This window comes from Podarcis raffonei, chromosome 13 (genome assembly GCF_027172205.1).
Source record: "Podarcis raffonei isolate rPodRaf1 chromosome 13, rPodRaf1.pri, whole genome shotgun sequence".
Lineage (NCBI taxonomy): Eukaryota > Metazoa > Chordata > Lepidosauria > Squamata > Lacertidae > Podarcis > Podarcis raffonei.
The window spans coordinates 32,540,001-32,596,545 of NC_070614.1; the positions used below are offsets into that span (position 1 = coordinate 32,540,001).

Sequence of the window (56,545 nt, forward strand, 5' to 3'; positions counted from 1 at the left end):
AAGGCAAAAAAAAGGGGAGACCACGGAAAAATTTTCGTTTTGCGAGAAAACCCCATAGAAAAAATCGTCTTGCGAAGCGGGAAAAATGTCGGAAAGCCCTTTCGTCTTGCGCGTTTATCGTTTAGCGGGGCATTCGTCTAGCGGGGTACCACTGTACACACACACACACACATTTTTATTAATTTTTAAACATGTCATTTCCAACAGTCATTTAACATAACTTCTTATCTTATACAATATTTTAGACTTCCGTAAACAACCTCTGAAGATTTTCCTTTCTTTATCACTTGTGCTGCATTTCTTAGTTTCTCTATTACTTTTAATTATCATTACATTAACTGATAATTCTCTTCATAGTCTTCCTTGCAATATTTCACACAATCCTCCTTACAAAACTTCTTGCAGTCCTACTAGCGTAATCTGTTTATTACAATTGCTTTTCAAATAGTTCAAATATTTACTCCAGTCTTCTAAGAATCTTTGGTCCCGCAGGTTTCAAATCCTTCCGCTTAATTTATCTAATTCTGCATAGTCAATTAATTTCATTTGCCATTCTTCTTTCGTCGGTAATTCTTCTTGCTACCAGTTTTGTGCCAATAATATTCTTGCTGCCATTGTTGCATATAAAAACAACTTACAATTCTGTCTGTTAATATCCTCCCCTACAATGCCAAGTAAAAATGCTTCTGGTTTTTTAGTAAATGTATATTTCAACATCTTTTTCATCTCATTGTATACCATCTCCCAGAAGTGTTTCACTTTCTTACATTCCCACCACATGTGGTTAAAAGTTCCTTCTTTTTCTTTACATTTCCAACATTTATTACTTATTTTATACATTTTAGCTAATTTCACTGGGGTGGTATACCACCTATACATCATTTTCATCACATTTTCTTTCAAAGCATTGCATGCTGTAAATTTTATACCTATCCCATATTTCAAATAGAGATCTTCGGGATATGTGGTTACCAAATCCTTTATGGACTTTTGTCTTGTTATACCATAAATATGCGTGCCAACCAAATCTGTTATCATAACCCTCCAAATCCAACAAATCTGAATTTTCTAACAACATCCATTCCTTTAACCAATAGAAGCAAGATGCTTCATAGTACAATTTCAAGTCGGGCAGGGCAAAGCCCCCTCTTTTTTTAACATCTGTTAACAACTTATATTGAATTTAGGTTTCTTCCCCTGCCAGATATATCTTGAAAGCATCTTCTGCCATTCCTTGATTATTGGAATTGCTTGATATAAAAATAACATCTTTGGTAGCACATTCACTTTAATGACAGAAATCCTTCCCCATACTTCAAGATCTCTTTTAATTCCATTCCACACCGGTGTATAATTATTCTGAAAAAGGTCTATATTCTTTGATGTCATCATATTCCTAAATATTTAACTTTTTTGACAGCTTCTATACAGATCTGTTGCTGCAGCATATCCACCAAGTCTTGATTCATATTTTTAACTACCATTTTAGTTTTCTTTTTGTTCAATTTAAAACCTTCTACATCCCCGAATTGTACTATCTCTTCTAATACTTCCTTAGCACTGGTTAACGTTTCTTCTATTGTTAATACCAAGTCATCTGCAAAGGCTTTAACTTTATGTTCCTTCCAACTGACTGAAATTCCTTTTATTTTTTCATTTCTCCTTATTGTCCTTAGGAAGACTTCCAGTACCGATATGAATAATAATGGTGATAGTGAGCAACCTTGTCTTGTACCTTTCGTAATTTCAATATTTTCTGTTATTATATTGTTTACTATTGTTTTGCTTTTTGTCCTCCCAAAGGACAGGTAGACCTCCTATTCCTTCCCTCAGCCTTGCCCCAACCTGACTCAAAATGAGGAGTGTGCAGCTGCACAGGTACAAGCCCTCAGTCAGCCTGGACTTGGGAATTCATAAAGCTGAAGAAAACAAACCGGCCTGTGGTTTGCTTGTCTTCAGTATGGAGCAGAAGCAAGAGAGGCAGTTCAGCCGGGAGGATAATATGTCCTGTGCTGTACACCATCCGATTCCCTCCACAAAAGTTCCTTTCATTGGCAAGGGGAAATTCCCTCATCACCACTAAAATGCCTGAGAGGACTTGGGTTCAGAAGGTGTACTGTGACGAACAACGTTGGTCTGCAGAGATTGGATCAGGTGCATCTGAATCATTGCCTGCTCACCCCCAGCCCCCTTCCCAAGCACAACAATTCCTCTGTCTTTTTTTCAGGACTAATCTTCCTTTCCCTATACACTTCCTTGTAATGGTACTTTCTTTTCAAATCTGAATGGAAGTTTGCATGCACAGCTTTGCTTTAGCTTTAATCACTGTACAGCAGTGCTGGTTTTCAGTGCTTTAAAGCATAAATGTACATACATAAATATCTAGAAGCACATCATTCGATCAACTCAAGCAGGAAACTCACCTGGTATTAGTCTTCTGTTTTCTTCACCATATCTACTTTGTGAATTCTTACGTTTCTCTGGAAAAGGAATGCAGAAAGGCAATGCATGTTTATGCGTGAAATGGGCTCTATGTTTTCCATTACTAATACAGGATGAGAAGGTAGTTATTATTGTGCTATATTTTTAAGAGTGTGTGCCACATCTGAGAATCTTGGTAGTCTAAATGCAGAAGAGCAAAGGGAGCCTTCGCCCAACCTGCCTCAAAATAGCCACGGATGAGGGTTGTGCAGATGCACAGGTACAAGCCTTGGAGTTTGTAAACCTGAAGGGAACAAACAGGCCTGTAGTTTGGTTGTCTTCAGCATGGAGCTGAACTGGGAGAGGCAATTCAGCCTGGGGGATATGTGGACTGTAGGTGTAAGGGAGGGGCAACAAGGCGAAGTGGGACTGAGCCACAAAGCTCCTTGAGGGAGAATCAGAAACAAAGACCAAACAGGGAGATCAGATACTTATTTGTAAATGAAACTGAGTGGGAGCTTACAATATTTTGCAAAACCGGGTCCTTCGAAGTATGAGTCATTTATACATTTTAAAAATCATAGAAACAATGGATGACACAAATACACCTAAAACAAAAGTGTTTCCTTATTCTCATGAAATATTTCATATTCATTCATTTTGCTGCACAGGTTCAGCCAAATTTGAGAAGCATTTTGACCAAGCTCGCAATGCAACATGAATGAAAGGGACAAGATATTTGCAAAGGGAGTCATTTTGGCAAACCAATAAGTGAACTGGAATAGGAATTCCTATCCCAGCCCCCGGCTTCAGAACGTCTTTAAAAAAAGAGAGGCAAGTTTTAAAAGAAGATGCAATTTCCTCATGGTGAATACTTCTGCATTATCCCTCTGAAACATTTATGGCATTATTTTGAGGGTCCATTAACAACTTCTGAAACTAAACTTAAAGACCTAACCATGATTTCCCACCTGTAAACAAAGCGGAAATTGAAGAAATGCCACTCCTTTTACCAAACATATATTTACCTTTAATTAAACAAATCAATATGGCAATGAAAGCAAGAAAAGCTATGATGGCTACTGCAAGCAGTGCCCAGGAAACAGAGGTCCAAGCAGAGCAATATGAGGTAGAGTTTCCTGCAAAACAGAAATGTCAAAGAAGTTAATATAATTATTATTATTTCCCAGGCACTCTGTGCAGCTCCCAACAGAATATTAAAAACACGACAAAGAGGGTAGTAAATGAATTACATCTTTCTAGGCTGCATTGCCCCATATTTTCATTTTCAGTGTATCAGTTATATGGGACAGTTAACACAGTATAACGGCTCGGCCCAAGCAGAAGCAAATGTCTTTTCTGAGGACTTAGCATGCTCATCCCAATAGATTTTACCATGTCTCACATTTTGGGACATTGAATGTTTAAATATGTGGACCGTGGCTAAGGACAGACTCACTTTCTCTTAGTTTCTCATTTCTCATTTCTCTAATCTTCCCTTTGGCCCATTTTCTCATCAGTTTGCTTTGGACAGGTGGAGATATATAGATAGATAATCAGCACAAGAATTTATGTGGATTCTTGTGCATTTTTCCTAATATAAAATATTATTTTGTAAATTTTTTGTAATAATATTTTTCCTTACAAAAGCTGCCCTAGTATAATCTATTTTTGTACATTAATCTCCCTAGTATAAATATTTTTGTATTTACTTTCCCTGATATATGTTTTAATATGCAATTTGTAACTTACATGATTTATTTAATCACTTCAAATACTATTTAGTATAATTTTACACGTACCATAAGCTGTGCCACTCCCACACAGGACAGAGTAGTCATCATTACCTGAAGCAGAGAGACTTGAGGTATTTAGAAATTGTGCTTCTTCATTATGTGATGCTCTTAAATGTCCAGATGGAGCTTGGGGGGGGGGGAGAGAATAGTGAGTGAATTCTTCATAACCAATAGAAACCTTTAAAATCCTGCTACAACACCCTGTGGTAGAAAATGGGGTTTGAATGCAGTCAGCTCCAGGTTCAATTCCTTTTCAAAGTATGGGAAGGCCCTATCAGAATGGGTGTCTTGTGGCCCCTTGTGATATGTGGACTCCATACGAGTTGCAGAGCAGTCTTGTGAGGTCTTGTGGATCTATCTTATTGCAGTTGCTGCAATTGGCTTCAGTTGCTGTGGCCAGCAGTTGTAGACAGTTTTGTTTTATCTGTCTGTTGAGCTGAGCTCCAGTTCCTTGCCCTTTTCACTAATTCTAACTTGATAATGGTTGGCTGTAGGAAAAGTCTTGCCTTAGGTATTTCTTTTCAGACTGTGTTCTTCATATTTTTTTACCCCAAAAAAAGTTCAAAGTGACTTTTTTTTTTAATTCTGTAACTAATGCAGCCATGTAAATAATCCGGAATGTGCTCTAGATCAAGGACTTCAAAACAGTTTATCCTTGAGTCACCACCCCTCCCATTGGTGCTGTTTGTTCCTGAAGATGCTGCAAAAAACACCTTCAGGTCTGGTTGGGAAGGAGTTGGCAAGCCCTCCCCTCATAATCTAGATTGTGATATGAAACACTGCAGCCGCTTTTTCTTCAGATGAAATGAGACCTGTATAAGCACAAGTTTTGGATATGCATATGTGAATAATGTAGTTTGTAGTTTGTCTCTTAATGACTTCAACAGGAAGTCACAAATAAACACTTTTTTAAAAAATTAAAGTTCCTGTTGTGTTTTAATGAGATTTAAAGTTGATCCTGAACTACAAAAAGGTATAGATTTAGTTGCTTGGATTCCCTCAGCATCTGTAATAGGAGCTTAGCCCCGAAAGCAGGCACATGTTTCCTGATTCTGGTAACCTGATATATACAAGTAAGGGTTCCTTGATGAGAATTATGGGAGGTGGGGGAAAGGCCCATTAATTTGTAGGAATCCATCAGCTATGAAGCAAGAGGAGCCTCAAGCACATATGAAGTTCTGGTTCATAGCCTGCATTTAAGTACTTTACCAAGTCTATGGCAACACAGCACATTTCTGGTGTTTCTCTGAACCTTTTACCTAATAAAGACATTGCTGTTCCCAGGATTACAGCACAGAAGGAAGCAAAATTTTACATTCCGTGAGAGCCAAGTCTCTTGTTCCTCTTCAGGCTGTTCTGATCTGAAATAACAGCAACAATGCCAGCAAAAACAAATATGTGCCAATAACATGAAATGGCTTTCTGTAACATTCATGCAAATGCAAAAACAGCCCACCTGATTCACAATTAAGGAAGAGCACAGTTAACCTGTTTTGTATAACTGTAACTACCACAGCTATCTGCCTTTCTACCAGGCTGTTTCAGAGGGATCAAAAATTTCTGGGGCTGATCTTTCACTGAGGATGAACTGCTATAAGAAAGGTGGGGAAAGCTTTTTTTATATAAAATCACCACCATCGTCTCAATCATCTCCATCTTTTAAAAAAATAGTACAGTGGTACCTCGGGTTAAGAACTTAATTCGTTCTGGAGGTCCATTCTTTACCTGAAACTGTTCTTAACCTTAGGTACCACTTTAGCTAATGGGACTTTAGCTAATGGGCTAATTTCTGTTCTCATCCTGAAGCAAAGTTCTTAACCCAAGGTACTATTTCTGGGTTAGCGGAATCTGTAACCTGAGCTACAACTGTATAAGCAAAAATAAGACAAACACAACCCATTTTACAAACAAGAGGTCACTGACACAAATAGTGCAACAAGGCCGGTGTACACTTCTGATTACCGTACTCTGCACCCAGTGCACTCCCACAGATGGTGTGAAAAGCCGTGTACATGAAACATTAACCACATTGTAGATCTACCCTGAACTTCCTCATGGAAAGCTGCATTTTGATGTTTTTTTCCCCTCAGACCAGCTTCAAACTGAAATGAGAAAAAGAATGACATAGCTGCATTTTAAGGCAGTGATGCGTATACAACCAGAGTATGTAACCATAACCACATTTAACAATTTTCCCAGTAGAATTATAATACAATCTATTACCTTGTCAAGTGCTAAAAATGTACCTTGCATTTTTTATGCAGGGTGTTCTTATTGATACCATGGTTTTTTGAGTCCCAGAAACTACCAGGAGGGCAAAAGTTCAATCAGTGACACAATTTAATATCCAAGGGTGTGTGAACTAATTTGCATATAATGGGAGGGAGACAAAGAAACAGGTCATAATCCAAAAATATTTCATGAACTGCTCACTGCCCACCCCACTTTTAAACTTTTAATATATCACCCATTTTCATATTACTTGGAAAGAGAAAAGCAACAAAGGAAATGTACCTTTTCCTGAGCATTAGAAGTAATCCCAAAGTTCAGTCCCCAGCTACTGAAATGAGAATTGCATTTGACACGCAGGTAGTTGTGGCACAAATGAAAGTGAGAGTAGAGAGATCATAATGTGCAACATGACTTGAACATTGACCAGGAAAACTTAAGGATTAGTTACATATTAATCATCCAGCTATTGTACAAATACCTTTGTTTGCAAGAACTCCCTCTGACACACATGAAACGGGTTTGTAACTGAGAAAATATGCTAGCAGAAACCACCTGTCATTATGATGGGTAGCTTGTGTTTGAACAGAGAGCTTTCTGGGCCTGAGTGCACATTTGCAAACTGTAGACACTGTGCTGTGGCACTCCACATGTTGCAGCAGTTCAACTTTCATCATGGATGAGGATGACAAGATTTGTTCAGGAACAGTTAGAAGAACCTAAGTTAGTTTACCTAAGGGGTCCTTTTTTCTAAGGATTGGATCTGACCCCTGCCGCAGCTCTCCAGATATGTTGTCCACATGTCAAATTGTACTCAGTAGTTTATCAAGTACATTGGGACATTTTTGATAACTTGATTTTTTAATTGATTAGGAGTAATATTATATGGAGAGCTGGAAAAGGAAATTTAACTTGCCATTTTCTCACTGCAACACTACAAATATAGAAAGCACTGTTACTCCAAGGCTCTCTTCAAACTTCCTCACCTGCCAGGAAAACATTGTCCCTGACTGACCATGCCTGAGGCAGGAATGCTTTCTTGTGCCCTTTTGGTTCAAAAGTTTATCTCCACACAGCCTTAAATCCACAGCTTAAGTCCTTAAAGCCACATTTCTGACTCGTGACTCGTGGGGGGAGGGGGATTCTTGTTTAATCACATAAGAAAAGAAAGGGAAAGTTTTTTCCCCCTCCCCCATCCGTCATTTGCCATACCGTATCTTGACGTATCTTCTCATAATTTAATCTTGTCTTGTTTTTTCAGAGATCTCTTCTGTTGCAGTCTTTTACTCCCCCTCTTTTCTTGAAGTATGTGCATTCCTTCGCATCCAAATTGTTTCTTTTGAAGTTTTTGCAGCTAGTGGCGCGGATCAGAGACAGCGTCCAGGAGCACCGAGATCCCACAGGAGGGCTTTGTGCCTAGTGCCCCCATCCCCTCAAAATTCGGGGGTGGTATCGGGCACAGCAGGCAGGCAGTCCCACTCACCGTCCTGAGTGGGTTAGGGAGGCTAATTACTCCCATCATAGCCTCCAAATTACCTCGTGTGGGTCGGAGAGATGTTATTGTCAGCCATCTTCCGATGCGCCCCCTAGTGGCCCCCGCAGAGTTGGTTTGTCAATGGACCTGGTGCCTGAACCCAGCTCCCCGCAGAGCACATCCTTAGAGATTTCTATTCTGTGGACCAAGCCAGCGTAGGTGTCACTCTTTTATATGTGGTTGGCCAAATGTTATTGTGTGGCAAAGAGGCATATACAGTGGTAGAATCATAGAATCATAGAATCATAGAGTTGGAAGAGACCACAAGGGCCATCGAGTCCAACCCCCTGCCAAGCAGGAAACACCATCAGAGCACTCCTGGCATATGGTTGTCAAGCCTCTGCTTAAAGACCTCCAAAGAAGGAGACTCCACCACACTCCTTGGCAGCAAATTCCACTGTCAAACAGCTCTTACTGTCAGGAAGTTCTTCCTAATGTTTAGGTGGAATCTTCTTTCCTGCAGTTTGGATCCATTGCTCCGTGTCCGCTTCTCTGGAGCAGCAGAAAACAACCTTTCTCCCTCCTCTATGTGACATCCTTTTATATATTTGAACATGGCTATCATATCACCCCTTAACCTCCTCTTCTCCAGGCTAAACATGCCCAGCTCCCTTAGCCGTTCCTCATAAGGCATCATTTCCAGACCTTTGACCATTTTGGTTGCCCTCCTCTGGACACGTTCCAGTTTCTCAGTGTCCTTCTTGAACTGTGGTGCCCAGAACTGGACACAGTACTCCAGGTGGGGTCTGACCAGAGCAGAATACAGTGGCACTATTACTTCCCTTGATCTAGATGCTATACTCCTATTGATGCAGCCCAGAATTGCATTGGCTTTTTTAGCTGCCACGTCACACTGTTGGCTCATGTCAAGTTTGTGGTCAACCAAGACTCCTAGATCCTTTTCACATGTACTGCTCTCAAGCCAGGTGTCACCCATCTTGTATTTGTGCCTCTCATTTTTTTTGCCCAAGTGCAATACTTTACATTTCTCCCTATTAAAATTCATCTTGTTTGGTTTGGCCCAGTTCTCCAATCTGTCAAGGTCGTTTTGAAGTGTGATCCTATCCTCTGGGGTGTTAGCCACCCCTCCCAGTTTGGTGTCATCTGCAAATTTGATCAGGATGCCCTTGAGTCCATCATCCAAGTCGTTGATAAAGATGTTGAATAAGACTGGGCCCAAGACAGATCCCTGTGGCACCCCACTAGTCACTCTTCTCCAGGATGAAGAGGAACCCTTGATGAGCACCCTTTGGGTTCGGTCAGTCAGCCAGTTACAAATCCACTGAGTGGTAGCATAGTCAAGACCGCATTTTACCAGCTTCTTTACAAGAATATCATGGGGCACCTTGTCAAATGCCTTGCTGAAATCAAGGTAGGCTACATCCACTGCGTTCCCTTCATCTACCAGGCTTGTAATTCTGTCAAAAAACGAGATCAGGTTAGTCTGACATGACTTATTTTTCAGAAATCCATGCTGACTATTGGTGATCACAGCATTCCTTTCTAGGTGCTCACAGACTGTTTGCTTAATGATCTGCTCCAGATCATTGATGTCAGACTGACTGGGCGGTAATTATTTGGGTCCTCTCTTTTCCCCTTTTTGAAATTAGGGACAACATTTGCCCTCCTCCAGTCTGCCGGGACTTCGCCTGTTCTCCAGGAATTCTCAAAGATGTCTGCCAGTGGTTCTGAGATCACATCTGCCAGTTCTTTTAATACTCTTGGATGCAGTTCATCTGGCCCTGGAGACTTGAATACATCTAAACTAGCCAAGTATTCTTGTACTATCTCCTTAGTTATTCTGAGCCGTGTTTCCTCTGCTGAATCATTTGCTCCAAATTCTTCAGGTCGGGCATTGTTTTCCTTATCGGAGAAGACTGAGGCAAAGAAGGCATTGAGGAGTTCAGCCCTTTCTGTGTCCCCTGTTTGCATTTCACCATCTTCTCCTCTGAGTGACCCCACTGTTTCTTTGTTCTTCCTTTTGCTACGAACATACCCATAAAAGCCTTTTTTGTTGCTTTTAACCTTTCTAGCAAGCCTGAGTTCATTCTGTGCTTTAGCTTTTCTGACTTTGTGTCTACACGTGCTGGCTATTTGTTTGAATTCCTCTTTGGTGGTTTCCCCCCTTTTCCATTTTTTGTACACATCCTTTTTTAATCTTAACTCAGTTAAAAGTTCTTTAGATAGCCAACCTGGTACCTCGGGTTACATACGCTTCAGGTTGCACACTCCGCTAACCCAGAAATAGTGCTTCAGGTTAAGAACTTTGCTTCAGGATAAGAACAGAAATCGGGCTTCGGCGGCGCAGCGGCAGCAGGAGGTCCCATTAGCTAAAGTGGTGCTTCAGGTTAAGAACAGTTTCAGGTTAAGAACGGACCGCCGGAATTAATTAAGTACTTAACCTGAGGTACCACTGTAAACTGCAGGTCCGTATTAAGTGTACTGCTTCTGTTTCAAACTTTCATGCAAATTAGGAACAGGGAATGGTGTGCTACGCACAAAGCATCTCATTCTGAAGCGTAGGAAGCGCCATGTGAGCAGCAGAAACCTCTGTCCAGTTTGCACAAAGAGGAACTGCTGCTATATTTGTAATGATACTTCTGCTGGGGGTCTGCCTTTGCTGTGAGTATATTAAGGATTAACAGGGAATCCATTTAAAGTGGAGTGATTTATAATATAATATAAAGAATCATGTTTATTTATCTAGCCAATTAGTGCTTGGAGCATTTTAAAAAACTGCAATTATATAATAGTCGGGATTATAATGAAAAAAGAGCCACTCTTACAGAGTTGCTAAATTTCTTTGCCAAATCTGCATGAACTACAATATTTTGCCAGCATGCTGAAACTAGAACCAAACTAGATGTACACATGTTTAACAGACTGGCACACTTCTAGTTTAGGCTAGAGGGGCTTGTTTATGAGCAGAATTATGTGCAGTGGTGTAGCATGGTGGGGCACAGGGGTGGTTGCCCCAGGCACAAAATTATTAAGGGCACAAAATTTCAACACCCGGTGCTGCTTTGATACAGCTGTGTGCTTCTATCACTGGGCTCCATTGAAAACGGCTTCTCCATGCGAACCAGAAGTGACCTCTGCTGAAAATGGAATGACTCTTCTTATCTCTGTGGCTGCGATCTCCTGGGTGATGTGGATGCCATTAGGCAGCTGAATGCACAGGTGTACTCCATCTATTTCCATCCCTCTATATGGCCCTGGGCACTGGCAACCCATGCTATGCCACTGACTATGTGAACCTCTAACAGAGTGGGATCTGAATATATTATCTATCTAGGTTTTTGTGGAGCACAGTCCACTTCATCAAGCACATGCAGTACATACTGCCCTTGTCCTTCTGGCTTGCACTCTTTATAAAGATTTGAGAAGTACAGTGGTACCCCGCTAGACAAATGCCCCGCTAAACGAAAAACACGCAAGACGAAAGGGCTTTCCGATATTTTTTCCGCTTCGCAAGATGAATTTTTCTATGGGGTTGTCTCGCAAAACGAAAAATTTTTCGGGGTCTTCCTTTTTTCCCCCTTTTCTGAAAGCTGCTAAGCCGCTTATCTGCAAAATGCCGCTTATCCGCTAAGCCGCTAAGCCGCTAAAAGCCGCTAAGCCGCTTATCTGTCAATTACCGCTTATCAGCTGATCCGCTGATAGCGGTGCTCCGCAAGACGAAAATCCCTGCAAGACGAAGACACCCGCAGAACGGATTAATTTCGTCTTGCGGGGCACCACTGTACAGTTATCACTCCTCTGTTATTGTCCATTCCTTGGGACGCAACCACTGTTACAGTATCCTTTCTCTTGGCAGACCAAGATAAGCAGCTGACAGCAAAGGTTGCAAGGTTTTTAGCTGGGGCAATTACAATAAGATTCATAATTTGACTATTTACCTTTATCCTCTGTATACCACATTTTGTTTTATTGCAATGGCTAGTGGCTGATGCAAATAAAGATTCATTCATTCATACTGCTGATGGCAGTGCAGGAGAAGAAGAAGAAGAAGAAGAAGAGAAGAGTTTGGATTTGATATCTCGCCTTTCACTCCCCTTCAGGAGTCTCAAAGCGGCTAACATTCTCCTTCCCCTTCCTCCCCCACAATAAACACTCTGTGAGGTGAGTGAGGCTGAGAGACTTCAGAAAAGTGTGACTGGCCCAAGGTCACCCAGCAGCTGCATGTGGAGGAGCGGAGACGCGAACCCGGTTCCCCAGATTATGAGACTACCGCTCTTAACCACTACACCACACTGGCTCTCAGGAGGTTATTAGAAACACGTGACTAGATAGTATTGATTAATAAGAACTCTTGCACCATAGCTATATAGGTGAATGCCAATATACTATTAGAGGAGTGCTAGTAATATCACTTGTGTCCTAATTCAAGGTACACAATCATACTCATGTTGCATGAATTTTTTTAAAAAAAACCTAAGGTATTCACAAAGCAACAGACTTGTCGCCCCCCAGGTAAGTGTTGCTCCCATTGTGGGACACAGGGAGAAGGAGCCCCATCATGATCCCAATATCACTTAGCAGCTGCTGCTATTTGCATTAGAAGCTAATTTCCATTTTGTACAAACGGGCACTTTCTTCCTGATGCAAATAGCAGCTCCAGAGGAATGTTTGGGAAGAGAACAATGAGAGGAACTGCTCTCCACAGTACAAATCCTGACTGGAGTCCCCATTGATTGGAATTTTACAGTTTTAAAACAATATGCTATATTATGTTCAACAATATCATGAGTTGTCTGGACAAAATATACACTGTCTTTAATGGATTCCTGGCACAGGAAATGGACTGAAAATTATAAACTAGTCAAATGCTACACAAACTTTCATATTTGTATGCAATTAAGTGGGTTGTTTTCTCATTCCTACAGGTACTCTTACCAAACCAAACATATTTCTGGAAACCTCACCCAGCGATGAAGCAGATGAAGTTTTGGTTAAGTGTCAAATACCACCAGTCTCTCCTTTTACCAGAATTATTCTCTGTGAAGACGGGGTAGAAATCAAAAGTCAGAAGCAAAAGAATGCAATATTTTTATATAAATTCTCTTATAAAATTTCGAGAGCAAGTACAAGACAGCTTTCTTGCATGTACCAGAGCAAGGATAACAACAACCAGGTGAATAATTCCTCTCCAAGTGATGCCAGGAACCTTTATGTTTCAGGTAAGAAAACTACAAATGAAATAGTTTTTATAGAAAACTGTACTTTTCTTGGTGAATCAAGAATGGAAATTTTCTATTGTGATACATTAATGCTACCCCAAAATGCTTTGAGTTTATTTCCTTCAGGTTTCAACTTCTTTGATTGCTGCTGATTCCTCCTCATTTTTTAAAATTTTTTTTTTTAGAAATGGGGACTTGGAGAACAGACTTCAATGAAGATGCAGGTAATTATGCTAATTAGGCACTCTCCTATCAAACTGAGTCATGGCAATCCTAGCTCCTTATTAGAAGGAATGATTGTAACAAGTGGGAAGCCACAGCAAAGTATCTAAGGTAAACCTCGCCGCTAACATTAGGCTTATAATGCTGTTTAGGGCTTGTGAGTAGGAAAATTACACCTTTGTATTTTTCATCCTTCAGAATGCTTAGGTTCAGGGGCAACAGCCCCTCCCCGCAGCCCTGCTTTTACTGCTGTTTATGTGGGAATAGTTTCTGCTAGTCATCCCACCATAATTCTCCCAACAGGATACTTTAAGTGTTAGGGGCTCAAGAGGCTTTGACAGCCTCATGGTCCTGGAAGCCAATAAATAGTCTCAGTTCTCATTTCATGTTTTATAAAAAAATATACCCACTTCTGCATACCTGGGAAGTCCCAGAGTTCACTGAAGCCACTACTTTAAATGTGGGTGGCCCTGTTTCACTTTCAAAATATGTAGAATCATGAAGTTTGAAGTTCAAATACAAAACAATGACAATGATAATACTTTAACAAGCCGAGCAGGAAATGAGTCCATTCTTAACCTCAAATAAAGTGGCTCTAGTAATAGATAAACACATATACCCTACCAACAATATCCAACAAGTCCACAGTTCACATACACGTTAGAGCTGCCTATTGTAAATCTTACATAAGCACATAAGCTGGATTTCACCAGCTGTTTAGCTGAAAGCCTTGTTAGTTACTGGGTGTGCGGCATGTCATAATACCATAGAGCAAAGGTGAAGAAAATAAAAGTTCTGAAGGAACCTTTGAGAACCGTATATCTGACAGATAGATGGTGAAAAGGGGAAGTTACTGGAAAGTCTTACACCACAACAAAAGACAGAGTGTTTTTAGAAGCAGAGATTTAAATATACTGGTAAACTGTAAGAGAGTGGCACAGCTAAATCTGTCAAATGGGTATAAATCAGCCTTCCCTAACCTGATAGCCTTCAGAAGATGTTGGATGAAAGCTCCCATCATCAGTGAAGTTAACCTGGCACCATCATTAACATCCATTTTGGGGGGGGGTAGAACTATTTCCCCAGGTATTTGATAGAGTCTTATGATTCTGCTGTTTATTGATTGTGTATGTGTGTGTTGCTTAAGTTCTTGCTTATGTTTTATTGAGTCTGTTCTATGGCTTATTGGATTTCAGTAAATGGGGTAAACATTTGGATTGGATCAAGAGTAATTTAGTTGCACTTCCCATTGAAACTAGTGAGACTAATAATGACTGTCACGTGGATTTCAATGGGAAATAAGTGTGACTAATGCACAATCCTATTAATGTCTACTGAGACGTGCCATTAATTTATTGAGGTTTACTTCTAGGTAAGTAGGTATAGGAATGCAACCTAAATTAGTCAGCAACTAACCCATTATGTTCAGTACCTCCTGAGCAGAAAGCACAAAGGGCATTTCTTTCCTCCAGCTGCTCTAAATGATATTGTAATAAATGTGAATCATTTATAACACCTTGGCTGATCTTCAAATAGGCAGTAACACCTATGTTGTTATACCTCTGCAAGCACCATAGAAATGGAGTGAATTCTCAGCTACCGCAGAAGTGGTAAGAAATGCAATTACATCTTTCACATTTATCCAGTTATCCACTTTTATCCAATTCACAGGTGCCTCAAATAATGCAGGTTCCTTAGGTAAGTGAGTTTTTACTCTAAAACCCAAATCCCACAGGACTATTGCTGTAAGCCTTCTTTGACTATTGGCAGAATTGATATTCCTTCACTGGGTGAAGATGCAAAAGTCCCATGAATCACAGAGCCCAGCAGGCACTGCTATCTATTCCAGGGCTCCTGAAAGCCACTGAGAAGTCCCTATGCCGAATCCCTTATGCAATGATACTCTAGCAGGAAGAATAGGAAGGGATGATTCTCATCTCAAAAGGAAAGAAATTACGTAGGTCATTTTGAAGCCATAGATAATAAAACCTAAGTGATCAGAAACTGGAAGATTGGTTGGTTGACATACTGTTTCTTATAAATTTGTAAAAAGCAATACAAATTGAAAAGTAAAAAAAGAGAGAGAATTTTTGTATAACCCATTTGCTTTCAATTCACAGGTTTTGAAATTTCCTTAGGTAAGTAGTTTTTAATCTATTCTAGGGTTTAATGTGGCCATATGCCCTTTGAGGCAACTTTTTGAAGGTCACATGCCATTGGTGGGTGAAACCAGAAGCAAAAGTGGGCAGAACAACACATTTGGATTTTATCTTTGGATGCACACACACCTGACTCTACAACCAAGGCAGACAAGAAGCATTAGAGTTCAGTAATACATTCCAGGCAGCCAAGAATCACTCAAGAGGATGCAAAGCAGGGCTGGTGAGGGTTGTGGCCTGGGGAACACCCCTAGGGCTAGACATTTAGCCTTTGCACCTGAGGTTTCCCCAACCCAAAGCCTAGTACATCTATTACTTGTTATCAGACTCTTGCTTGCAAACCTCCTTGTTGATCCCATGAGTTGCTCTATTGTAAGTTCCACAGCAGCAGACACACTGTATCATAAGCATGTTTCAGTGGTCATGTCTGAAATCACAGTGATCAAACTGTGGGTACTCCATGCCACATTTCAGAAATCTGGACAAATCAGATTTCTTCTTGTGAACTGCCCTGAGATCTTTTGATGAAGGGAAGTATATAAATCTAACAAATGAAAATAAAAACTGTTCTTTTTAGCAATTCAGACTTTCAGGGTTTACTATCATTGAATGTTGCTTGATGTATCCATCTTTACTATGCATGCACCATTGTATAACACATTTCCTTTTGCTGTCTTAGCTTTTCCATCCTTTTGAATAAAGTGGGTTGATGCATGCATTTTTTTCCCCTGCCCTTAGCATTAGGATTTGGAATTACAACTGCTTCCATCTTTATCTGTGCTGCACTGTTTTATATGCTGGAGAAAAGAGGTAATGATCAAGCAAAATATAGCAATCATAATTAAAACTAACTACTAAAATGAGCCCTCTGCAATCCTGCCTTGCTAGGATTTATGTTACAACCAACTTACTTCAGTATAGTCTTATTGCACAGTCTGTTTCTCTGACAGTGGTGGGTTGGATGATGCCTCTGACATGACACTGTGCACACATTCATCTTATTGCTTGATTCTCCTGGATGGGCAACATATGCATAATAATGTTCCGGCATGCTGCCTGCATGTCCACTCCAGCAATCACACTGCAAGGTGTGTGCACATATAATGAACAAATGTCATGTTGAAGGAATGACCGCTACTGTCCCTGATATTGGAGGAACAAGTGGGATGATGTCCCAGGGAGGGGCAAGTTTTGAATAGCTGTCCAGAACTTTCCCCATTTATGTCTTCTGCCTTATGCAATGGTTCAATGTGTCTTATAATTGTGGTGTTATGTCATAGCAGCTATGAAGAGATTGATTTAAGATGATACAATGTACACTGTATCTCTCTCAGGTATAATCCAATGGCGAGCAACCAGGTAGGTGTAATGAGACTTTATATATTCATGTCTTCAATTCAATAAAGTTTGATTCGGTGTGCAGGAAATAAGGTAAAGCAGCTTTGTTCCTCAGAACAGCATATTCTGGGCAACAATTTCTTCTCTGGATATTGGTCATGCCTAAACCTGCTTCATATCGTAACTGGAAAGAATGCTTTCATATCTTCTCCTGGATTAAATAGAAATTACTCATTTGCAAGTAGAGACAACTTCCTCCATTCCTCACAGTAATAAAATTGGAGAAGTAGCAAAACTTGATGGGTAAATTCAGACAATCATTTATCAAGTAGTAATGTTGTATGGCACTATATCTAATCATATTTTAAAAAATGAGTTCATATAGTGAAGGGTCAGACAAGATGTTGTATGGGGGCAGTTTGTTCTCCACTTGAGCTAGGGCTCTTAAGTTTCTTTCCACTCTTTAATACTTGTTTTGTGAGTACAACACACATAGGTAGATTTAGGGAAGTGTGGGAAGCTGATTCTCCATGGGAAGAGAGGGAATTTGGCTTTAAATGAAGTAAGTTGCCTACTGGAATGTTATTGCAGACATATAATGTTTGTGCTTATGTTGTGAACCACCCTGAGATCTGTGGATGAAGGACAGCATACAAACTTAATAAAAAATAAAAAATAGAACCCATGCTAATCTTTGACTTTAGTTTAATAGCTTGAGATGTATATTTACGTATTTCATAAAATTTATATACTGCTTGATTGTAGAAAAAACCTCAAAGCAGTTTACAAAAGAGATAAAACAATAAAATTTACATCAATGATTTAAAGTATACTGTACAAAAAGTTAAAACAGTAATAGATTGAAGCTAATTAAAACTCACATCAGCTCTCTAAACTTTCTATGTCTGTCCACATACACATTTGAAACTAGAGAACTTCTCTCTGCCCCTCCAGCTTTATATATCTCACACATCTTTGCTTTCCACAGACATCCAGAAAGAGAAAACCAAACACGTAAGGATATGCTTTATCATCTCTCTCTTTCTCTTCCTGTATTGTCTAGACTCGAGCATGTAGTCAAGTGATGTTAGGTCTGACGCTTGCTCACAAGCAAGCAAGCAAGCAACAAGCTGAATCTACTGTGCATTTCCCTTATGTCCTCATGTTGCAAAGGCAAGCATGAACGGGCAGAATCGTGTGGTAGGGAGCTGTGGCCCTCCAGATATTGCTCTCTGATCATTGTCCATGCTGAACTGGATTGATGCAAACTGGTGTTCAACCATGTCAGGAGAGCCAAAACTTGCCCTAATAAGCTTGTGAGCCCTCCTCCCCACTACCACTTCCCTCTCTCATAAGAAACAGGAGCTCACATGCAGTGGGAAAGAGCATGGCTCCTATATTTGATATCCCCACCCCTTCCAATGCGACCAGTACATGCCAAATTGAGGAGGGCCTGCTCTTTAAAATCCAGACATGGGTTCTTGCATGGTAGAGCATCCTTCCTTGAATTAGTGTCCCATCACTGGTACTCCTGTATCCCTATTATCCCTGTTACAATCTAGGCTGAGGGGGAAATGATATTAGAGACCACTGTTTGCCCACCTGTGATTTAAATTGGGCAGGGTCAAAGATTATATTTTATAGTTTTCATCCTAACTATTACTGCTAACCCCAATATTGCTTTTCTCCCCAGAAGGACAACCAGTTGGTTCATTGAATGATGACTCAGAGCAGAATCCCTTGCATGTTTACTCAGACATAAGCCTCAGTCCGGTCAGTGGGATTTACTGCCAGGTGAGTATGCATAATGTTGCAGTCTTGGTGAATTGCAGAGCAATTCTCATCAGACCGATCCCCCAAACCTATAACAGTATTTTTCAGACCATTTGATACATCGTGGGTACTTCCGTATGTTTCCATCTCTTTTAGGTCCAAACTGGATTTGACTGAGCAGCTGCATTTGTTTATGACATCAGTGGATGTTTAATTTTTACAACTCTTGTGAATTTAGGTTGTGATCCTGTGTGCACTTACCTGTTGTCCATCCCCACTTGGGACATATATAGGATTGCATTCCAAATCTGCATGCTGGCATGCTCCTATCTGCTGGTGGTAGTTTACCTCTCACTGGTTACTCCTCCTGTATGTCCCCACCCCACCCCCAACTCACACACACCATTTGGTGTGTTTCATGGTTTTCAAAGAGGACAGCACCAATATAATCTGTCACTTTTCCCCCCCCCAAGGCAGAGGCACCCAAAGGAATTTTGCATCAAGCCTATAGCCATGTAAGCTTTAAGAAGAGACAGGAAACTCATCCTGCTCTAAGAAGGTTCTATGAGGTCAGTATATACTCAGAGCATTCATCTTGTATTTATATGTATGCATTTTTTAAACCCAATTTATTTTTGAATAGCTGTGTGTTGATCTCGGAAAGATCTGTATACAATGCTTTGCAGGTGTTGCAGTGCCTGGCCTTTACTTGCCCCACACCTGATGTTATATATGATGTCAGGTGTAGGGCATATGGGGAGGACTTGGGAGCCTAATAGGCCCATGGACAAGAGCTTCGCTAATCCTGTTATATCCTATTGTGAATATCTCTAATGGAGTCAGTGCAAAGTCGGTGTGTGGGAATCACATGCTGATATTTTATCCACATGCTTGACATTTCATTTAATCATATGAATGACAGAATTTTATTTTGTATTTTTGTTTTCTGTTTTGCTTCCTAGGAAGAAGTATGATTCCCAGATGTGGGGCTTAAATAACACAAACTATTCCAAAACCTAAATCTCAACATCCTCAAAAGTATTTTCTTTTTCTTTTTTTTAAATAAATTTTTATTAATTTTCCATCCTCAAAAGTATTTTCATTTCTACTGCATGGAAGATTCTGCATGTTGAACTTATACATGCAAAGATTACCAATTCTTTACAACAGATTCTGTGAGGCTTCTCACAGTTTTTGAAGTTTTCATGTTGTTCATTATACAGATTCATTATGTTAACAAGGTTTGTCATAACCTTAAGTAATATAATTGTTCAATTAAAATTATTTTGATTTGGGCTTGTTGGTGTGTTTCTTCAAAAAAATTGAGTGCTCAGGCTCCACCTACCCCCCCCTCACCCTACCTCCACATAGAATAACCAGACAGGACAACATATTTGGGGGCAAATAAGGCCATGACTTTATTGATTACAGATGTAGAGGTTTGGTGTAGGCATTGAGTATAACTGTTGACTTCCAGCCCAGGAGGGGAGTCCTATGACATACATCAAATAGGAATACTGCCGTGGGATCGCCAATTTGAGAAGTGCTGTGGCCCAAGCCCCCACCTGGACCTCTGGAGAGGAGCAAGTCCTCCCAGATCCCTTTAACAGCATACCCTTTCCTTCGGAGGGGTAGGCAAACGTTACAACCTCCCCTCCAGCCAAGACTAAGATTTATTCAATGCCTAAATTGCCATTGTTGTTGTTGTTTAGTCGTTTAGTCGTTTCCAACTCTTCGTGACCCCATGGACCAGAGCACACCAGGCACTCCTGTCTTTCACTGCCTCCCACAGAGGTAGGTGAAAACCAAAAAACGGGAGACAATTGGCCTGGTAGGAGAATTCTTGCCCAGCTCCGAAAACAGAAACCAACAATATCCAAGTACCAAACAAGCTTAATAATGGTGGGGAGGTAAATCTGGTGGTCCATCCCCCCAGGAATGTCCGGCTTCCAAGCCTGCTTGCAATTGTCTGAATTTTCAGGCAGGCTTGGATTCCAACCAGTGGAGAGAGCTGATAGGCTTCTCCACCAGCAGGAGACTACTGTAAGAGGTATCCATCAGAGGATCTCATTGGGGGCAGCAGAGCCATCCTGCAAAGCCACCGCTTACCGATTCAAGGGCTCAGGTGCTGTTCTACCTCATAAGCAGCTAGTACACCTTGGACTGTGCTCACATTTCCATTATACCTGCTCTAAAGAACCCTTTGGTGATGGCACAATGAGGCATATCTCCAGTAGGAAAGCCCATAAGAACTTGACATTGTGTGCTCTTGACAGATGCCATTTCTCAATTTCAGGATCTAAGAATAATGTAGTTGTGTACATCAAATGTTTGTAGATGTGTGTCATGGTCCAGTCTACGGGTGATCGAAGTCCCAGCTGAGGACGTCTGGACCAGGGGCAAGATGGCGGGGTGGGAGCAGGAATGAGAGTCCAGAAGCCTGGGGTCCGAGAGTCAGTAAGCAAGGAGTCACAAAGTCAAGTGTCCGAGGATCAAGAAGCAGGGAGTCAGGAAGCTGGGGTCCGGGGATCAGGAAGCAAGAAGCCCAAGGCAGGAAACATGTTGCTGTGGCAAAGAGCCGAAGGGAAATGCTGACCTTATATCCCTTCCTGGCTCTTGCCACCAGGTGCAGTTACCTGTGCGGCTGTGCTTTCCTCCCCAGAACAAACTTAGGAAGGCCCCAGTCCTGCGAAGCCCTACTGGACACAGGGCCTGTCCTGACAATGTGACATGAAGGCTGCCAACATGAAGCCGACCACATAGGAATCCCTTGCAGATGACAGCAGTGCCTGGAGACAGACAGGTTGTGCATCCACAGCAGTGACCAGAGGAGGAATAGCCACTAGGAGGAGCACAGAGAATAAACGCCATGGAGCCTCTACAGCAGCACAATTGCAGGAAGTAGAAGTAGGGTAGAAGTAGATTTGTAGCAAGCAAGGCAATAAACAGGGCTAAGCTGCACATTCACGGCATTAATTCAGATTGCCTGGTCTATCGTGATTTAGAATGAATGAGTTGGGTGCATGCATATGCTGCTGAATCTCCTTTAATGCTAGTAGTAAAAACAAATCAGGAAAAGAGGGCATCAATTTGCGTGTTCTGATTTCTACATTACATGTGGATGCAGATTTTGAAACAATTGCTATATTTTAAAGAGAAATTCAACACAGCTCATCAAAGAACGGATTTCTATGACCAGGAGACTTGTGTGACTGTCGGGCTGTTGTCCTGATGCTAATTGTTGCTGCAGTACTTAAGGTCTCTGTTCTTCCTTCTTAAGGTTATCTTTAAACCAGACTTGGGGTAGAGGGCTATTCATATAGGACCGTCCTTTCAAATGAAGCCCTGTCATCACTGCATTAGCTCTACAAGTATCTGTGGAGCATAGCGTTTACATGGGACAAGCATAGTGTTTGCATAGGGCACTCCTCTATCCTTTGGAGGCAGGTGCTGACTGTCACAGGGCCATTAACTGTAGAGCAAATTGTTGGCAGTTACTTATATCTATGCAGAGCAGGAAAATGAAAGTAAATAATTACCTTAACAAAGGTCCGCCAGAAGCGGGAGCAAGGTACAGGAACTGACGAGCGAATCTCACCGTTTGCTAAGAAGGTAAGAAAAAATATTTCCAGAATTACATTTTATTCTTTTAGTGATTGGAATGTGTTTGTTTAATGATGAATTGGTGGTCAGGTGAAAGGAGAGAGGCTTTTCGCTTGCTTCCATTCAGGATATATATAGGATTAGTTTACCCTCGTGTAGAAACTTTCAAGCCACGTTTGCAAATATACTTGTGATAGTAAATTTCAGGGGCTTCTTTGCAAAATGTAAGTTTACAAATATAAATGTGTGTGTGTGTGTGTGTGTGTGTGTGTGTTTGAAAGAAAGAAGAATGAAGGCAACATGCTCCTTTCTGCAGAGATCCTTCCTAGCCACACAAGCCTGAATACTGGTGGTTGCTTCTTTCATTTGTAATGGACATAAAATGGCTGCTTTTTTGCCACTCCCATTTGACACTGGCAAGTGATATTTATCCCTTGGCACACAGAGTTAGCTCTGCCATGGGACGTCTCAGACTTTTCCCCACCATGTTCCTGGTCTTCTCAGTTGGGGATGTCATTGACCATCTCTCAACTTGGAAGGGTTTGTCCTGCTTTTCAAGCTCTTTTGTTAAATATGGATCTCCCACATAGTCATTCATTTCAGTACAGATGCATAACCAGCAAATTCTAGACCCTTTAAATTTAGTATTGTGGTTTAACAATATTGGAGCAGGGCGTTCGATTTCCTGAAATGCTGAAGAGATGTGGGGGAAAGCATCATCCATCCACTTACAATAGAGACAGAGTAGATGGCTTTTGAATTCATTTTTTTTACGATATATGCAATACATTTCTTTTATCAGATCTAAACTGAAACAGGATAAGAACATAAAATGTATTATATAAAAACAAAATTAAAATCCTATACATGCCTCATTTTCAGATAAGTGTGCCTATAGAATACAGCTTTAGTTGACACATGCATTCTGCTGGCGTGGTGAAATGCACAGCTATAATTCCCTTTGTTTTATTTAATATAATAATAAATTACAAATATACCTATTTGTGGAGAAGGAGTAGAAGAAAAGACAAAAGGGGACACTGGAGTGAATGTATACTATTTAAGTAGCAATCTCCTTTTCAAGCTGCTTCCAACTCTAGAGGAAAGTGAAGAAAGACTTACCAGTACCATTGTCACTTTATTTGTGCTCAAAGCAATACATATCAAATGCATGACCAAAAAATCACTATCCATATTAACCCATAAAAGCAAGTGAGCCCAGGCCAGAGAGTCCAAATCATTGATTTCTGACAAAACTATCCAATTGACCTGACAGAATCATTGAGGCAGCCCCTCCCCCAGTGTCCCTAGGGCTACTGTCTTCCTTGAGGAAAATCAGAAACTGGGATGCCCAGGCTAGGGAGCATGGCAAATCAGCTCCTGATAGGTGGCCTGAGAAAACTACTGGGACAGCCCCTCATTCACCTTCTCTGGGGTATTAAAGTCCCATCTGCCCTGAGAGATGGCAAGGAAGCCGAGGCCAGGAGCAAATGCCATCAGTTGTCAGTCAGCCTGAGAGGTCTCTGTCACTACATTTGTGTTCTACTACAGTATTTTAAAATTGTAAATGACCTCAAGTGCATTGACTTAAAAGTGGTGTGTAACAAATGCAATAAATATATTAGTAAAATAAGTTCAAAACAAGATAATCAGAAGAACAAAAACACATCATAATAGAAAAATAAACTTCAAAAATAGCTTGGCTACAAGGAAGAACAAAACAAAACACTGTATTGAATACGGTCCTCTGACCTACTTGCGAAAGAGGATGCAGATTTGCATAATATATACCATTCCTGGTATATATAGCATAAATTAAGTTTTAATAAAGCCAAATTACATTACATGAAGATTAATGTACAAAAATGCCTATATTTATTTAAATAAAGTAGACAGAACTGTTGACAGTAATTAATAAATGGTGGCCAGTGGATCTTGCAATTTTATATTTTATTTCTTCCTTTCAACAATTGTACAGGTATAGTCCTATTCTTCAGATCTTTGATCCATGTGTTCCTCATCAATGACTGTTTGCATCTTGATTTTTCTTCAGATCTCCCATGTGCTAGTAGCAGGTAAGCAAGCTACTTTTGTAAGGTTTACTGCAGCGAGCAGTTCACCTCTGAGGTAATACTTGTGTGCAAAACACAGTAAGAGTTGTTTAATGAAGGACAATCCACCACTTTCCAAGGGAATCCGTTCCACTGTTTAGCAACTCTTACTGTCTGAAAGTTCACCTGTATTCTGCAGAATAGAGTGGGATTATTGCTTTTCTTCATCAGAACATTATACTTCAGTTGATGCAGCCTAGAATAGCTTTTTTTGCTACTGCATGACAATGTTGACTCATGTTCAGATTGTGATCCACTATAACCTCTAGATCCTTTTCACATGTGCTATTGGCAAGCCAGGTGTCCCCCTCTTATATTTGTGCAGCTGATTCTTCCTGCCTAAGTGCAGAATCTTACATTTGTCCCTATTGAAATTCATTTTGTTAGTTTGGGCCTAGTTTTTCAATCCATTATGTTCAATTTAAGATTACCAGACGTCCCTGTTTTCCAGAGACAGTCCCCAGATTTGCAAATCAGTCCTCTGACAAAATCCATCTATTTAGTAGGATGTTGAAAAGTGTCCCCAGATTTATTGAAAAAAATCTGGTAACCTTAGGTCAACTTGAATCCCAATTCTGTCTTCAGTGGCATTATCTACCCCACCCAGTTTGGTGTCATCTGCAAATTGGACAAGCATCCTCTCAATTTCTTCATCCAAGTCATTTCTAAAGATATTAAACAACAACAGACCCAGGATTGAACCCTATGGCATCCTACTTGTCACTTTTTTCCAGGACGATGAGGAATTATTAGAGAACACTCTTTGGGTTTGGTCCATCAACACGCTGCTAATCCACCTAACAGTTACCTCATCCAACCCACACATTATCAGCTTCCTCACAAGATTATCATTGTTGAAGGCTTGGCTAAAATCAAGGTACACTACATTCCCCTGATCCACCAAGCTTGTAACTCTATCAAAAAAAGAAATGAGACTTGGCATGACTTGTTTTTGAGAAAGCCATGCTGGATCTTTTATTTCATCACCCTATTTTTAGGATATGAAGATAGAGAGCATTTCATATTTAGAGTAGCAGTTGCACAATCGGGGCAAGCAATTGGATATGCTTAGCAGTAGGGACTACCATGGTCCTAGCTGTTGGTGATGGGTGCCATATCCTTCCAGCCTCCAAAAAGAATTCCATGGAGCAATCACTGCCAGCAGTGGTCAGTTTAAGGTGAACTTTTGATTTTTTTTATTCCCCAAAGGTCAATATAAAATCATTCCACCCCAAAAACCTATAGTTGGTTTCCTTGGAAAAGAAGTGCTCCTGCCATGTCAACTAACGTCAAGGGTACCAGAAAGCACCAACATCCAGGTCCAGTGGATCTTGGATAAATCCTCAGAAAAAATTGATGTGAAATCCTACTATGGTCAAAACAGGCAAGAAACACAGGATAACAGATACCGAGATCGAGCTGAGCTTTCCCGTACTGATCTTAATAAAGGAAACATGTCTCTGATTCTGAAGAAAACCCATCTGCCTGACCAAGGAAACTACACCTGTATGATATTCCTTGAAGACTGGTATAATGAAGTGGTGGTTGAATTGGTTTTGGCAGGTGAGTTTATTCTTATTATTCTTATTATTAGGGTTGCCAAACCTCTGGGGCTGACCTGGAGTCTCTAGGTTTGCCTGCCCCACTCCAGGGTGCAGAAAGAGGACTTGAATCTCCAGGTAGGCAAGAGCACCTTTGGGGGAATACCATGTTTTTAGAAAACTCTGAATCCAGCTTGCAAGCTTCAACTCCAAAGAAGCCTATTGCTATATTTTGCATATGGAGGGGTGGTGTCTGCCAATTAACCTCTTTCTCCAGGGCTCTGTGATGGGAGAGAAAGCAGAGGAAGAAAAGGAAGTGGGCTGGGTTCTAGCAGAGGATGGGGTTAAGAGTATGCATGGACACTTGGCACAAGATGCATGGCTGCAGAAGAGAGAGGAGCACATGAAGAATAGCAGCAGCAGCCAAGCCTTGCTGCCTCCACCACCTACACCTAACTCCTGGATGTTCTTCTTGAGCAAGTCTGAGAAGGCAGGGACATCGCCAGGTGCTGTGGGCCATATTAAGCATACATTTTCAGAAATACAAGTTGTCAAACCTAAAACTGTAGAACTCAGGTCAGTAACTCATTCATTCAGACTTCTCCATCTCTTCGCAGCCATGAGCACTACTCACATGACCAATCGTCCTGTAGCTCAACAATACAATACAATACAATACAAAAAACAGAATTTTGAAAGGTAGCTTGGCACAAAATGTGTACTGTAAGAACTGACTGTAATAAAGTATCATTCCTGGTGTTTGGTCAGAGTGCAGAAACTCTAGATAGGTTCTATTATATTTGGAATGATGGAAAATTAATATGTGGTGTTCTTTTTGTGCAGCAAAAGGAACAGAGCCCACCATTGCCTTGGTGGATTATAAAGGCTGGGGGATTGGCCTCACCTGCAGCTCCAACGGTTGGTACCCAAAGCCCAAGGCTTTCTGGCTGGACAGTGAAGGGAAAGTCCGAAGTAAACAGTCAGACACTACAAACACAGAGACCAAGGCAGGGAACTTCAGTGTTTCCAGTTCCATTACAATAGAATCAGGAGTTGACCATGAAGTCTCTTGCAAAATCATCAACGAACTGCTAGGGATGGAGATTGAATCAAGAATCCTGATTTCTGGTGAGTAGGGGTGAAGCAAAAGCGCCAAGAGGTTAAATGCTTTCACTGTGTTTTCAGTACAAGTATTATATAGGAAGAGAGGGTTGGGAAATTAATTCAATTTTAATGCCTTGAAGTACACAAGGCTCTTTGTTTGAACGGATTATCCAGAACTGTAGTTCTGCTCAGCAGCATTTCATCAGTTATCATCTGGGGTAATGGCTAAAGTGTCTTCTGGTTCCCATATCCACTATTCACCAGAGAGGCAGGCAGGTCACACCTGAAGCACCCCTATTGCCACAACTTCAGCTCAATCCCTCCCAAAATGGGAAGTTCAGGAGAATTTGGGGCAATGAAGGTGAGTGGCAAAGTCAGACTCTGGTTAATTAGTTTTGCAACTTGAAACCGGTTGGGTTAGTTTTGCTGTAACTGAGATTTTAATATGTGTTTCAGATGCCCTTTACCCTGCCACTTCCCCTTGGCTAGCAGCCTTCCTAATCATTCTGTTGATTTTCATCTGCCTTCTTGTCGGTGCTGGGTACAAAGTCAGACGTAAGTATTTAATCTCATTTTCATAATCTCATTAAACTGTAGATGTGAACTGTTACAGAAATTTCTGTTGTTTTGTACCCATGTTTATAAAAATGAGTGGTGTGTTCTTAGATACAGAGAAGAAATACATACCAGTTAAATCAATACGTATTTACTACAGCCAGTAATTGCTCCTTAAACTGCCTTAAAATGAGCATAGTTTAAAAGCTGCTTCAGGCAATCAGAGTCACTTCCCCAACAGATAGTTGGCAAATTTAGTGCAGTTTACATTTTACTGTGGTTCTACCTACTTTGGACTCAGCAAACCAGGATGCGAACCAAAATGCAAATTTATTGAATTTTGTGATTCATTTTTTCAACCTGAAATATATTAGGGGGAAATGTACACAAAAAATGCATATACAGTGGTACCTTGGGTTATGAACTTAATTCGTTCCAGAGGTCCGTTCTTAACCCAAAACCGTTCTTAACCTGAGGTGCACTTTCGCTAATGGGGCCTCCTGCTGCCACTGCACGATTTCCGTTCTCATTCTGGGGCAAAGTTCTCAACCCAAGGTACTACTTCCAGGTTAGCGGAGTTTGTAACCTGAAGTGTTTGTAACCTGAAGTGTTTGTAACCGAGGTACCACTGTATTGGTGAAAATAATGCATCATATTAAAAGAAATAGCCTTCAAAAATGTGTGTATTAGGAGAAATAAGGACTGTCAGATAAATAAATTGTCTGATTTCTATAATTTGCTATATTTATTTCAGAGAGTTATCAGAAGCTATCTCAATGTGGTGAGTAATTGATAATGACATATTGTATACATATCATTTATGTAAGGGATGGGGAGTTCGCTACAATGTTATTGGGAGAGGTATAAAGAATTATAATCAAATTCCCTGGCACGTCTATTTTCCTTTCCTTGGATGAAAACTAATTCCACCTCTACAGAGCATCAAGCCCTATTATTCAACTATGACTAACCATGGATTATTCTGTTATTTAGCTTTTCTGGGGTTTCATTTGCCTTTTTGAATGATTATTTGTTGATTTAAAATTGTATTCAAATTTCCTGTAAATTAGTTATATTCACACTTTTGCTATCTGATCTTCTGATGAAGGGCAATCAAGATACATTTTGAGTATCAAAGATGTCTCTAAGTGATGGACAATTAAAATCATACCCTCCAACATTTCTCTGATGAAAATAGGGATGTCCCATTCCATAATGATAATTTTACTATTTATACCCCACATATCTGGCTGGGTTGCCCCAGCCACTCTGAGCAGCTTCCAACATACATAAAAACACAATAAAAAATTAAACTTTTTTAAAAAAACAAACAAAAAACTATACAGGATTGCTTTCAGACAGCTTGGGAGTCAAATAACTCCAAACCCTCTAACATTTCTCCAATGAAAATAGGGACAACCTAAGGAAAAGTGAGACACTCTGAGATCAAATCAGAAACTGGGACGACTTCTCTAAATCAGGGGCGTCCCTGGAAAACAGGGACACTTGGAGGGTCTGGTAGATGAAGTCATGCTCAGACATCATCTTCCTGCTGAGATCTGTAGGATCAATTGAAATAAGATCACTGATTATAGTGAGTCTACTTTGATTATGATTTGTTAAATGTAACCAAGAAGTGGGGAAATCCACAATGGCTACAATTTATTTCTGGTTGTTTTGGAGAGAAGCATTAAATGCATGCTTACCATTTCTGGAGATGATGCCTACCTTAAATATTGCCACTTGAATCCCTGGTGACGTTGGTGGCTAGGAGTGCCTTTTGTCACCTTGGGCAGGCGCCACAGCTAGAATCATTCCTGAACTGTGATAGGTTGACCACAAGAGATCAGTCATTGGAAATGCCAAGACCCTAGTAATTCATTCTATACAGGACTTCTCTTGTGGTTGATCTGGAAACTGCAGTCAGTGCAGAATGCTGCAATACTGGCTGCACTGGCTGCAACTTTGATACTAAGCTAAGTTAAAGGTATTGCTATTAGAGTGGACTTCCGGGTTAGCGCCATCGGCAATGGCGGAGTTCCTCTGACCGGGAGGAACCCGCTCCGCAGAAACTGGGTCTTGCCGCCGCGGCGAAGGCGGAGACCCTTCAAAAACCCCAGGCGGATGAAGCCTGGGGACTTGGGATCCGGCTGACACCAGGAGCGCCTCCCCTACTCGTAAGGAAACCCCTTTTTTGGGGCTTCGTAGCGACGTGGGGTGAGCAGCGCGGTGTTTTGGATCAATCGCTACTTTTGTGGAGTGAAGCCGCATAGCCATTGCCGGAGAGCGCTGACTTTTTCCTGTGGACAATTGGACTCTAAAATAAGTACCCGTGAGTAGAAACGGAAAATTGGATTAAAAAATACCTTAATTTGGCATCGAAGCGGGAAGGTCTAAAACAGTCAACCTTCCGCTTCTTGTAAACAGACTGAAGCAAAAACCTTTCAAGCTAATAGCCTGGAAAGTCTTTTATAAAGTTCGATATTCCTATCATTTATAACTATTAAAACCTCCCTGGAAGTGAGAGCAAGGGGGGGTGAATTTTGACTGTTTAAGCCTGGAGAGGGTGTAAAGAAAGATACGTTTTCCACCGTCTCTGACCTGGGAACGGGGTGTCAGAGACAGAAATTGTTTGAGACGTTCGTTGACCCTGAATGGAACTTTATGACAGATAGTAGAAGAAGAGAAACGAATTGAATCCAATGTTGCCTTTTGCATCTTAGAGAAACAAAGTATTTGAAAGCACTTGAACATTTGAAAAATGAAAGTAACTTTTCTTGGCTGGACTTGCTACAAAAAATGGATACAAATAGAATCTGTCTCCTCTAGAGGGAGCTTGTTATATTGTTGTGCCAGTCCACTGAGGGACTTTACAGCTGTCAGATTAAGAGCGTGGGAAAGTCCTCTGGCCTTCAACGAAAATGTGTTGGGAGGAAGTACTGGTGAGTGCCCTCTGCAGGACAAGTGTTCTGTTGGAGCAGATGCACAAGAAGATTGACATAATGAATGAAATGGTTGACATGATGCATGAGAAGAGGGACTTGGTGACTGTTGTGGTCTGTAAGGGGGATCTAACAGGGAACACTGATACAGAAATCACCCAGGGCTCTTTCCAGGAACCTACTTTGGCTAGACAAGTGCAAGAGCAGACGACAATGGAAGAAGATTTAATCCAAGTAATTCAAATAGAGGGATCTGAGGCCCTGCAGGAGTACAAACCATTGCTTTCGAAGACTGAATCAGGAGTACGCCAGGGGGAGTTGGGAGCTGAGGAGGCCCTTGACACCGGAGGGACTTTGAAACATGTTGTAAAATATTTTTTGGACTATGTTGATGGTTGTGGGGAGTGGGGCTGGGGGGAGTGGGATGGTCTGATGAGGGGAGGTGGAGATAATTTTGTGTTGGAACCCCCCAGAGACCTACTCCTCAATGAGAAAGGAAAGAAATTAAGGAAGAGACCAGCAGAAGACAAGGGAAAGTGCAAATACAAACAACAACAAGAAGATTTGCAGAAGGGGCATGGAAGAGACTTAAGAGCCTCGGACGTAAGACTACCAGGTTGATGGACTAGATGGTATGGACAGTAAGGACTGACTTAACCCGAAACCAGGAAGAAGGGACGTTGGATGAAAATTGGATGAATGTTTATAAAGGGAATTTTCTATTTTGGGAATTAGTGTAAAATTAATGAATGCTAGGGAAAATGTTGGAATGAAATTATTTGGCTTTAGTAGAAATGATATAAGGAGTTATGTAAATAAGCATTAAGTTTTAAGTGTTAAGGTATTATATGGCAAGATAAGGCTAAATAAATTAAGGTAAATTGAATAACAAAATATGGTAAAAGATGGTAAGGATCTGCTGAGTTAACTAAATAAGGTAGACTGTTAAGATAAATTATTTAATAAAAATTGAGAAAGATGGAAAGAATTTGCTGAAACAACTAATAGAACTAGAATACAAAAATGGAGGTGTGAGGAAGTCAAGGAAACAAGTAAATGAAAGATAAGGTAAAGAAAATAGGGGTTTTTTCTTTTTTCTTTTTTCTCTTTTTCTTTTTTCTGAAATGTTTTTGTTTTTAAAATGTTTCAAAATGTTTTTGTCTTTTTCTTGTTTATTGTATTTTTCCTTTTTATTTTTATTGCTTGTTGTTGTTTTTTTCTGTATTTGTCAAACTTCAATAAATATTATTATAAATAAATAAATAAATAAATAAATAAATAAATAAAGGTATTGCTATTAGTATGTAAAGCCATTAATGATTTGGAACCACTTTACATGCCAAGTTGAATGTTTCAGTCCACAGAACTTGCACTTTTACCGGTGCCACAAACTTCTTTATTTCAGCAAGTCTCCCTAGATATATATTTACGTAGTTATCTATGCTCTATTTCAGTGATATTTATCTTTTGTATACTTTTTAATCAGTCTTGTGGGTTTTAACTGAGTTTAGCTGAGTTTTACCAATAGTTTCAGTGTGTGCATCACTTTAAAAGCTTTATGATTGTGGTGTACGAATCTTTCTAAACAGATACAGTGCAGCATATAATGTTCAGTAAATAAATGAATAATGTTGCAATGCATCTTGTTTTCTGCAGAAAAACAGAAGAATGAAGCACAAGATGGTAAATGCCTCTAAGAGAGATTCACTTCCTCTATAGCACTGTTCCATAATTGTTTATATTTTTAGCATATACTAGCAGTATTGTCTTCAGGGTGACTAACAGTAACACTTTTTAAAAAGCCCAGTAAAGAGGAGCAGGAGAAAAATAGCAAAATTTTAACCACAATAAATGAGTAAACAACAGAATATTTTTTAAAAAAAGATCTTATTACCTGGCAAAACTTAATGAGCTGGAATAGCTATATGACTGGATGGTCATACAGTAGCCCAGGTGACTGAAGCTATTCAAAGCAGAGGTTGGGTTGAGCAAGGAAGGAATAATCCTGTCACATCCTCAAGATACCTTGTCAAGGTAATGCTTTATATACCATATCTTGTATTAATAATAGTAGTTGTGTTGGCAATAGTAACTAACAGGCAGAGTAGTAGAAGGGACTCTCCCCACATAAGATACCCCTTTAGCTATATTGGTGGAAGTAAATTCTTGATTAATCATACTTACATGTATGTATAGGGTGTGTATGACTAACATTTTGCTATCTGTCTTTTCAGACCGAAATCATGTAACCAAAGCAATAGGTAAGATGAGATTGTTTCCCTTTTCTCAAGCTCCCTTTTATATATAGGCAGGATTTCTTCTATCCTTGCAAGATTTCAAAAGCCCAATTTTCTGCAGTATAGGTTCATCGATTCATCTCCTGTCTAGGCATTTCATATTGCTATGAAGTTTTATTCCTGGAACCATGTTCAAATTGACAAGTGCAAGAGGCATTTCAAACTGGAAGCATTCCATAATGCTGACAATTTGGAGTTAGGCTTTTAAGGGTCTTCCAGATATATCAAGAAAGGAAAGGATGAACTAGATCCATTAGTTAGAGAAGAGGAAGCCAAGGAGAAGGAGATATGTAATCATGTTTATATGTTGGGGGGGATAAAAATAGGAAGAATAATATATGTATTCTTCTGATTTTAACGTGTGACTTATAATGTACCAGGAATTCAAGCGGTAAAACACCGTGGGCAAGCCCTGCCACTGCCTATGTATGGTCACAACTGAAGCATTGACTGGCTCCAGTAATTTTCACAGCAGATCTGCCAAAAGCCATCTTCTGCCTCCTGCTTTTTTCAGATCCACTGTTAGATAGAACTCTCTCATGTAGAAGCTAAGTCAGGAAGAGCCGTTTCCACCCTAGCAGGATTGCAGCCCAATCCCTCTCCCCACTGCCTCCCCCCTCTGCCCATGGCTACAGCTCTCCTGAGCTTGGCTGGTGAGCTGAAGTGGTCATCACTTTCCTCTCTCTCCCATGTGAGCCTCTGGGCAGATCCACAACATGTGTTTTGGAGCACAGCCAATGGAGTACAGCCAGTGCTTCCAGAGTGAATAACACTTGCCAAATTATGGGCAAAGATGTCCAAGATCTTGTTTTGATTTTGATTTTGTTTTTTGTCCTCTGTGCTTGGTGTAAAACTTCTACTTTGCTTATTTCCCCTTTTGGTCTTTAACCTTTATTTTTGGAAGAATTGGATGAAATTGTCAGGCATGGCTTTTTTCCCCCATTCAGTGGGGATGAATCCTTCCAAAATTAAAAAGAATACCTGCTGCAAAGGTTCTGCAGGAGTAGACTTTCCGTTTGAGGTAGCTAACAAGAAGCCACATAAATTGCCTTGTTGTCATATATGAAAACAGCATATACAGTGGTACCTCGGGTTACATACGCTTCAGGTTACATACGCTTCAGGTTACAAACTCCGCTAACCCAGAAATAGTACCTCGGGTTAAGAACTTTGCTTCAGGATGAGAACAGAAATCGTGCCCCGGCGGTGCGGCGGGAGCAGGAGACCCCATTAGCTAAAGTGGTCTTCAGGTTAAGAACAGTTTCAGGTTAAGAACGGACCTCCGGAATGAATTAAGTACTTAACCCGAGGTACCACTGTACTGTATGAGAGAAGTATTTCTGGGAAAGAAATCTTCCAAATTATGGACAAATAGGTGCAGGGTTGTTTTGTGCTGGGCACAAACCAAATTAAAAGGAATTTGCTTCCCTGTCTGGTTTTGAGAGCAGTGATTTTATTATGAAAATAGCACACATCATACAGGTATTCATAGGAAAGTAACCTGCACAATTGCAGAAGGAGGACAGAGGCTATGAAATTATGATTAATGGAGGATGGGCTGCTTCAGGCTAGTGTTCTCCTCAAATTGAACCAAGTATCCCAGGAACTGAATGAAAAGCTGGGTAAATGTGTGCTAAGATTTACTCTTTTTCATTTATTGTTGTAGAAACTGAGAAACGCACAGGACAAGCAAGTGAGTATCCTTTGAGTGAATAACTAGCCACAAAGTGCCTGTAGTCTTTGATAAACTGCAAGCTTCTTTCCTGCACTTATGTGAGCCATTCTTACCAGCTCCTTGATACACAACCAAAGGCCAGCAGCAGACTTGGGTTGGCGCTGAAAGAGTCCTTGGGGTTTTCTCTCTCTTCCCAATCTCCAGATAGGCATTTGGGAGGAAGGGTTGGATATACATTTCAAAATGGGTCTACGAGCTGAAAATAGAAACAATGTACCTACTTTTATAACCCAAGAAAATCTTTAAACCTGGCTCTGAAAGCCAGGATTGACGTTCCACCCCCACCCTGCTTAGGTGGCGAGCCGATTTGGGCTCGCCCGCAGAGGCTGATGGACCCTGATAGATTCCGTCAAGCCTTGCGGGACCTTTCTCCCCCTGGCGACTCATTGACTGAGCTTGTTGAGGGCTGGAATACCCAGCTCCTGGCAGCCATCAATGAGATCGCGCCTAAGCGCCCTCTGTGACCCCGCAGAAACCAGCTTCCCTGGTTTACCGAGGAGCTCCGAAAAATGAAGCGGGACCTCAGACGGCTAGAGCGAGTATGGCGGGGTGTCCGTGACAGAGCTTCAAGAACATCTTATAGGGTTTTTATGAAAACCTACGAGATGGCAGTGAAGGCCGCTAAGAAGTCCTACTTCTCGGCCTCCATTGCATCCGCTAGCTCTCGCCCGGCGCAATTATTTAGTATAATTCGGTCTTTAACGTCCCTTGAAGGACAGCCAAATTTAAATAACAATTTGACACACAGCTGTGAGGCATTTGCGAGCTTTTTTGCGGAGAAGGTCCTGTTGCTCCGCCATGACCTCCCTGCCAATTTGGATACAATAAAGGAACTGGAGGCCTTTCGACTGTCCTCGGGTCCAGTATTGGACCACTTTGACCGGATATCCCCAGCCGATGTGGACAGACTCCTCCGAGCTGGAAAGCCCACCACTTGTCCTCTCGACCCGTACCCGTCTTGGCTGATTAGAGCGTGTCCAGACGAGGTTCGGGCCCCCCTGGGGGATATCATCAATTTGTCCCTTGGCACCGGGACATTCCCAGGGGAACTAAAGGAGGCAGTGGTGCGCCCGCTCTTAAAGAAAACATCATTAGATCCCTTAGATCTATCCAATTACCGCCCGGTTTCAAATCTTCCATTCCTGGGTAAGGTGATTGAGAGAGCGGTTGCTGAACACCTTGGTAGGTTTCTGGATGAAACATCGGCTCTGGATCCATTCCAGTCCAGCTTCCGCGCTGGTCATGGGACCGAGACGGCTCTGGTCGCCCTAACAGATTATCTCCGCAGGCAGCTGGATCGAGGCAGGTCGGGGCTGCTGATTCTTCTAGACCTGTCAGCAGCCTTCGACATGGTCGAGCACGAACTCCTGGACCACCGCCTTTCCGACGTGGGGATCCAGGGCACAGTCCTTCAATGGCTGCGCTTGTTTCTCTCTGGTCGGGGACAGAGGGTGTCGCTTGGGGGGTAACTGTCGTCGTGCCACTCCTTGGTGTGTGGAGTGCCTCAGGGTGCGATACTCTCCCCAATGCTTTTTAACATCTTTATGCGTCCCCTCGCCCAGCTTGTCCGGAGTTTTGGGCTGGGCTGCCATCAGTATGCTGATGACACCCAACTCTATCTGTTGATGGATGGCCATCCTGACTCGGCCCCAGACACACTGACCAGATGTTTGGAAGCTGTGGCTGGATGGTTACGTGGGAGCCGGTTGAAGCTAAATCCTTCAAAGACAGAGGTCCTGTGGCTGGGACGGGACGATATGGGATTGGGGGGGCAACTCCCATCTCTTGCGGGGGTGCAATTAGTGCCAGCACCGTCCGTTAAGAGTTTGGGTGTAATCTTCGACACCTCCCTTTCCATGGAGGCGCAGATTGCAGCTATAACGAAGGCGGCATTTTTCCATCTCTGCCAAGCTAAGCAGTTGGCTCCTTACCACTCTCGCCCTGACCTAGCCACTCTGATCCACGTGATGGTCACCTCCAGACTGGATTATTGTAACTCGCTCTACGTGGGGCTGCCCTTGAGACTGACCCAGAAACTCCAGCGGGTGCAGAATGCCGCGGCGAGACTCCTTACGGGGTCTTCGCTGCGAGATCACATTCACCTGGTGCTATACCAGCTGCGCTGGCTCCCGGTGGAGTACAGGATCAGGTTTAAGGTGCTGGTTTTAACCTTCAAAGCCCTATATGGTCTAGGACCCTCGTACCTACGGGACCGCCTCTCCTGGTATGCCCCACAGAGGAACTTACGGTCTTCAAATAAAAACATATTGAAGGTCCCAGGCCACAGAGAGGTTAGGCTGGCCTCAACTAGAGCCAGGGCTTTTTCGGCTGCGGCTCCAACCTGGTGGAACGCTCTGTCACAAGAGACAAGGGCCCTGCAGGACTTGACATCTTTCCGCAGGGCCTGCAAGACAGAGCTGTTCCACCAGGCCTTTGGTCAGAGCGCAGCCTGACTCCCTCCTCTGGCAATCTTTACAGAACTTTAGTATGGTTGCCATCAATTTTGATTTTAATTAATTTTTAGAATGTTTTTATAATGTTGCACTATTTTAGTGTTGTTAGCCGCCCTGAGCCCGGCTTCAGCTGGGGAGGGCGGGATATAAATAAATTATTTTTTATTATTATTATTATTATTATTATTATTATTATTAAATAAAAATTAATAATTAATAAAAATTATTTTCAAAATAGAAAATAAAAATAATAAATTTAAGTAATAAAAATAATTTAAAAAATAGAAAATGAAATAAACAAATCCATGTACCTAGTAGAATAAAGAGGATGGGGAACAGGCTCACCTATTGACTGCTAAATAAATAACTTTACTGGATGTTGTGCTGATAAATCATTCATTGTTCTTGGGGCAGTGAAATAACTCATTATCATAAAAGTTTATATGTGATAATAACAGTTTTCATGATATACATAGGAGGGACATGGCTGCAGTGGGGCAGGAGGAGATGAACAGCTTGCTAGTGGTGAGCACAAGGGGTGGATGCCTGGCAGTGGCAAGGAACAAGGGGTCATGGGGGGTCACGGGGAGCAGCACTGTGGGTTTTGCATCTTGCATACACTGAAAGCAACGTATGACCTATATTGATTTTCAGTTGTGTAGCTTGGCCTCACATCTTAGTAATTCACTTCTTCTCGTTTATTTTCTTAACTCTTCATTGTTCTAATTCAAGTCATTCTTTTATAGGTGTTCGTGAATTGGAAGAACGTATTGGTGAGACAAAATGTGATGTATGGATTTGGAGGCAGGGTTTAGGGATTGAATTACAATAGGGAAGGAGTAGGACGGTGACATCCATTTTGGTAGGAGAAAGTACTGTATTTTGCAATTTGGATCAGAATTATTTTTTGCTAACATTTATTTCATGTATAGTTAGTACTATATAGAATTCCAAATATATAATAGTATTATGAGTTTACCCTGCAATATATTTTTCTTAGGTTGGATCCAGATTAAGTTACTTGCACTTAGTCCACCTTTAAATCAATGGGACAAATAGGTCACCATGACTAAATTATTACTTTAATTTCAATAGGACCTAAGTGAGACCAAGATCACATCTGCACCATACATTTAAAGCAATATTATACCACTTTATCAGTAATGGCTTTCCCCAAAGCATCTTGGAACTGCTATTTGTTAAGGGTGCTGGAAGTGGTGAGGAAACACACACAACCACTATTCCTTTAAAGCCCTAAATGGCCTCAGTCCTGTATACCTGAAGGAGCGTCTCCACCCCCATCGTTCAGCCCGGACACTGAGGTCCAGCGCTGAGGGCCTTCTGGCGGTTCCCTCTCCGCCAAGCTAAGCAGTTGGCTCCTTACCTTTCTCGCCCTGACCTAGCCACTGTGATCCATGCGACGGTCACCTCCAGACTGGATTATTGTAACTCGCTCTACGTGGGGCTGCCCTTAAGACTGACCCAGAAACTCCAGCGGGTGCAAAATGCTGCAGCGAGACTCCTTACGGGGTCTTCGCTGCGAGATCACATTCATCCGGTGCTATATCAACTGCACTGGCTCCCGGTGGAGTACAGGATCAGGTTTAAGGTGCTGGTTTTAACCTTTAAAGCCCTATACGGCCTAGGACCCTCGTACCTACGGGACCACCTCTCCTGGTATGCCCCACAGAGAAACTTACGGTCTTCAAATAAAAACATCTTGAAGGTCCCAGGCCACAGAGAAGTTAGGCTGGCCTCAACTAGAGCCAGGGCTTTTTCGGCTGTGGCTCCGACCTGGTGGAACACTCTGTCACAAGAGACTAGGGCCCTGCGGGACTTGACATCTTTCCACAGGGCCTGCAAGACAGAGCTGTTCCGCCAGGCCTTTGGCCAGGGCACAGCCTGACTCACTCCCTCGGCAATCTTCGCGGAGCTCTGGCCCAATGGTGGCCAGTGGCTTGAATTTAATTAATTTTATAATGAATGATTTTAGAGTGTTGTTTGTGTTGTACTTTTGTATTGTTTTATTGTTGTTAGCCGCCCTGAGCCCGGCTTCGGCTGGGGAGGGCGGGATATAAATAAAATTTATTATTATTATTATTATTATTATTATTATTATTATTATTATTGCAAGAAGTGAGGTTAGAGGGAACCAGACAGAGGGCCTTCTCAGTAGTGGGGCCCGCCCTGTGGAATGCCCTCCCACCAGATGTCAAGGAAATAAGCAGCTATCCTATTTTTAAAAGACATCTGAAGGCAGCCCTGTTTAGGAAAGTTTTTAATGTTTAATGCTGTATTGTTTTTAACATTCAGTTGGGAGCCTCCCAGAGTGGCTGGTGAAACTCAGCCAGATGGGCAGGGTATAAATACTAAAATTATTATTATTATTATTATTATTATTATTATTATTATTATTATTATTCCCCTCACAGAGCTGCACTTTCCAGAGGATTGATGGTTAAACCACCATGGGAATTGTAGCTCTATAAGGCGTCTCCTAACAGCTCTCAGCATCCTTAACTGCAGTTTCTAGGATGCTTTAGGGGTATTCATGGAATAATAATGCTATAAATATAAGTTGAGAATGTGGACTAAGTTTGTCATGATGCACAACCCCATATATTTTGACAATGATATCACTAATTGGAATATTATTTCACTTCAGGTCAACTCTCCAATGAGCTGGGTAAGGCAGATGGCTTTTGATGAGGCAATGATTGTTCTGTACTGAAGTATTGTTTTCTAGTATGTTAATTGGGTCTAAATCACTTTATTCAATTCTGAAAAATTCTGGGTTGTTCACTTGTTTCATAGATGTTTCTCTGTTCTCTATGACTGATCAATTTTCTCTTCTGCTTGTAGCGGTTAGAAGAGCTCAGCAATACGCAGGTAAGGAAACTGTCGTGATTAGGCTTAATGCATGGATGTGCATACATGACTCAAATGTCATCACTCAGTGACTTTTCACTTGTGGTCCTTTTTCATATGAAAACTTCACAGTAGCAATGGATTAATTCAATTTGTGCTTTTATAGTTTTAATGAATTCTGAGGCAATCAGAATTCAACATCGGGAAGGCTAAAACTGTCCTATCCTTGCTCTAGTTGTATGAAAGTGCAGAGCTGACATGCACATAGACCAGAGAGGATCTGAGCCATCAGATTTCTTTAGGACTGTACTTTGCATGTGGCTGTCTGTATAGAGAAGTCAGCACTTGAGCTCTTTCTCATGTGTATTATTAATTAATCTCAAAAGAGCCCAGGGCAGAAAACAGATATACAATGTAAAATTAAAAACAAAACTTTTTAAAAACATTCTGAAACAGGGGAAGGGGTGGTGACGACACCTCTACAGCCATGTCTTCTTATTGTACTGAGTTCCTACACAAGTGTGCTGGCATTTCTATATAGACAAACAAATGAAGTTTCTGTATCCAAGTTGTGCAGTAACTATAATTGGTCAGCTATGAAATAAGATGTGTTTTCTACAGCAGATTGAAACATCTACTGCTCCTGAACTAAACATGGTTTCCTTTCTCCCTGTGATTGCTTCCCTTATAGTTGCTGTCACTTTGGATTCATATTATAAACATCCAGAAATCAGCAAGGATAAAGAAAGAGCCAGCCTTCAAACTCTCCCCCCAGAGAAAGAAGAAACTGCTATGGGAACTCAGATTTTTGTGGGGAAAGAAGGTTATGCTGCTGGGAAACACTACTGGGAGGTGGAGGTGGGAGAGAGGCTGGACTGGGAGCTGGGGGTGCTGAATAAGGCTAAAAGGGACAAATTCCGAGAGGAAAAGGTTGTTAAGTCCTTTCAGGAAGGCTGCTGGGCTCTCAAAAGCAGCCAAGGAAAACTCTTTTCCAGTCCATGTGAGATAGAGATTGAAAAGAACCAAAATGTGTCTTATTCAGTGATTGGTTTGCTACTGGATCAAGAAAAATGGGAAATCTCATTTTATAACTGCAGAGGTGCCTATTTCCTTATAGATTCTATCCCCATTAAATCCAGTGAAAAATTGTACCCATTTGTAGCTTATGGCAGTGCTTCAGAAAACAGTGGTCCAAAGCCATCAGAGAAAAGCAATGTTTCAGAAAACAGTGGTCCAAAGTCATTAAAGAAAAGCGTTTCAAACTTTGTAAAAAAACACTTATAGAAAAGAAGAGTTCTCAGGGAAGAACTGTTGGCATGAAATGCCCAGGCTTCACAAGGAGGGTAGAATAATGGAAACAGTACTAGCATGATTGAACTGATGGATATTTTGCTTTGCTTTTGCAATTTCTTTTTATTTTATTTGTTTTTATAAACCACTGCTATGGATGTACATTTACAGCACCAACTCAACCACCATATGAGCCTTTGTCATATTTGTAAATTTTAAAAAAATAAATACTAAAAACAGAGTTTGTTGGGAGTTGAATGCTAATAGTAGGATCCTCACACCCCACCCCGACACTTTGATTCAAGTGAAAGCCTTTATGTAGTAGAGTTCCCGTGCAAAGCAGGCGGCAGAGTAGAGACTGAAATGGGGCGATCTGTGTTTAAGGAAGAGTTGAGAAAAGTAAGGAAGAGAGTGAAAGGAAAAAGAGAGTGAATATGAAAATGGGAGGGAAAAGAGGGAATGGGAGACATGGAAATTTGGTTAAAGATTTAAGTAGGGGTATGCAATGGTCTGAAGAAGAGAAGGGGATGATGTCTTCAGAACTGAGCAGAAGGTAAAAAGAGTGTTATGAGATGTATGTCTGAACAAACATGCTTGTACACCACACACATCAACTCAGTGCAGAGGTCCAAGATGATTAGTACCTTTTGTATTGAGTCAATATGTGACTATAATTTTTATTTTAACAAAAACAAAAAGAACTTGTCACACTAGGAAGTAGGGAAATATTGGTTTATTACATGGAAATGAAAAGAGGCAATGCAGATTGATGCTGCTTCATACAGCAAGTACAGACACCTTTATCCTAAAGAGCAAAGAGAGCCCCTAAGTAGACACTGAGGGCAGTTGTGTGCTACAGACTCCCACGGAAAAGAAAAGAAAAGGGAAGGGTATTCCTGATCCAGAAGCAAACAGAACACAATGTGAGGGATTTGAGATCTGTGCCATTTGAAAAAGTTAAGTTCTCCCCTTCAAGGCAACAATGTCTCTCACTCATTTCTTGGTTTGTGGTCAAGCAAAGCGTGTGATTCATAAATTCACTTCTGAAACAGAATTTCATTGTCTGTCTGAAGTCTGGTTCCTGTACATAGGAAAGTGACAATTAAACTTTCTGGTAAATACAAGGATTTGTACGCTGATCTTTACTGCTACTGTTAAGGGTCAGGTATTTGCTATACCTTCCAGGTCATGTCTTAGATAGGAGCTTGTACCAGCATCAGAGACAGTTCATGAGAGATGCTTTACAGTGGTGCCCCGCAAGACGAATGCCTCGCAAGACGGAAAACTCACTAGGCGAAAGGGTTTTCCGTTTTTGAGCTGCTTTGCAAGACAAATTTCCCTATGGGCTTGCTTCGCAAGACGAAAACGTCTTGCAAGTTTGTTTCCTTTTTCTTAACACCGTTAATACAGTTGCGACTTGACTTCGAGGAGCAACTCATAGAACGCAGTGTACATAGTAGCCTTTTTTGAGGTTTTTAAAGACTTTGGTGATTTTTGAAGCTTTTCCAAAACTTCTTTTGCAGCCATTTGGTAAGTTAAGCTTTTAAAACTTTTGGGGGGGGGTTGGATTTTGGGTTGGGGTGTTTCGAATTCAAGGACTTGGTGTTGGGGAGGGGTTTGCAAGAATCTGGAAGCTTGTTTTTTTCTGCATTTTTATGATTTTTTGTGACCATTGGGCCACTCTGCTGTTTTAAAAAAAAAATTCTGGATTTGAATTTCTGTGTGCTGGGTGGCTGGGGGAACAGTTGGGGAGGGGTTTGCAAGAATCTGGAAGCTTGTGTGTTTTTTTCTGCATTTTTATGATTTTCTGTGACCATTGGGCCACTCTGCTGTTTTTTAAAAAAAATTCTGGATTTGAATTTCTGTGTGCTGGGTGGCTGGGGGAACAGTTGGGGAGGGGTTTGCAAGAATCTGGAAGCTTGTGTGTTTTTTTTCTGCATTTTTATGATTTTCTGTGACCATTGGGCCACTCTGCTGTTTTTTTAAAAAAAATCTGGATTTGAATTTCTGTGTGCTGGGTGGCTGGGGGAACAGTTGGGGAGGCGTTTGCAAGAATCTGGAAGCTTGTGTGTTTTTTCCTGCATTTTTATGATTTTCTGTGACCATTGGGCCACTCTGCTGTTTTTTTAAAAAAAATCTGGATTTGAATTTCTGTGTGCTGGGTGGCTGGGGGAACAGTTGGGGAGGGGTTTGCAAGAATCTGGAAGCTTGTGTGTTTTTTTCTGGCATGGAGAGGCTGCCAGTTCTGATGTTTCTGCGGCTGAAGACTTTGCAGCGGAGTTCCTGGAGGTTGTGAAGACGGAGGGCTACGTTCCACAGCAGGTCTTCAACTGCGACGAGACCGGGCTGTTTTGGAAGAGGATGCCCAAAAGGACTTTCATCACACAGGAGGAGGCCAAGTTGCCTGGCCACAAGCCCATGAAGGACCATCTGACCCTGCTCTTCTGTGCCAACGCAAGCGGCGACCTGAAGATCAAGCCCCTGCTGGTGTACCACTCGGAGAACCCACGGGCCTTCAAGAAACACAAGGTCGACAAGGAGCGGCTGAGTGTCATGTGGCGATCCAACAGTAAGGCTTGGGTCACACGTGTGCTATTTGTGGACTGGGTCAATCATGCTTTTGGCCCTGCTGTCAAACAGTACCTGCTGGACAACGACCTGCTGCTGAAGGCTTTGCTTCTGATGGACAATGCTCCTGCTCATCCTAAAGGCCTTGAGGAGGACTTGCTGGAGGAGTTCAGCTTCATCAGCATCATGTTCCTGCCGCCTAACACCACGCCACTGCTCCAGCCGATGGATCAGCAGCTCATCGCCAATTTCAAAAAACTCTACACCAAGGAGCTTTTCAGGCGATGCTTCGAGGTGACTGATTGCACCACCATCACCCTGCGGGAATTCTGGAAGGACCACTTCGACATCGACACCTGCTTGAAGATGATCACGGCCTGGAACGGGATCAGCCAGAGAAATTTGAATTGCGCTTGGCGTAGCCTGTGGCCGGACTGTGTGGCACCAAGTGACTCTGATGCACCAGAGTCAACAGTGGTGCAGGACATTGTTGCCTTGGGGAGGACCATGGGCCTGGAGGTCACAGAGGAGGACATCAGCGAGCTGGTGGAGGAGCACGACCACGAGCTGACCACCCAGGAGCTGGTCGAACAGCAGGCAGAGGCTGCGCAGGAGCAGGCCTCGCTGGAAAAGGAGGAAGCAACTGAGGAACGGCTGTCCTCCAAAGAACTGATGGACATTTGCCTGAAGTGGAAGGATGTGCAGGCTTTTGCACAGCGGCACCACCCTGACAAGCACGTGGCACATGACCTTGTGAACACTTTTGATACGAGGGTCATGTCGCCTTTCAGGGAGGTGCTGAAAAGGCGGATGAAGCAGCAGACCATGGACAGATTCTTCAGCAAGAAGCAAAGAGTGGAAGAGGAACCTTCTTCGAGTTGTCCCCCAGAGTCTTAGAAAATGTACTGTACACTTTGTTGATTTTTAAATGTTTTTCTGTCATGTTTAGAAACTTAAATTATTGTTCCTTCAATTTTTGAAATGCTCTTTACAGTATGTGTGACTTTAAAGAGCACTTAATAAACTCTTGTTGTACCAAATTTGGCTTTGTTTGGACTTTTTTTGACCATAGGAATGCATTAATTGATTTTCAATGCATTCCTATGGGAATTCGTGATTCGCTAGACGAAAAAACTCACGGAACGAATTAATTTCGTCTTGTGAGGCACCACTGTATATTAAACTCATGCTAGCTTCACTAAAGCCATAATCCATTGGTTTTCAACCAGTGTGCCATCTATTGGTTGGAATACTTTTGTTCTTTTAATCTAGAGGGAGGGGATAAAGTGTTTTGGATATTGAAAAGTTAAATTGATTTTAGTAGAGAGGAAAGCTGCATGCAACTGGAAGCAAGCGTTCCACACACATTTTAAAACACTGTATTGAGCTTGTTGATAAGGGATACACAAATTCAATAAATTATGTCTTGTGGTAAGCTTTATATATGTAATCACTCTTGTATGAAAATCATACTTGGGCCCACTTACATGGACGGTCTTCCCCTGTCCAAATATCTGCACAAAATGTTTGTTTGTTTGTTTGTTTGTTTCAATGGAACTATGCATACTAAATAAGCACTAGAAGCCCTACCGTTATGAAAAAAAGAAGATTAAAAATTGCAGGCCTGGCAACTCAAAATGTTATCACTTGCCACAGATTGTAACTTTTTGTATTTAATTCTAATTCTAGGTATCTGGCTATAATTTAAATAGATGTCAGTAACAATGCAGAGGAGGGGAAGTACAATACACGGTTTCCACCAGAGTTAGGGATAGTGAGAGTTCTGAATGTCTGACCAACACTTTTAAGTTGGGTATTGTTGATAAGTGTCTTAGGTTCTCCAACAACCACTGTAGGAACTGCAAATCAGCAGCGTTTCCCTTTACCAGGATTTGGGTGAGATGGAGTTAGTGGAGATGGCTGGTGCAGAGTTCACTCAGTGTCTAAATTGCTAACTCTGTAATAACTGTTGATCTGACTCCCAACCAAACATTTCAAATTTCCAATGGTCTTCCCTTGCATTTGTCATTCCTCTGCCACACACACTTAGCTGGGCCAATAGGAAGAGGATAAGGAGATTTGAGATGTGACAAACATGTTTTCTTCAGTAGTGCTACAGTGAGCCCATAACTAGGAAATTACTGGCTTCCTTTGTAATTATCAAAATGATTGTGATTAATGTTAATTTAATTCATGTCGCCCTGAAGCTCCAGTGGTCACTAGCTCAGTTTGTGATTAAGGCTGGATGGTGATTTTTAAAATGTGCTGCATTTTGAATTGGACCTAGGGACTAAGAAGGGCATCAATCACATCTCGGTAATGTTACATTTTATAACTGAGGATTCAAGGAGCAGTTGTTCAAAACCTGCCTGAGATAATGTGACACCAAAGACATTTCTGCCAAGGGGGCAAAATTGCCCTCAGCATGGTGATATTAGCAGTGTTGCTAGCAGCACTGCTTCCTCCTGCAGTGTGCCAGGTGCGTCCTCTTAAATGTGCCTTCAGTGAGCCCATCCCTATTCCTCACAAATATTATCAACCAGGTGATTTCATCATCGGAGGCATTGCTTCTCAAATGATCCTGCTTTCTGAAGAGAAAACTTTCAAAAAAGACCCCATTCAACAACAGAATCGAGAACCTGTGTAAGGATGCCCCCTTGTTGGTTATTTGCTTTTGTGTAAGGAAAATATATATATATATATATATAACATTTTAGGAAATGTATTATCTGACATGTGGTGCTTACAACAAATTGTGCCAGCAATATGGAGGGCTTGTGTTCAGAGTTCCAGCCTTCCAGCTATGTTGGTTAGAGCACAGTGCTGATAACGCCAAGATTGCAGGTTCAATCCCCGTATAGGACAGCTGCACATCACAGGGGGTTGGGCTAGACGATCCTCAGGGTCCCTTCCAACACTATGATTCTATGAAAAAATGCTTCTGCACAATATTTTAGTTCATTCTCCCTCCCACTGCTCCTTCCCGCTGGATTACAGCTGTTCCATAAATACATTAGTTTAGGAGACTAGCAGCAGGAATAATTTGTACAGACGGGAACTGGAATGGTATTTCTAATTGTCTTGTTTCTCCCCACAAAAATGAATTCCAAGCTACATCTGAGATGTATCCCCTCCATTGAAATAGTAATAAAGAACAATGCTGTAGTTAAAAAACAAACAAACCCTACATTCTGGAAATGTGGAAGGAAATCATGGTGAACATGCATTTCCTTTCCTTTAGCTAAGTAACTACACAGAGCATCAACCTCTTCAAAGAATGGCTCCTTCCTTGTATGCTTGCCTTGAAATGCAACACATGGACTTAAACTTGTGGGGAGGGTGGAATTCCTTTTAATATTATAATGGTAGCCCATCCCCATCAAAACCACATCTCAACTTTCCTTTGGACATGGATGTGCATGTTCATGAATGGCTCAGCAAGCACCTATGCATGCAATGTAACCAATGCTATGCAGAAAAATGAAACAGTTCTTTCTGCATACTTCCTTGAAGTGTGTGTGTCTGCCCATTTTGTCCATCATATTATTGTCCAAGATGCTATTTTAAATAAATCTGATAAATGAATAATCTGCAGCAATGGGGTGGTATTGGTGTCCTACTCCAAAGCAGACGATCTTGGTGGCACGCAAAACAGCAGTAATTGTTTTATCAAGAGTGAAATGCCCCTTTGAGATAACCTGTCATTGTCATTGTAGCTTTCTGACTAAACATTACCAGCATGTCTTGGCCTTGGCCTTTGCAGTAAAGGAAATCAATGAAAACCGCCAGATCTTACCCAATGTCACCCTGGGGTTCCACATCTATGACAGCTATTTCAGTGCGATGTGGACCTGTCATGCAACCATTGAGTTTCTTTCCACACTGAACAGATTTAAGCCCAACTACAAATGCGACACTCAGAGTAATCTGGTCGCTGTCATTGGTGGACTTAGCTCTGAAACTTCTCTACACATTGCAAGCATCCTGCAAATCTACAAGATTTCACAGGTAAGAAAAGAAGTGGATGTTAACAAATTTCACCATTTGCTTGCCTTTTACTATTTGGTTATGGGGGTTTGAAACAAGAGTGTATTTATTGCCTCCCCCAAAAAAAGGAGAAGCGCAAAAGATGGCACTGATTTGAATTAGTGTGCATGTGCCAACTTACATGTATAGATGTAAATTGAGAAACAATCAATGAAATAAAAAGATAACCAAGAAGTCCATGACCAGCTCCCGTGTGTACCTGCTTTCAGCCTCCTGCTCAGGTGATAGACTGCAAGTTCCATGTTCTCCCTTCTGTTCCTCATAAGATGAACAAGCCTAGGTGAACTTCAGGCTATGTACACAAACACACACCTCGATTCCTCCAGAACAGCTGATGAAAGCAGGAATCTGGATGCTACCATAGCCATTTTTGCTTAACCAAAACTGAATATATTATCCAAATCAATATTGAACAAAACGTTCCAGATAACAACTATTATTAGCGGCACACACAGAATGAGATTTCGTTTTTCGTTCTTAATGTTTTTCTGACTCTCCACCACTTTTTACTTTTTCTCTCCTCACTTTCATCATTAGCTTTCGTATGGCTCTACTTCAGCAATGAGTGAGAAAACCCAAGTTTTCCCCACTTTCCAGATGGCCCCCAAGGAAGCCCATCAATATATGGGGATTCTGCAGTTACTTCTGCATTTCAGGTGGATCTGGATTAGCATCCTTGCTGTGGATGATGATGATGGAGAAAGATTTTTGCAAATTGCACTCCCATTATTTTTACAGAAGGGCATTTGTTTTGACTTCATCGACAGACTCCCTAGGTTCACTTTTATCTCTGAAGCTTTGAATACAGCAGACTTGCTTCAGGGAATATATGAAGTTATTATGAAGAGAAAAGCGAATGTACTGGTGTTTTATGGGGAAATCCAGGCCATAATCCTTTGGAGAACATTCCTATACATCCCAGCCACAGTTAATCCTAAAGGTAAAGTATGGATTATGTCAGCCCAAATTGATATTATAGCTTTTAACTTTCATACACAATGGGATTTTGAAGTCTTTCAAGGTGCTATAGCCTTCGCAAGTCATTCAAATATACTTCCGAGATTTCAACAATTTCTTCTGGGAAGAAATCTTTTCAGGGCCAAAGAAGATGGTTTTATCAAGGAGTTCTGGCAAAATGCATTCAAATGTAAATTCCCAAATTCTGTTGTGGGTGAAATGGAAGCAGAAATCTGCACCGGAGAGGAGAACCTGAGCGACCTTCCTGGTGGGTTTTTTGAAATGAGCTTGACTGGTCACAGTTACAATATCTACAATGCAGTCTATGCTATAGCACATGCTTTGCAAGCCATGCATTCTCTAAAATCAAAACACAAAGCAATGGTGGATAGAGGGAGCCTGACACTTCCAAATGAACAACTATGGCAGGTAAGAATATCATGAATAATCTAGTATTTACAGGTGGAAACAACACACTCCACTTTGTAGACTAGCGTCTCTTCATGATTATTTCATTCACTCACGATATCATACCCTCCAACATCCCATGGATCAAAATTGGAATGCTTGTTTTTTTCGGTCCTGAGCTCTTGTGGAAGTCCAAGTTGAGATGGCTTCTGTAATCTGGGATGTCCTGCTCAAATCAGGATGCTTAAGGGGTATTCATTTTGAGCTTCCTTTCTCTTCCCAAAAGCAAGATGGGATGACCACAATAATTCATGTATTGAAGAGCATCTTTCCTGTCTTCTGTTTAGCTTATTAGCCTATAGCTGGGGTGGGGATACTGTAATGCAGGACTCTTAGCTAAAGCATCCCTGACAGATGACTTAAAAAAACCTCCAGTGAAAGGAGAGTCCATAACCTCCCAAAGGAGTCAGTTCCACTATTGAACAGCTCTTGCTGTCAGAAAGTTCTTCCTGATGTTTAGTTGGAATCTCCTTTCTTGAAACTTGAAGCAATTGATTCAGGTCCAAGCCTCCAGAGCAGGAGAAAACAAGCTTGTTCCATTTTCCATGCAACAGCCCTTTAGATATTTGAAGGTGGCTATGATAAGGAGACATCTGCTGGATCAGACCAAAGGACCATTTAGTCTAGCACTCTAGTTTCACAACAGTCAAGCAGGTGCATATGAGAAGCCCACAAGGAGAACTTGAGGGCAACAGTGGTCTCTCCACTGGTAATTGCCAGCAACTGGTATTTATAGTTATAGCAGAAGTAGTACCTAACACAAAGGAAACTAGCGCTAATAAGCCCAGGAACCTCACCAAAATGCTGGAGATAGTGCACCTCCACAGGCACATACCTCCACATGTGGTGGGAATGACCCAAAATCCAACTATTGTGGACAACAATCATACAAGAAATATGCAAAATAACTAAGCAAGTATTTGAAGTCACCCCAGAACTGGCCCTATTAAAAATCTTCCAAGATAATGCCACTGACATCATAAAGAGCTCATAACCCACCTACTCTCAGCAGCCAGAAACATCATAGCCAGACACTGGAGAGATCTGTCAGGAGTAAGCATGGACCAATGGTAAAAAATAGTATGGGAAACAGCCTTATTAGAAAAACTAATCAATAAACTGAAATGGATACGAGGACAAATAGAAGAAGACGCCTTCACCCCAGTATGCTTCCCCTTTATCACAAACACAGCCCAACAAGACAATGAAAGGAATCCACTAACAGTATACAAATCAATAGGGCTAACCTGATTCAAAAACACTCACCCACCCCACTCACACGTGAAAACAAAGATCACCACAGCCAACTACAAACAACAACCACACCCTAGGCCAACCCCAACCTCACTCACCACCAAAGGAGTACAAGCGAATAGTAAAGAAAACCCGCACAAGTGACTCTGACAGAAAACGCCACACATACATTAAGCAGCATAGAAGCATTGCCACCCGATCCCACCCCCACTCACTATTCCCCCCCACAAACCTCTTTTCCCCTTTTCTTCCTAAGGTAACACTAATGTCTCAACAAATGAAACTGATCTGTAGAAAATGTAACTTGAAAAAAGAGACATTGCACATACTTTGTAAACCAAGAAATCTATAATTAAAAATATGATGTTGTTGTTTTTTAAAAAAGTTATAGCGGAAGTAGCACAAAGCCATCTAATGAAAGCACAGTGAACAGAGAGTTCAACTCCGTTAGGAACCACAAAAAGGAGAGCAAGATCCCATCCCTTTGGAGTGCAGGCCATCATGAAGCAGGAGCAGAACATCTGTAATATTTTTCTAGGGTAAAAGCAAAAGTTTTGTGAACAATAAGGATGGATGGAACTCCACTGCTCTCTTGATTAGTGTGGTGTAATTAAATAATTACTTGATATCTTCTGCAAGGGCAGTCATTAGCATTTCTCAGAGCCAAAGTTGCAGCCCTTTGCACTTTGGAAATAAAATGGTTCTGTTTCTTTTCTTTTTTCCAACCAGCTGCATCATTTTCTCAGACGTGTCTCTTTTAACAATAGTGCTGGATATGAGGTTTCCTTTGACCACAATGGGGACTCGGTGGCTGGATTTGATGTCATAAACTGGGTCTTTTTCCCAAACCAATCCTTTCGCAAAGTTGACGTTGGAAAGATGGATTCCCTGCTTCCTCCAGAGGAAGCATTCACCATTAGGGATGATGTCATCACTTGGCACACCTGGTTTAATCAGGTAGGGTCTCAGTATAAATTGTTTGGGCCAGATTGAGGGGTCAAAGTGGTGTTTAATTAGTCTTTACACCTAACGTAAGTGCAGGTTTTTTTACTGCACATTCTTCCCTTGTCTCACCATTCCTCTGCCTCCAACTTCAACCTGTCAAATCTATTTGGCATGCCAGCCCTGCACCCTCCCGCGCCCCTCTTCAACTTCTTGTGCTCTGGCACGACCCACAACACTGCCTACTCTTTGTAAGATTCAGAGTTCTGGGCTGGGGTTTTTTTTTATGTGTGTTTCTGTAATCTCCCTTTATTCCTGCTCTGTAAGTACCTGAATATCCCACCCTAACAGCCAAACAAGAGGCATGTGGTGCAATACAATAGCTGATATAAAACAGAAATAATAAAAAGGGTTTTATGATCTCTTTGTGTACAGAAGCATATCATTTCAGTTTTGCTTTATCTAATTTGCTACTTTGTTATGCCTACAACAATGGCTAACACAATACTGAACCAACAATGCTACCATTTAACACAGGCTTGGGCAAATTCCGGCCCTCCAGATGTTTTGGAACTACAATTCCCATCATCCCTAGCTAGCAGGACCAGTGGTCAGGGATGATGGGAATTGTAGTCTCAAAACATCTGGAGGGCCGAAGTTTGCCTATGCCTGATCTAACACATCCACCACCAACTTTCATACCCACAACCATGTTATTTTTTGTTTGCCACTGAGCAGCTGCTTAGAGTCACAAGGCTCTGTTTACATTCCAGAGACAGTCCAGGCTATTGGAAGTCTCACAGGAGACTAGAGACAGATGTGACGTACTGGTTTCCTGTTTCCTTTGTTCCTTTGTTGTTCAGTTGCTCTCTGCTTTCATAGAGACAGGATGTATATTTCTTTGCTGTCTGTGTAGTAAGAAATAAAGCATAGCGATGTAGCCCTAAATCTCATCACTTCCCTGTGCTGGATTCTCTGCTGAATGGGGGAACGTGCCTTGGAGCCTTACCAAACTCTCATCCAATCACCACTCACTACCTACATTCCAAGGACATTCTCACCAATCCCTCCCTAACATTAATTCCTCTAATATTCTTACACATATATTTGCCTTAATTACTCTACTTTTAAATAGACATACAATTTTATGTACATATGCACCAGAAAATCACAGACATCAATGTGCTATATTCATCACTTTGTGAGGCCTGGTTTATTCCCCGATGTCAACCTGTTGCTGAGTAAAATTATGGAAGTCTAACTTGAATTTCATGGAGCAATAGCTTCTCTGAACTGTTCAAAATAAAGACTTCACAATTTAAAGTAGAACAATGGATTCACTACTGTAGTAAGTGAGGTTGCTTAAAGTTTTTTCCTGGATCCTGTGCACTTGCCCATCCTGAGTAAGAAACAGAAAACTCCCTTTTGAAAAACTCCCTAAAGTGGGAGGATATGAATTATCACTTTTAAAGAAGGGAAATAAATGGCAGGGTTGGCTAAATAGTGGCCTTCCATATGTTACAGGACTCCAGTCCTCTTCAGCCCAGCCAGCATGACAAATACAGTGGGAGCTGTAGTCTTACAGCACCTGGAAGACCAGAGGTTAACTATCCCTGATCTTGGAAACACATATAATTATTTTTATTTCATCTCAGTGGAGACAGAGTTAAGGTTCAAAAAAAATTATTGCACCAGCAATTTAAAACCTGGTCAAAGCACTGCAATTCTATACAACTGATCAACCTTAGAAAAGCAGAGACTGTCTCTGGCATCCTGTGTGCTTTCTGGAACTTCAAAGCTACCACTGTCATATGTTTAAGGCCATTTCCATACCAGTGAGACACAAATTCCCCAAGCACATTTCCTGACTGGAAAATAATTTCCTCTTCCATCATTTAATAGGTGCTGCCCCTTTCTGTGTGTAATGACTATTGCCATCCTGGTTACAGCAGGGAAAAGAAGGAGGGGGAACCATTTTGTTGCTATGACTGTGCCCCATGCCCAGAAGGGAAGATTTCAGACCAGAATGGTAAGAAATCCTATGTGCAGAAGAGGTGGGGAGAGGAGAATTACTGAAATTGACCCAATCTGATAAAGAAATGCTTTTGACTGGCATCGTAATTCTAAACACACATCCATATTTGATAGGTAATTCTTGTAATATTCAAGATACTCTTTCAATAATTGGGTTGGGGTGTGTGCATGTGGGTGGGTGTGGGAGAGAGAGAGAGAGAGAGGGAGAGGGAGAGAGAGAGAGAGAGAGAGTATGGAAAGCCTCTTTGAGAACCTCTGATTTGTTTTGTTTTGTTTTTTTAAAAAGAAAATGAGTATTTGTCAAAATATAACCATTATTTTTTCTAAAATAGAGTATGAAATGAAGATTTGAAAAACCAAATCCACAACTTTCCCTTTGTTTCAGACATGGCTGACTGCATTAAATGCCCAGAAGACCACTATCCAGGCAAAAAACATGATTCATGCATTCCTAAGGATATAAGCTTTTTGTCATATGAAGAACCTTTGGGAATCAATTTAGCCATTTTTTCTCTTTCCTTTTCTTTAATCACAGTGCTGGTACTAGCAACATTTGTGAAGCACCAAGACACACCCATTGTCATAGCCAACAACCGAAACCTCACCTACACTCTCCTCGTCTCCCTCCTGCTCTGCTTCCTCTGTGCGTTGCTCTTCATTGGACAGCCTCATACGGTGACATGCCTCCTCCGACAAACGGCTTTTGGCATCATCTTCTCAGTGGCTGTTTCCTGTGTGCTGGCCAAAACCATCACTGTGGTTCTGGCTTTCATGGCCACCAAACCAGGATCCAGTATGAGGAAATGGGTAGGGAAAAGACTGGCCAACTCCATTGTTCTTTCTTGCTCCCTTATCCAAGCAGGCATCTGTACAGTGTGGCTGACAACCTCCCCACCATTCCCAGATGTCGATATGCACTCTATGAGTGAAGAAATTGTACTTGAATGTAATGAAGGGGCACCTATTCTGTTTTATTGTGTGCTTGGGTACCTGGGTTTCCTGGCCATTGTCAGTTTGGTGGTGGCTTTCCTAGCCAGGAAACTGCCTGACAGTTTCAATGAAGCTAAATTCATCACTTTCAGCATGTTGGTGTTTTGCAGTGTTTGGCTGTCCTTTGTTCCCTCTTACTTGAGCACCAAAGGGAAATACATGGTGGCTGTGGAGATTTTCTCCATCTTAGGTTCCAGTGCTGGGCTGCTGGGCTGCATCTTCTTCCCCAAATGCTATATTATTGTCATGAAGCCAGAGATGAATAATAGGGAACAGCTAATGAAGAGACCAAGTAAAAGCACGTAAGTGTCTAGAACTCCTGCTTCAGTCTGTAGGCTGCAGGCTTGCAAATGCATCAATAAAAGTTTTAAAATCCATATGAGAGTTGATTCACAGAATAATTAAACCACAGGTTGGAACCTGCAGCCCATAGGCTGAATCCAGCACACCAGCCAGCTGTCAATGGCCCATCAGCCCTCAGAAAAATTGGGCACCTCTTTCTGTCTTCGCAAAGGCTCTTCTTTCCCAGGCATAGCTAAGAGATATTGCATTTTACTATTAAAGAGAAACAACAATGAACATCCAAAATGTTATTGACCCTTCACTTTGCCATTTAGGAGCTCTTCTTCCTGAAATGCCCTTTAACACACAATGTAAAATCTATGCAATAACAATTTTAAAAATGAAAATGTAAACAAATAAACAAACAAACAAACCAAGCATTGTTGTTGTGGGTTGAATTGTAGATTTATTGTAAATCAAAAAAATAAATTAGACACAGAAAGTTATTGAAGTCCCCCCTCCCCACTACATCTGTGTACTAAGCATTTTCTTTTTTTGGTTGTCTAAATATGTTTTGATGTCTAGCTACAGAACATTTCAAAATGTTGAGCTGCACAGTCACAGAACTCTTAAATGGAACTGCAAAGGCCGCAAAGAAGAATAAAGGGGGTTTTTTAATAAAAAAAATTGGAATACTTTTACTTCCAGTGGGGAGCCCTCAAATCTTGCAAAGATTTTTGCACACACAGAGAGAGACACCTAATCCCCCCACTGCCTGAATTCACTGCCTGATAATGAGCCTGTGAATTTGTGGGTAAGAATTTTCACTTAATCCAATTTCACACACAGTTTGAGGCAGGATTCATTGGCTTGGTTTCTGGGCAACAATGACATTCTTAGCCTCAACTTTAATCTGAGGTAGCTATTTTAAGTCATCTCTCTGTATATGGAATCACAACAAACACATTTGCTCGTGGTTATTTATGCTATGTGTTTTTAAGATGGAGATTAATAGAGTCATATATAAATACCTTAAAGGTAAAGATACCCCTGCCCGTACGGGCCAGTCTTGACAGACTCTAGGGTTGTGCCCTCATCTCACTCTATAGGCCGGGAGCCAGCGCTGTCCGCAGACACTTCCAGGTCACGTGGCCAGCGTGACAAGCTGCATCTGGCGAGCCAGCACAGCACACGGAACGCCTTTTACCTTCCCGTTGATAAGCGGTCACTATTTATCTACTTGCACCTGGGGGTGCTTTCGAACTGCTAGGTTGGCAGGCGCTGGGACCAAACGACGGGAGCGCACCCCACCGCGGGGATTCGAACCGCCAACCATGCGATTGGCAAGTCCTAGGCGCTGAGGTTTTACCCACAGCGCCACCCGCGTCCCTATAAATAAATACCTTAGTCCTTGGAATATTCTCCTGCCTGAGATAATTTAGAAAGGCCTTGTCTGAGAAACAGTGATCAGAATTGTTCATGGAGTTTTTTGGGTCCCTGCACTAGCATTTTTTCAAGTGTGTGTGTGTGTGTGTGTGTGTGTGTGTGTGTGTGTGTGTTTCTTAGACAAGGACTTTCTAAATTCTATACAAAAGAAGCTGGTACGACATTAAGTTAAACTGGGATAAAGTACACTCATTTCCTTCTTCCTAAATTTCCTTCTACCATCATAAGAGTTGGGGGAGGAATTCAATGCACGTTATATTCTCGAAAGACAATCGAAGGGTGTGCCTTCAGGGGTGAGGTCAAACTGATGGAGAGTTACAGCGCCTGCTGTGGCTGTAGAGACTGACATGGGAGAGGCGTGTTTTGTTGCAGCTGGGGCAGATGAAGGCGTCCGGTTGTGCTCATT

The 56,545-nt window shown here is 41.5% G+C and overlaps 3 protein-coding genes across 4 annotated transcripts in view; 2 read left to right on the forward strand and 1 right to left on the reverse strand.

The window, feature by feature from the left end:
- The window catches only part of LOC128401047 (butyrophilin-like protein 9), a 48,264-nt gene extending 41,433 nt beyond the window's left edge, over positions 1-6,831 (reverse strand). For both annotated transcript variants that reach the window (XM_053363929.1, XM_053363927.1), the window contains exons 1-3: positions 6,732-6,831; positions 5,477-5,578; positions 3,450-3,560 (exon numbers count right to left, since the gene is read on the reverse strand). In XM_053363929.1, coding sequence (XP_053219904.1) covers positions 3,450-3,560; positions 5,477-5,489 — 124 coding nt within the window. In that variant the 5' untranslated portion in view covers positions 5,490-5,578; positions 6,732-6,831. The remainder of the gene's footprint in view (positions 1-3,449; positions 3,561-5,476; positions 5,579-6,731) is intronic.
- Positions 6,832-22,107: 15,276 nt separating this feature from the next.
- LOC128401053 (butyrophilin subfamily 3 member A2-like) lies at positions 22,108-41,335 on the forward strand. The gene is made up of 13 exons (XM_053363941.1): positions 22,108-22,264; positions 24,234-24,330; positions 25,576-25,929; positions 26,751-27,035; positions 27,468-27,566; positions 28,321-28,347; positions 32,165-32,191; positions 32,743-32,769; positions 34,472-34,498; positions 37,740-37,766; positions 39,659-39,679; positions 39,856-39,882; positions 40,553-41,335. The coding sequence occupies exons 2-13, from the start codon at positions 24,264-24,266 to the stop codon at positions 41,143-41,145; spliced, it is 1,581 nt and encodes a 526-aa protein (XP_053219916.1). The 5' UTR covers positions 22,108-22,264; positions 24,234-24,263; the 3' UTR covers positions 41,146-41,335.
- Positions 41,336-46,144: 4,809 nt separating this feature from the next.
- LOC128398769 (vomeronasal type-2 receptor 26-like) lies at positions 46,145-54,988 on the forward strand. The gene is made up of 5 exons (XM_053360024.1): positions 46,145-46,362; positions 47,436-47,727; positions 51,175-51,402; positions 53,290-53,416; positions 53,807-54,988. The coding sequence occupies exons 1-5, from the start codon at positions 46,145-46,147 to the stop codon at positions 54,715-54,717; spliced, it is 1,776 nt and encodes a 591-aa protein (XP_053215999.1). The 3' UTR covers positions 54,718-54,988.
- Positions 54,989-56,545: the final 1,557 nt, after the last annotated feature.

Bases quoted from the DNA above. Each gene is read 5' to 3' on its own strand.
- LOC128401053 (XM_053363941.1), top strand. From the start codon at position 24,264: ATGTGTTCCTCATCAATGACTGTTTGCATCTTGATTTTTCTTCAGATC. The intron at 28,348-32,164 runs GTGAGTAATTGA...TGTTTTCTGCAG, and splicing joins TCAGAAGCTATCTCAATGTG to AAAAACAGAAGAATGAAGCA. The intron at 39,680-39,855 runs GTAAGGCAGATG...TTCTGCTTGTAG, and splicing joins TCAACTCTCCAATGAGCTGG to CGGTTAGAAGAGCTCAGCAA.
- LOC128398769 (XM_053360024.1), top strand. From the start codon at position 46,145: ATGGTGATATTAGCAGTGTTGCTAGCAGCACTGCTTCCTCCTGCAGTG. The intron at 47,728-51,174 runs GTAAGAAAAGAA...TTTTCCAACCAG, and splicing joins AAATCTACAAGATTTCACAG to CTGCATCATTTTCTCAGACG. The intron at 53,417-53,806 runs GTAAGAAATCCT...CCTTTGTTTCAG, and splicing joins GAAGATTTCAGACCAGAATG to ACATGGCTGACTGCATTAAA.